Source organism: Erpetoichthys calabaricus (genome assembly GCF_900747795.2).
Source record: "Erpetoichthys calabaricus chromosome 1 unlocalized genomic scaffold, fErpCal1.3 SUPER_1_unloc_2, whole genome shotgun sequence".
Taxonomy (NCBI): Eukaryota; Metazoa; Chordata; class Cladistia; order Polypteriformes; family Polypteridae; genus Erpetoichthys; species Erpetoichthys calabaricus.
Window position 1 is genome coordinate 285,426 of NW_026261585.1, and position 70,436 is coordinate 355,861.

Consider the following 70,436-nt stretch of genomic DNA (forward strand, 5'->3'; position numbering starts at 1 on the left):
TTCAATTTTCTTCAATTTTGCAGCCAGGAAACAATATACTGGTGGCTGCCCCAAACCTTTATGGTGTTTGTGACTCATCTTTGTGACAGTGGTGTAGAAGGGAACAGCCCGGACACAGACAGGCAGACACGTTGCAGTCCATCACCGCACGTTTATTAACACTACTCACTATTTACAGTTACTAAGTGCACCGCCACCAAACACCCCCCACAGTCTCTTCACAATCCTGGCTTCTCCTCCAAGCCGTCTCTTCACTGCACACACACTCAGGGCCTCTCCTTGCCGCCTCCTCAGACCTCATCCACCTCCTCACCCGACTCCAGCCTTGATTGCAGGGCGGCGGCTCGTTATATAGGCGGCTGATTGAGGGCCGCACCCGGCCACCTGCCACAGTGGCTTTTTAATATCGGTTGAATTTTCTCAAATCTATTGCGTAACTGCGTGATATATTCTAACATATTGGTAGATGGAAGAGCCTCTTCTTCCCATCCTTCTTTTAAAATATCCATTATTCTCCGAGGTTGTCATCCTTATAACAATTCGAAAGGAGAGAACCCTGTCCCTGCTGACCACCTTGCGGAGCATTTGTTTGAGAGTCTGATTAAATCTCTCTACTAGACCATCGGTTTGTGGATGATACACCTCAGACTTTAAATGTTTTATTTTAAGTAATTTGGCCATTTCCCTAAATGTTTTCCGGTGTGAAAGGCATCTCTTGGTCTGTAAGGACTTCTTTAGGGATGCCTACACGCGCAAAGACCCCTACATTTTCCTGTGTGATAGCTTAAGACGTGGCTGAGCACAAGGGAACAGCCTCTGGATTTTGAGTAGCATAATGATATAAATGATATGGATAGGAATAAAAATAACAAGGTGGTTAAGTTTTCAGATGATGCCAAGGTAGGTAGATTTGGCAGATAATCGAGAATCTGTTGAATCATCACAATAGAGGGATTTGGACAGTACACAGGCTTGGGCAGATTTGTTGAAGATGAAATTTAATTTAAGTATATTCAAAGTATTTAATGTAGTAAGTAAAAATGTATGGTTTGTATACACAATGGAAGGTCTTATGAGAAGGATTTCTGAGTTGTAGTGAAGTCATCACCACCGACTGCTAGACGTTGTTCAGAAGTCATTAAGAAGGCTAAGAGAATGTCAGGTTATTTAGCGCCCTGATGTGTGGAGTACAAGTCACAGGAGGTTATGCAGAGGCTTTATAAAACACCGCAGGCCTCATCTGGAGTACTGTGTGCAGTTTTAGTCTCCAGGCTACTAAACAGACCTAGCAGATGTAGACAAGTCCAGTGAAGAGTGACTAGGCTAATTCTAGGGATGTCGAGGTATGAGTTATTGTGATGAAGCGGGTTCTGCTCCATGCTCCCATCTGCCTTTTGTGAGCTCTTGAACCCGACACCGTCAGTAATGTCACCGATGAGCTGGACAGTGAGGCACAACAATGTAGTAAGGGGATAGTGCAAAGTGTTTTATTAAAACAACAATCAAAATCAAAACAGTGTTCAAATAAATAAGTGCAGCGTCTCTCAAAAATCTTTAAATAAATAATTCAATAAAACACTGAATTGTGGAGGTTAATAACAATAAATAAATCCTTAAAAAACGAGGTTAAAACAATGCCTTTCTACTGGTGACTCCCCTGCTTCTCCCGTCCAGGTTATGCACCAGGGGAGCCACCCTACTTGCTGCTGACCTTCTTTCTGCCTTCTCCTGTTGGACTGTTCCCCTCGGTGATCCCTGGCTACGGTGGGCTTCACCTGACCGTGACTTGGGCTCTCCAGCGACCAGGGTGCTCACGCTGGGGCTTTCACATCTCAAGTCCCATCTCCCACTGCCTTCCCGGCCTTAAGCGATGAGCCATCCTCCTTCCGGTCACTCCAGCTCCACAATAATGCTCAGCGGGAGTGACCACTACTGCCTGCTTCTGGGGTGCTGGCCAAACACCCAGGCTCACTGCTCAGCTGCAGGTGTTCTCCACTACGAACACCTTCTCTCATTCATGCACCGGCTTTCTCCTCCTACTTCCTGCCTTCTCTCTTTCTCAAATTCCGTCCGTTTTTTTTTTTTTTTCTTCCCTTTCTAGTCACTTTACGCTTCTATTCATCATGGGGACATGGATCAGATGTGGCAATTGGCAACTTCCGGCATCAATTACGGATGCAGACGACTCTTCACCTGTGCACTTAAGTGATGACCATCTGCATCACGAATCACGCGGGATCTGCTCCGGCCACACATACCATGCCCCCTCTCTCTAAGCCGCTAGTGCGGCGATTATTTATTTTAAAAAGTGGCCTTTTTGATGTGAGCTGTGGACCTGCTATACCACAGTTATCAGAAAAGTTTAAAAGAGATCAGACTTTTCAGTTTAAGCAAATGGCGATTAAGAGGAGGCATGACTGAAATATTTAAAATCATGAAGGTAATTAAAGCAGTCGAGCTCTACTTGGCTGATAATTTAAAAAGAGTTCAACAAGAACAGGAGGACACAGCTGGAAAGTTAAGGGAAAATTTTACATAAACATCAGAGAGTTTTTCTTCACACATAGAAACACAGACATGTGGAATAAATTACCAGATAGTTTGCAGAGAAGGACTTTAGGGACCTTCAAAACACGAGTTGATGTTGTATTAAAGAAACTAGGTGGATCAGATTAGCAGATTGGGATGACTTGCCGTTCTCAAAAAGTTATTTGTAAAATTTCCAATTTCTGTTTACACAAAGGAAAGTAACTTTGCAAGGCTCTCTCTTTGTTTACCTTACTCCTGTGTATGAGAAGGGGGTCTCTGGCCATTAGACTCACAGGACATCAAGGCAACTCATGTACTCTTAATTTAAGAAACAGAATAATACAATGTGTTGATAAACACAAGGATTATTTAAATCTGAGAACTGATTATTTGTTGACAGTGAAGAAAGGACACAGACAGATGAGACTTACAAGCATATCACAGAAAAGATTGCTTCTTTTCTTGCTGTTTCGAGTTCTAATTTGTCTTGGCTCAGATAAACAGTTTTATCATACCAGGGCCTTAAAGATGATTTCTGATGTTATGTGGAGTTGTTGCTGCTGTTGTTCCAGGTTCAAATGGTCCTTTTCTGTCTTCAGAGTTCACTCTTTGTCTTTGCTATCTGTTCCTTTGTTCATGGTGTGCTGTGATTCTGTCTTTCTCAATTCACTGTCAGGCACTTTACTATTCCCTCTGAACCTCTCTGGCACAAGAGGGTTTGTACTGAAACTCCCGTCTTGTAATAATGGCTCTTTTTAAGTCTTGGCAGATTGCTCAGGGACTAGAGCAGAGGTTGGGAAGAGTGGCTGTTAGAGTCAGTTCAGGACGTCCATGTCCAAGGCACTATGGAGAGGAGCCTCCCGGTCAAAGAAAGTTTGTGAACTGTTTGCTCTGCACAGTGTGGTCGGCTTCTCACATCAAAAGGGAGCAAATTGTCAGCTTTCAGCTCACAAAGAGAAAGCATTGTCTGCTTCTTGGCTCCCCAGAGAGATCATATCCTTAGTCTTCATCCACCAAAAGAGACAGAAGAGGTGAATTCAGCTACATTTAAAGGAGGGTGTAGCCCCTGGTGATTAAATTAAAGCCCCTTCTAGTTGCAGATCCAAGGCCACCTTGTCCAAGGCTCGTTATTTTTTCCATCACAATCAGGCAGGTTCAGTTCTCGGGTACAAGCCTAAGATGAAAGTCAATTTAGGTGCTGATTTGTTTGATGGACACTCTGAAAAGCTGCAGCCTCAACTCTGATTTACACCTTTGTGTTTAGATGAAGTACTGGGCTGATAACTGGTATGAGCTGCTCTTTAGCCATTCATTCAGGATTACAGGGTGAGGGGGTGCAGCTGACTTTCTGCATCCTTATTAAATCTTCTGTCTGAACAGGTCTTGCTTGCCACTAAAAATCCTACTAAAATGGCGATGCCCTCTTTGACCTGCACAGTCATGGAGTATCTGGTGTTGTGACATAAACACTTGATGTGTGGCTTGTGCAGCTCCCCCTTCTAGGCCTGGTGTGGCAGGTGGTCTGTGTGTCTCAGTGACCCATGTGTGATGTTTGGAATTTTGTGCTGCTGACCAGAACTATAAAGCGTAATTGTGACATTGGTGACCAGTATTTTGATTGTTATTTAAATTGTGCTTATTTGTGATGAGCAAGATAGCATTTTTCATAGTTTTGTAGAAAAATAAATGCTATAAATAAGTTTCAGTCCCTTATAATTTCTTGTAGTCTCTTATTTTAAAATACTAGCACGGTGAAATATTCATTTAGTAAATTGTGCACGATGGTGAATTGTTAAGTCCTTGTGTTTTGATCACATCGTGTATTTAGGACTCTCCGTTCACTGGATATGCTAGGCCTTACATCCGTCTAATTTTGTGTGTCTTGTTGCCTTTGTTCGTTGGATATTACACCCGGGCATGGGTGCTACACATTTTATTGTTATGTATTTAGAAATGTTTGTGTAATTGTTACTTTCTTTTTGAAGAATATGAGAAAATAAAGCAAGTTTGTTGTATATGACATTTTTTTTTCTTTCTGAAGTTGCTGTATATAATTTTAATTAAATCCTTTTTGCTTTTGTTAATTCCCTTATCTCACTGCTCCACTGCTTGTTAAGGACTTTGTGTTGCCTATGTAGTTTTACCACTCCTCAAGTTGGCATGACTGGTCTGCCTCAGTGGTCCTCCCATTGATGATGTGTGGAGATTTGTGGTCATGACTGGGTGAGTCTAAGAGGAGGTGGCAGACAAAGAACAATCCATGAATGGCCCTCTCGCTCGTCTTGATCCATTCACACAACTTGTAGAGATTGAATTTCCTAACAGCAAAGCTTGCACAGTGTCATACAAAAGCTCAGGCACCCTGGCAAAATTTCTGTTACTGTGACCAAATAAGTAAGTAAAAGATGACCTGATCTCCAAAAGGCATAAAGCTGAACATGACAAATTTCTTTAATATTTTAAACAAGGTTACTTTTTTATTTCCAACCTTTACTGTTTTAAAGTAACAAAAAGTAACAAAAAGATCAAAGGGCATGAAGGAAAACTGTGGGCACCTGCATGGTCCTTACTTAGTAACACCCCGTTTGGCATCCTGTAAACACTTTTTGTGGCCCACTAAGAGTCTTTCAGTTCTTATTTGGGGGATTTTCGCCAACTCGTATTTACAAAAGGCTTCTAGTTCTGTGAGATTCTTGGGCCGTCTTCCATGCATTGCTCTTTTGAGTTCTATTCACTGTAAAGCCCAGAGTGTGTATAGCCACCCTAACCCGACACATACTGGCAGGACACAAGTATCTCCACACAGCACACCTTTATTTACAGGTGAGAAGTGCTTTCTTCGCTCCTCACAAGAGCACAATGTCCACAACACCAAGCACAGTCTTTCTTATCTCCAGTCCTTTTAACCTCCACTCCTCCTCACAGGTTTTGTCCTTCATCTTCCTTACTCTGGCCATTGAGTAGTGGTGACTGGTCCCTTTTATAGGGCCACCAGATTGACTCCAGGGGCCTCATGCATAACACCGGGCGTAGAATTCACACTAAAACATGGCATACGGACAAAAGCAGAAATGTGCATACGTACAAAAAAATCCAGATGCATAAATCTGTGCGTACACCAACTTCCATGACTTCAGCTCCATAAATCCCGGTCAGCGTAAAAAGTTACACATGCGCCTGCCACCACTCCCCAACTCCTCCCAGAATTACACCTCTTTCAATATGCAAATCAATGTAAATAGCCCTTTAGCTTACCAATCTGTGAAAAGACGATGGCAAAAGCACGGGGGAAAATAGAAGAAGTTCAGCGAATACCAAGTGGAGGTAAAGGAAAAGCGTACTATTTGTTGGTTTAAACAGTGATATAAACAACAAAAGGAAGTTGACCGAGTGACATAGTATGTTGGGGAAACTCAAAAGCTCAAGTTCACAAAGTCGCACAGTGCCCGAAATAAAAAGAAGTTGTCAGATATCAAAATTGCCATGAAATGCCGAGTTGTAGCCCACCGTCTGAGTGTCCTATGAAAGCTTATTAGGGTACAGAGAAAAAAAATATGCACACAGTGAGAAAAAAAAGCTGGAAATGTCAACTTTAATCTCGAAATTTCCACTTTAATCACAGTTTATTTTGTCATTTTTATTTTACGTAGTTTACTTTGTCTCAAAATCCCACCGTAACTAAAGTAGCATGTTAAATGCTTTGTTTTTTATGTGTTGTTCTATGTGCTCTGTGTGTGAATCGCTATGTGGTTCTTAAACGGGCTTTCTCTTCCTCCAACCGGACACAGAATCCATTACATTCATGATATTACAGCTCTCTGAATAATTTAAATACTAAGATGTATACTTGATACAATTTTCATGATGATAGGAATTAAAGTACGTTATTAAACATGGGAACACGGTGGCGCAGTGATAGTGATAAACTGGTGCTGCATCCAAAGATTGTTCCTGCCTCCATCAAGATGCTTGCTTCGCCATGCACGACCTTCGATGAAATAATTTATTGCAGCAGTACTGTCTCTTTAGAACGTACTAACCCCCAATTCCTGTCCTCCTTTTTCTTTCTCCAAGTCACCAATCACCACACAATAAGCTCTGTAATTGATGTCAAGCCATCTGTAAGCTTCGAATGCCAATTCTTCAAAACTTTTAAGGAACATTGAAATATCTTTGCAGTACATGTTTAATTATTCTATCCATCTATCCATCCAGGGTCATGCCAATCCCAGCAAGAATACAGCGCAAGGCAGGAAAATCGCTATCGCTGTAACACCGTGTCCTCACATATTAAATTATTAACAATATAGATTATTTAAATGATGTTAAAATTTTATCTGTATAATGTCTTTTTCTTTCGGCTGCTCCCGTTAGGGGTCTCCACAGTGGATTATCTTCTTTCATATCTTTCTGCCTTCTGTATCTTGCTCTGTTACACCCATCACCTGCATGTCCTCTCTCAACACATCCATAAACCTTCTGTTAGGCCTTCCTCATTTCCTCTTGCCTGGCAGCTCTATCCTTAACATCCTTCTCCCAATATACTCAGCTTCTCTCCTCTCCCAACCGTCCAACTTGAGCTGACCCTCTAATGCCCTCATTTCTAACCCTGTCCATCCTCATCACATCCATTGTAAATCTTAGCATCTTTAACTCTGCCACCTCCAGCTCTGTCTCTTGCTTTCTAGTCATTGCCACCGTCTCCAACCCATATAACATAGCTGGTCTCACTACTGTCCTGTAGACCTTCCCTTTCACTCCTGTTGATACCTTTAATAATACATTTTATTTATATAGCGCCTTTCCCATGCTCAAGGCACTTACAGAATATAATAAAGAACGGCCGAATATACAGTATATAGCATTGTACAAACCAGATAAATAAATAAAGAAGATTAAGACAGTAAATTCTGGGGAAAAAAAAAAAAAAAAAAAACACCATAATTGATGGTCTCGCACACAGATACAGGTTACATTGGCATCTTGACAGAGAAGTAAACTGAGAGAAAGGTAATAAAGTCAAGTAGAGCTAAAAGCCTTCCTGAACAGATGAGTTTTGAGTTGTTTTTTAAAAGAATTCATGGAGTCAGCTGACCTGATTAATTTTGGTAGGTCATTCCAGAGTCTGGGCGCTATACAGCTGAAGGCCATGTCACCCATAGAGTGTAGATTAGTGAGGGGCACAACAAGATTACCAGAATCAGAGGACCTTAGTGGGCGGGCAGGCACATAGTGATGGAGAAGGTCACTGATGGAGTTTGGTGTGATGTTATTTAAAGCTTTGTAGGTTATTAGTAGGATTTTATATTCAATTCTGTAGGACACAGGGAGCCAGTGAAGACGGAGCAGGATGGGTGTGATGTGCTCGCTGCTGCTGGTTCGAGTAAGGACTCTTGCAGCTGAGTTTTGAATAAGCTGGAGCTGTGATATAAGATTAGAAGGGGCACCTGCCAGTAGGGAATTACAATAATCGATGCGGGATGTGATAAAAGCATGGACAAGTTTCTCAGCATTAGAGAAGGAGAGGAAGGAGCGAACACAGGATATGTTACGGAGGTGAAAGTAAGAAAATTTCTTAATGTGATTTATGTGGGCGGAATAAGTGAGGGAGGAATCAAAAATGACACCAAGATTTTTTACAGTAGAGGCAGGTCTGATGAGATCACTGCCAAGATGGACTGGGAAGGAGCTCATTTTATTAAGTTGCATTTTAGTCCCAATTTGCAGGAGTTCAGTTTTATTGCAATTTAATTTTAAAGAGTTCTGCTCCATCCAGGTTTTAATTTCACTAAGGCAGGTTGTGAGCTGAGAAAGCTCTGATGAAGTTCCACTTTTAACATTGAAGTAGAGCTGAGTATCATCTGCATAAAAATGATAACCCAATCCATAACTACGGATGATATGGCCAAGGGGAAGCATGTAAATACAGAAAAGCAGAGGACCAAGGACAGAGCCCTGAGGGACTCCTTGTGTGACTGGCGCTGAGCTGGATCTGCTGTTGCCAAGACTAACAAACTCTTGCCTATCAGTCAGATAGGACTTGAACCACTGGAGGGCAGTGCCAGAGATACCCAGCATGTTCTCCATTCTGGACAGTAGGATGTCATGTCTGACTGTGTCAAATGCTGCACTGAGGTCTAACAGAATTAATATGCTAGTTTGTCCAGAGTCTGCTGCCATAAGCAAATCATTGGTTACCCGTAGCAGAGCAGTTTCACAGCTGTGCCGCGCCCTGAAACCAGACTGAAAGGGTTCCATCAAATTATTAGAGGTTAGGTAATTGGTGAGTTGGGAAGCTACAACACGCTCAAGAACTTTTGACAGGAAAGGTAAGTGGGAAATAGGCCGGAAATTATTAAGATTGTCAGCATCAAGGCCAGACTTTTTTAACATTGGGGTTACAGAAGCAATTTTAAAAGTGAGCGGCACGGAGCCAGTGTCAAGGGATGAGTTTATTATTGTTGTAACAGTCGGGATTATGGCATGAAGGCAGGATTTAAGTAGTGTGGTGGGGATGGGGTCCAGTACACAAGTAGTCGGCCTCATCTTACAAAGCAGGTTATTAACAGACGCAGATGTGACTGGTGAGAACTTAGAGAAGGAGCTGGATGGAGTGGGAAAACAGGGAGAGATATAAACAGATGATATATTTATGTTAGTTGAATTATTTAGATCTTTAATTTTGTTACGGAAAAAGTGGAGGAATTCCTCACAGACTTCAGTAGAAGAGGTAGTTGGACCAGATGCGGGTTCGAGTAGTTTATTAACTACAGAGAACAAAACCCTTGGGTTATCATGGCCACTTTCTATTATTCTGCCTTAATGGGTGTTCTTGGCAGAAGTTAGTGCTTCTCTGTAAGCTCTTTGGTGGTCAGAGAAAGCCTGGATGTGCACGGTGAGGCCAGTCTTATGTGACATTCTCTCAAGGTGTCGGCCAGCTGCTTTCATAGATCGCAATTCTGAGTTATACCAAGGAGCTGAGCGTTTAAAGGAAACCTCCTTATGTTTTAAAGGAGCTGTTTTATCTAATGCTGAGTGAAGGGCTGTGTTATAGTGGTCAACAAAACTATCTAGTGTTGGTGGAATAGGTGAAGACAGTAAAAGATCAGAAATGGGTCCAGAAAGGATAGAGGGACAGATATTTTTAAGGTTTCTGTAAGAAATTTGTCATTTACAGGTAAGAGGAGGGAGAGGCAGTGAAATAGTGAAAAATACTGCTTTATGGTCAGAGAGTCCCAAATTAGTGCTGTAAATGTTGGCAACAGATAGTCCAGAAGTGCAGATCAGGTCCAATATATGACCGCCAGAATGGGTTGGAAAATCAACATGTGACATTAGTCACTCTTGACACTCTTCTTCGTCCATCCACTCCACCCTACCTAAACTCTCTTTCTCACCTCTCTTCCACAATCCCCATTACTCTGTACTGTTGATCCCAAGTATTTAAACTCCTCCACCTTCGCCAACTCTACTCCCTGCATCCTCTCCATAACACTGACCTCCCTCTCATTCACATACATGTATTCTGTCTTGTTCCTACTGACCTTCATTCCTCTCCTCTCCAGAGCATATCTCCAACTCTACAGGATATCCTCAACCTGCTCCCTACTATCGCTACAGATCAGTGTTTTCAGCAAACATCATAGTCCACGGGGACTCCTGTCTAATCTCGTCTGTCAACCTGCCCATCACCATTGCAAATAAGAGAGGGCTCAGAGCTTCAGAGCTGATCCCTGATGTAATCCCACCTCCATTTTGAATGCATCTGTCACTCCTACCGCAGACCTCACCACTGTCGCACTTCCCTCGTACATATCCTGTACTTCTCTGCCACTCCCGACTTCCTCATACAATACCACAGCTCCTCTCGAGGCACCCTGTCATGCTTTCTCCAGGTCTACTAAGACACAATGCAACTCCTTCTGGCCTTCTCTAAACTTCTCCATCAACACCCTCAGAGCAAACATCATATCTGTGGTGCTCTTTCTTGGCATGAAACCATCCTGCTGCTCACTAATCATCACCTCACTTCTTAACCTAGCTTCCACTGCTCTTTCTCATAACTTCACGCTGTGGCTCATCAAGTTTATCCCCCTGTAGTTACTATAGTCCTGCACATCCCCCTTATTCTTAAATATCTGCACCATTACACTTCTTCTCCACTCTTTAGTCATCCTCTTATTTTCTAAGACTCCATTAAACAATCTGGTTAAAAACTCCACTGCCATCTCTCCTATACACCTCCATGCTTCCACAGGTATGTCATCTGGACCAACACCTTTTCCATTCTTCATCCTCTTCATAGCTGTATAATGTAATAAACATATTTTGCTGCATTTCATCTTAAAAATGATATCGTCATCTTATGTAAATACGCGCTTTATAAAGTTGCTCAGGTTGTGCAATATTATAACTATATTCCAAGTTTACAGTGAGGTGATTGTACTTAGAAGTATAAACAGTTCTACAAGGTGAACTTGAACTTATTGAGCGAGTTTAGAGTTCTTGGGATGAAACTGTTTTTGAACTGCAATGTCCCTACAGGAAAGGCTCTGAAGCGTTAGCCGTATGAGAGCGGTTCAAATAGACATGTGCTTGATGCTGTATCCAGATAATTCTCTTTCTAATCAGCTGCTGCTGATCAGCTGTGATTCCACACTCATATGCAGTGGGATAAATACTTGAGAGTAACAACGCTAAGGTTACTATGGTATTTGGAATAGTTTGGCCATTCTGTGAACCATTATATTGTTACAGGTTAATTACAATCAGATGCCTTAAATTAATTAACAATATGTCCTTAATTTCTGTGTATTTGATAAAGCTGTGTCAGGGATGTGAATCTAAAAAAGAAAGGAAAACCACACTGGAACAAAAGCACTACATTGATGCTGGGTGCCTCCAGTTTGCAAAACCAAGCGGGGAACTTGCGTACGCCAAGGATTTTGCTGGCGTGAAAATGTGTGTGGCTTTACACCAAGTTTAGTTTTTATTCATCACGATGTGAGCGTGGAAACGGGCGTATGCAACATTTTTTATACCTGAGGCCCCAGGCGTCCAATGACCTTCTTCCTGCAGCACCTCCTGGTGTGGCGGAAGTGCTGCTAAACAGGGCCCAGTAAACATCCAGGCACCTCCTGGGGGTGGCAATGGGCTCCAACAAGGTTGAGCTTCCATGCTACACACCCATGGCCCCATTGCAAGCCAAAGGGGCTGCCCTCTATCGGTCTGGGGGAGACAGTATCCAGAGTAAGCCCTCTCCCCCTGCCTGTCTGTGCTGAAGGCATCCCTGCTGGGAATGGGCCAAGGCAATCTGTCCTTTTTCCTCCAAACACACCTTTGTACATTTGGCCAAAAAGTTATTTTTTGACTTCATCAGTTCACATGGTTTGGTTCCAAAATGCATCAGGCATGTTTAGATGTTCATTTGCAACCTTTGAATTTTGTGGTGATGACACAGGAAATCTTTTCTTTTGATGGCTCTTCCTTGGAGGTCATATTTCTGGTGGTGTTGCTATACAGTAGAACAGTGCATCACCACTCCAGAGTCTGACTACAAAAGACAACCAGGGAGCTTTAAGACACAGGGGTTTAGATTTGCCATTCTAACAATGCTATGAGCCGTTGTCTTGGTCTTCCAGACCTCAACTTGATTTCCACCATTGCTGTTAACTGCCATCTCTTAATAACGTTACCAACTGAGGAGGTGGCTACTTGAAAACTCTTTGCCATTTTCTATAGTATTTTCCTGCTTTGTGACTATAAATTATTTTATTCTTCAGAGTGTTAGACAGCTGCTTAGAGGAGCCTATGGCTGCTGATTGCTGGGACAAGGTTTGAGGAGTCTGACAATTTATACAGCTTTGAATTTTGCATCGCCTGGCCATTCCTAATGATGATTGTAAACAAGCCAAAGCCCTAAGGAGCTAATTAGGGTCTGATGTTTTGGGGAAAAAAGATATGAGACCTCCGATATCTTGGGGTGCACAAACATTTCTGGAGTATTCCTCCTTTTTTCACTCTACAAATCAGAAATAAGACACAAATATTGTTTAAAATGCAGAAAAGAACGTTTTACCTTTAACTTTATGGCTTTTGGAGATAAATTAATCTGATATTGACTTAACTATTCACAGTAAGTTATTTTCATCAGGGGGGGTCCCCACACATTTGCATGTCACTGTGTATGAGATGTCATGAAAGTGTTCATCTTGGTAATGCTACATCTAAAAAGGATCATCTACCTGGCAGAGTATATCATGCATCCAAGTGAAGAATTAAATGACGGAACCCTTAACTTTCTACTATAGAAAATGATGGTGTATCTAAAATGATAAATTGTAATTATTTTTGAGGGATACTCTGAATTTTTTTTGTCCTGTCCTGATCATATGTCTGGTTCTTTTCAAACAGTGCCATTGTTGACAGCTAAGACTCATTTGTTTCATTAGAGGTTTTCCTGCTTTCACTGCATTGTTGAAAGTCGATGTGTTTAGCTGTGTGTTGTATCTAAACGATTCTCTTCAAATTAGTTGCAGCAAATGTCTTTGCTTTAAATACACCACAACTAACTTTTTCATTTTAAACTTTATATATAAAATTCCTACCACATTTCAGATACTTTAAGATATTTCCAAAGAGCAGTTATTTTGTTCATCAGTTTCCACTCTGTGCACTCTGTCAGTTGTACGTGTGCCCTCAGCTTAACATATTCCATGTCATGAAATCAGTAGACCAGTCAACCAACTGCAAGCCGATTTCACAATAAACAGCAAAAACTGGGCAATTTATTTATAAGTCAAGACATCATTACTATGAACACGGAGAGAAAGCTAATAAGCTTTTAGCTCAACAAATCCACAAGCAAGAAGCTCGCAATGCAATCCCAGTAATCACCAACACGAATGGAGAAGAAATCATTGACCTTAAAAATATAATGCACACATTTAGAGATTACTATAAAATCTTATATTCTACTGAGTTCAAAGAAGACAACACACAATCTAATGCATTTCTGGATACATTACAGACACCACAATTAGATACTTTAAGTGCTGAGGAACTGGATAAACCTCTGACCCTATCAGAATTACTAGATGCTATAAAGTCACTTCAAAGCGGGAAATCAGCAGGCCCTGATGGCTACCCCGTAGAATTTTATAAGAAATTCTCCACTCAGCCTGCTCCCCTGTTATTGGCAACATTTACAGAAGCTAGAGAAAATCAAATTCTACCTCAAACTTTTTGTCAAGCATTAATCACCGTCTTTCCTAAACAAAATAAGGACTTGTTACAATGTGCATCATACAGACCAATTTCAATCCTGAATAATAATGTTAAGATACTCTCAAAAATTATAGCTAGAAGGAATGGAGAAAGTGCTGCCTTCGGTAATATCACAGGATCAAACTGGATTTATTAAAGGCCGACACTTATCTTCCAATCTCCGACGCCTGTTAAATGTAATATATTCACAACCAAAGTCAAACACCCCAGAGATATTATTATCACTAGATGCAGAAAAAGCATTTGATATGATTGAATGGAACTACCTTTTCACTGCATTGGAGAAATTTGGGTTTGGCCCGAATATTTGTGCATGGATCAAACTACTGTATACCAATCCAGAAGCTTTAGTTTGTATTAACAACATTTGTTCAGACTACTTTAAGCTAGAACGTGGCACCAGCAAAGGATGCCTCTTGTCACCACTGCTGCTTGCAATTGCCATTGAACCACTGGCGGTCCACTGTCGAAATTCTTATCAGATAAAGGGGATTATCAGAGAAGGACTGGAACAGAAAATTTCTCTATATGCAGATGATATGGTTTTATATATATCAGACCCAGAAAACTCTGTGCCTGCAGTTTTAACAGCACTTAAAGAATTTCAAAAGATATCTGGTCTCAGAATCAATCTGAATAAAAGTATACTCTTTCCAGTGAATTCACAAGCATATAATATTAGATTGGACACCCTACCTTTTACCATAGCAGATGAGTTTAAAATACCTAGGGTTAAATATCACAAGTAAACATATAGCTCTTTATCAACAAAATTTTGCCATCTGTATGGAAAAAATTAATCAAGACTTGCATAGATGGTCAACCCTTCATCTCACTCTAGCCGGAAGAATTAACGTTGTTAAGATGAATATCCTTTCTAAGCTTTTTTTATTTCAAAACATTCCAATATATATCAATAAATCATTTTTTAAGCAATTAGATTCAACTATAACCTCATTTATTTGGAACTGAAAACACTCACGCATCCGAAAAGCAACCCTACACAGACCCCAGGCAGAAGGTGGCATGGCTCTACCTAATTTTCAGTTTTATTACTGGGCTGCAAACATTCAAGCCATAAAAACCTGGACACAAATAAATGAACATACACAGGCTTGGTCCACAATAGAAGTAAAATCCTGTAGTACTACTTTATACTCCCTGCTCTGCGCTCCAATAAATGCAAGTTATCACAAATATACTAATAACCCAATTGTGCTTTACTCACTCAGAATATGGAACCAACTTAGAAAGCATTTTAAGATGGAAAATCTTTTATCTGTGGCACCTCTGCAAGAGAACCACCTCTTTCAACCCTTGCAAACATCCAGTGTTTAATACCTGGAAAAGATTTCGGATTAAATTGCTCAGAGATCTTTATATATACAATATCTTTGCATCCTTTGAACAATTACATTCCAAATTCAACCTCCCAGCTACACATTTCTTTCACTATCTTCAAATTAGAAAATTTGTTAAACAGAAACTGCCCGATTTTCCTCATCTCGTACCCTCCACCATGCTGGAAAAAATATTGCTCAATTTTGAGGAATTAGACACCATTTCTGCATTATATATCAGAAAAGGAGTGGAAGGTAGCACTGCAGAGAATTCACCCAAGCTCCATATACGCATGGTTTATTTTTGCCCTATTAAAAAGCCCTTTTTTTTGTATTAATTAATCTATTTGTATGGAATGATTACAATAAAATTAATAAATAAAATTTAAAATTTTAATTCAAGGCCAATTTGTGTAGCACTACTGTTTAATTCATTTGTATTTCTTCTTTATAGCGCTCTTCATTGAGTGCAGGCTTAGACTGATTGATGTTTGCTGCCATAACAGAGATAATAATTCCACACATGAACACACACATTGGATCAATTAGACAGTAAAACCTGGCAAATTTTAGCTTAGTCAACAAAAATAAGTCCTGATAGTAGATACCCTTTATCATTAGAATGGTGAGTATAAATGTCATCAGCGTGCTTTGGTGAATGAAAGAAGACATTTTGTTGTTTGTTTTGGTGTCAAGTGGTTTTAGTTCAAGTGTGGATAAATGTCAGGACACATTCTAATTATTGAAGGTGCACTTTTCATGCTTGGCGTGGCATTCTGTTTTATACAGTACCCTCCATAATGTTTGAGACAATGAAACATTCTTCTTGCATTTAATCCTTTAATACACGTTTAATTATATCTGAATTATTTAATTTGTAATTTTAAAGTACAAATTACTGATTTTCATTTAAGGGGATTCGCAAACATTTCAGTCACACCTTGTAGAAATGACAGAACTTTTTCTGAATCGTCCTCCCATTTCAGGGCACTGTAATGTTTGGGACAATTGGTGCCAGAGGTGTTTGTGATTCCTCAGGTGTGTTTCATTGCTGTAGTCTTGCAGGTCTAAGACACCTCAGCTTACTCCTACCTACAGACAACCTTTGGTCTTTGTAGTTGCCATTGTTCAACATGAGGGCAAGAGCTGTGCCAATGAAAGTCAAAGAAGCTGGAAAATAATAATGAAATCATAAGAGAAATCAGAAAACCTTAAGATTACCCAATTCAACTGTCTGGAATATCAATAACAAAAAAGAACACACTGGTGAGCTCAGTAATCACAAAGGGACTTGTAGGCCAAGTAAGACCACCACTGCTGAAGACAGAAGATGTTGCTGCAGATTTCATTTTGATCACGATGCATACCCTGATGGTAACGATATTTCATGTATCTACTGTCTTAAGTGTACCATCCCATACAGATGGCATTACGTGGCTCAGGGTGACTGAGAGATTCCTCACCAGTCAGGCAGTTCACACTGAAAAGCTACCATCGTCAAATCACCCACAGCTGTTAAGACCTGTAAGAGAACTGAGATTGTGTGATTTCTACATGGTGGTCTCTGTAATGAAAGTTTGAGTTCAGCACACACTTCAAAGAGGATGACAGTCGGGAGTCTAAATCAGCTAAGTCATCATCATGAGCCAAAATGTCATTGTGATACATCAAAACTCACTTCTTGTGTAGCCTGTCAAACATCAGAATGTGAAATGTGTAATGAAATGAGATTTTCTATTCAGTTCATCGTTTTTCCACCTGGAGTTGCTAAAATGCCAACACAAATAAAGACTACATGGGACTTACAAATGCTCAAAACCTGAGGGAACTTTGAGCCAATTTAAATGACAAGTTCTAGTTTTATAAATCCTACGTTTTGCAAAAGAAACACTTCCTTATGCTCAGCCTCATATATGAAAGTTTTATACATGTGGCTCTACTGAGCAGTTGTAATAAAGGACATAAAATTAACAAATTAAGTGTGTTTCCCAAGTACAACAAAAGTTTTATAATTGTTTTTGCTGATCAAAGGTTGTTCCTAATGTCATGTTTTTAATATGAGTTAATGTTGATAATAAGGCAGCGAATTGAAAATAAGTGCTTTTTTTTTTTTTCCTTTTTGTTTTAAATTTTACACAGGAAAGAAAGATCACCACAGTGTGGAATGTGGCAGAGAATTCTCTAACAGGAGTGCTCTTCAGAAACACACGAGAATTCACACCGGAGAGAAGACATATTGCTGTAATGAATGTGGTAAACACTTTTCACAAAAAGGCAATCTTCAGATACACACGAGAGTTCACACTGGAGAGAAGCCATATTGCTGTAATGAATGTGGCAAACAGTTTTCACATAAAAGCAATCTTCAGAACCATGCAAGAGTTCACACCGGAGAGAAGCCATATTGCTGTAATGAATGTGGTAAACAGTTTTCACAGATGAGCAGTGTACAGAAACACACTAGACTTCACACCAGAGAGAAGCCATATTGCTGTAATGAATGTGGCAAACAGTTTTCACAAATAGGCAATCTACAGCAACACACGAGAGTTCACACTGGAGAGAAGCCATATTGCTGTAATGAATGTGGTAAACAGTTTTCACGTATAAGCAATCTTCAGGGCCATAAGAGAGTTCACACCGGTGACAAGCCATATTGCTGTAAGGAATGTGGTGAACAGTTTTCACAAATGAGCCATCTTCAGAGACACACGAGAGTTCACACTGGAGAGAAGCCATATTGCTGTAAGGAATGTGGTGAACAGTTTTCACAGATAAGCCATCTTCAGAGACACACGAGAGTTCACACTAGAGAGAAGACCTATTGCTGTAATGAATGTGGTGAACAGTTTTCACGTATAAGCAATCTTCAGATACACACGAGAGTTCACACTGGAGAGAAGCCATATTGCTGTAATGAATGTGGTAAACAGTTTTCACTAAAAGGCCATCTTCAGATACACACGAGAGTTCACACCAGAGAAAAGCCATATTGCTGTAATGAATGTGGCAAACAGTTTTCACAAATTAGCAATCTTCAGAAACACAGTAGAGTTCACACTGGAGAGAAGCCATATTGCTGTACTGAATGTGGCAAAAAGTTTTCAGAAAAAGGCAAACTTCAGAAACACATGCGTTCACACAGGAGAGAAGCCATATTGCTGTAATGAATGCAATAAACAGTTTTCACAGATAGTCAGTTTTCAGAGACACACCAGAGTTCACAACAGAATAAAAAGGGTAGCAGTTCAAAAATCAGTCTAGAAAAACAAGAACCCTTCAGGATTCAAGAGTGAGGTTCAGTCGTGTCCTGAAAAGTAAGCAAACTAAACTATTGTTGAGAAATGAATCTCAAAGAGAAGCCGTATTGCTGTTTGGAATGTGGCAAACAAATCTGTCAGCGCAGTACACTTCAGAGACGCACCAGAATTCACACAGGAGAGAAGTACAACTGAACTGTCCTGACTAAAGAGTGAGGTTCACTCCTGCCTGGACAGTAAGCACATGTAACTGACACAAATCCATCCTACTTAGTGTTGTGTCAAAAACAAATCAACATCCATCCATCCATCCATTTTCCAACCCACTGAATCCGAACACAGGGTCACGGGGGGTCTGCTGGAGCCAATCCCAGCCAACACAGGGCACAAGGCAGGAACCAATCCTGGGCAGGGTGCCAACCCACCGCAGGACACACACAAACACACACCAAGCACACACTAGGGCCAATTTAGAATCGCCAATCCACCTAACCTGCATGTCTTTGGACTGTGGGAGGAAACCGGAGCGCCCGGAGGAAACCCACGCAGACACAGGGAGAACATGCAAACTCCACGCAGGGAGGACCCGGGAAGCGAACCCAGGTCCCCAGATCTCCCAACTGCGAGGCAGCAGCGCTACCCACTGCGCCACCGTGCCGCCCCAACAAATCAACATGGAGGAGACAAATAAGTTTATATCCTTTTTCCTTTTCCAGAAGCAAAATAAAGAACAGGGCGTCATACAAACGGCTTCTCACCAAAACCCCTACAGCCTCCACCATGTGCCTAGCTCTGTTTTCATAACATACATATTACATATAGAACTATTTACAATATATTATACACATTTCATCAGAAAAAAGAAAAAAATAACACTTTACAATATACATAGCCTCACACAATAAATAATAATTCAGCTTTATAATATCATATACTGTATTTTGCTATTTTAATATAACAAAAAATAAAACATTCCTTGACAAAAAAAGAACAAACAGCTTCTCGCCAATGCTTATTAAATAATAAATCAAATCAATTACTAATAATTATAAACACAAACTATTAATACAAAACCAATAAAATTAAATTAAAATCCAAAATACACACACGATCATGCTGTACACCACACTGAATTATGTTTTAACACTGTGGCAGCGCACTAAAAGAAGAAATGCTTTTTTAAATTTTATTTTGTTTTTGTTTGTTTGCTTTTGATAATGAAACATTCAAAACTGTATATAAGAACTCGGGGTGGGGGGGCACACAACTTATTTAACACTTGAGAATTATCAAATAATATACATGTCAAATAAATACAATAAAATTAGAAAAAGCTTGGAGAGAGCAGACTTACCTGCACAGCAGTGGTTCTCAGTCTGTGGGGCGAGCCCCCCTAGTGGGGCGTGAAGTAATAAAAAGGGGGCGCAAAGATGTGAAAAAAGAAAACAATCAAAAATATGAAAAATACATCTATTGAAACCAAAACAAATTAACTTAAACTACATTCTGATACTAGAAAGATAATATAGTTATAAATGTCGATAAAAGTTAAGTAGGTATAATAAAATATGCATCTGTGATATATCATTAATTTAAAAAGAACAAAGTGGTATTAGTGAGCTCATTTAAAAAAAAAAACATTAGGCGGGGCGCAATTAAAACTGTTATGTAAACTCGGTTTGCAAATACTTAAAGGTTGAGAAACGCTGCTGTACAGCATCCACCATCGCCTGAGGGTGCCTGCCGTCTGTAGGGAGTCACATTAATTATCATCCGTACTCCAAATATGACACTAAGTTTACACAAACAATTGCCTTTGGCAAAATTCATAACTGAAAGATACAAAAAAATGAAAAAGACAGAATACACTTCCCTACACGTTGCCATACTGCAGTACTGGATGTGCGAATAATTCTCACAAATCAGAATCTTCTCGGCCACAAAGAATTCAGACTGGTGCCACCTACAACAACAACAACATTTATTTCTATACCACATTTTCATACAAAGAAGTAGCTCAAAGTGCTTTACATAACGAATAAAAGAAAAATAAAAGACAAAATAAATTAAAATAAGACAATATTAGTTAATATAGAAAAAGAGCAAGGTCGGGGGGGCAAGGGGGACAAAAAAAACAAAATAAAACTCCAGACGGCTGGAGAAAAAAATAAAATCTGCCGGGGTTCAAGGCCACGAGACCACCCAGTCCAGAAGTGGACTTACTTGGAGAAGATCTACACCGGGGGCTGTCTACCCTTTGTCATGGCATACCACCCCAAATATATAAATGTTCTGAAATACCTGCATTTTATTTTGGTGTTAAATTGTTAATTACTGAACTGTTGTTATGTTAAACTAAAGGTGGAATTTCTTTTATCTCCCAGATAATGTTCTTTCCGAGAGCTTTTCTAAGGTACTAGTAATGTTCACCTGTCAAAGACTTGTGTTAGAGTGAATTTCAAAATGATTTGATATGTTAGGACTGATAGGCACTGGCAGTGTGTCACCATGAGGAGGTCACTTCAGCTGTCTGTGCTAATACTGGAAAAGCAAAAGAAATGCCAGCAATTGTGTCTCAAATGTTGTAAGTCTCCTCAGCGTCACTAAATATTATTATTATTAATGTTATTGTCAAAAAGTTCAGTAAAGTCCCACCTTTTGACCAGAAGGGGTTTCCTGTTCCCGAGAGACTTTGCATTCCACTATCTTGGTTTACCTACAGTGTGCTTACTTTATTGTTGTATATTATTTGTTGCTTTGAATAAATTACAATCACCTGTCTGTCATCTCCTGTCATCTGACGGTGACTCCTGCACTCGGCTTTCTGTTGGCCAAACCCTGTGAATTAGCACATTTTCCAGAGGTCCATGATACCCCTCTTTTACGTGGTCTTTTAAGCCGAAAGCTAAACCGCCCAACCCGAGAGCAAAATTCACAAGGCAGTGTTTGTGGAGGAGCCTAACCTCATCTCTAGTGCACTGGACATCGACGTAGAAGAGAACATCTGAGCTGTCATCTCCACATTCAGCCAAACCCCAACTCACACACTGCAGACCACCCATCTGTGGGCGCCGCTACGGCCTTTCAGACAACGGGCTCAGTGCACTAAGCTTGAAGTGCTCGGCCGAGGCTGCTGACAGACGAAGATTCCATCTCACCGTTTGGACTGGGATGTGAGATCCTGTCCATCCAGAGGTAACGTGTTGTCCATCACGAGCTCCAAGCAAAGCGCAGATAGCAAACTGAGAAATGCAGTGAAGTAACCGATCAGTTAAATCACATCATGGCAGCAACACATGCAGTGTGTGTACAGCTTTACTACGACTCTTTGTTTTTTCCACCATAGAGACAAGTGAAGAAAAGAAACGCGCTGAACTGGAGGAGATTAGGATTTTGTAAGTAATGAGCGATGTAATGAATTTAATTTAAGTGACGTTTCCCAGCACTGGTCGCTTGTGAACTTTAGTTTTTGTATCTGAGATATCATCACTTAAACAACTGGTGGAAATAAACTGAAGTCTGCTTAAGCAACTGGCTAAATAAATAGGCAGAAACGCAATAATGTTTTATTTTTCATCTTCATATCATTTTAAAGACAGAATTATTGACACAACCAATCAAAGTTCCAACTAATTTGCATTGTTGTGTGCCTCAAAAGTATTAATTAATTAATCCTACTTAGAGCCATTCACTAATTAGTGTTGTACTGTTTGTTCATTTGTTTCTGTTACACAAAACTGTTTAATAAAGACACCAAAATAATTTAATATACAGAGGCCACTGATTATTAAAACTGTTTTGTATTAGAAAGTAATCCCTGAGTTATTTCTGCTTTAAAGAAAAATATTAATTTGCATGAAGGAAATATGACAAATTGTAATTAATACAAAGTGACTTTCGATTACAAATTTGACCTGACAGATTAATTGCAATTGAATTTTTAACCAGGTGTCCTCATGCAAACACATAATTTAGAGCCATTACAAATGATGAAAATCATAATAATTGTGTACAATATACAGCGCCATTTCTTGCTCTATGAAGTCTCCACAGAAGCAGAGGGCCATCGAAGCCACTAAGGGCCCCCAAGCTGCAAGTTCAGCCTCAGTATATTTGTGGAGTATGAACATCACCTGTCTGTGTGTAGCCAGCTAAGCCCCGTCATGTGTTTCATGAAGCACTTACAGTATCTGATTACAAATTAAACATTTGATTTAAACAAAACTCCGCTGCAGTGGCAGGAAAGCTTTGGCTTGTGTTTGTAGGGTAATTAATTCAAAATCAGTGATTATCACCAGACAGTCGTGTCGCACAATGAGTGACGTCTACCGCCAGGAATGATGGGAAGCCTGACTGAGAGTCAGGAGGACAATAACAGGAGCGAAAGTCACATTGATACCTAAGATGGCGTGAAAAACGTAAAAAGAAGAAACTTGAAGAGAGAATGTGCTCAGAATGAAGGTAAAGCATTTGTTAACGATGATGCGATGGATCAGAGGTGGGAAGAATAGAAATAAAACAACTTTGTTACTGTGCTTGAGTAGAATTTTCAGGTAGGTTATCTGTATCTTTACTTGGGTATTTTATTTATTTGAGACTTTTTACTTGAACTTTTTGCATTTAAAAGGAAAAAAATATGTTCTCTATAACATAAATAAATCAATAAAACATCCGCAACTTACTATGTAACAACAACAACAACATTTATTTCTATAGCATATTTTCATACAAATAATGTAGCTCAAAGTGCTTTACATAATGAAGAAAAGAGAACTAAAAGACAAAGTAAGAATTAGAATAATAGAACACTAATTAACATAGAATAAGACTAAGGTCCGATGGTCAGGGAGGACAGAAAAAAACAAAAAAAAACTCCAGACGTCTGGAGAAAAAAAATAAAATCTGCAGGGGTTCAAGGCCACGAGACCACCCAGCCCCCTCTGGACATTCTACCTCACATAAATGATCAGTCCTCTTTGTATTTAGGGTTCTCATGGAAGGACTTGATGATGGCGGTCAGGTAGACTTCTGTCTTTTAATCCATCAATGGAGGAACATCACGGTGCTTTGATCAGGTGGTGGTGGTGCAGGTCAACACCACAGAATACCAGGAAAAGAAACAGAAGAGAAAGTAGGGGTTAGTACGGATTGTAGAGCCACCATGAATAGTTATGATAATGAACTGAATACACAGAGTATCAGGATTAAATGAAGGTGAATTTATCAGAAAGTCATGTTACAGTAATGTGTTTTCAGCAGTTTGTTAAAGTGCTCCACTGTATCAGCCTGGCGAATTCCTACTGGCGGCTTTTCCAGATTTGAGGTGCATAACAGCAGAAGGCCGCCTCGCCACTTCTTTTAAGTTTTGCTCTGGGAATTGTAAGCAGACACTCATTTGAGGATCTGAGGTTACGATTTGGACTATAAAGTGTCAGACATTCTGATATATAAGATGGGGCGAGATTATTTAAGGCTTTGTAAACCATAAGCAGTATTTTAAAGTCAATAATTGTATTAAATTATTCGCATGTATATGTGAAATTGAAGGACTATCCCATCTCTTATATATATTTCTCTTCTGGTTTGTCCTGCTTCCAGCCAGCATGGCATTTCTCGACAAGCTACTGAAGTACGCTTGCAAAATAAAACAAATTCTGCATGGAGCGAAAATGTACTTCTCCAGAGTCCAGCTAGATTCCATGCTCAGGACCATCAACCCCTTCGCTAAATCACACAAACACACGCATGAAATCGCTCAGTCCAATCCAACAGCATCTGTACGAATGGTTTTCAAGGAATACCCTGAGCAGGATTTACGACGGTACAATGTCTCGACATGTCACACCGATGTTGCAGAGATTTTCGTCAGAGAAGACGGCGAACCGCCTGCCGAAAAGGACATTTGCATCTATCCCATAGGCAACTCCTGTAAACAGATTTCCACGCTCAATATGAATTGCGATCCTATGGTTTACACACTTTTATTCCCTTATGGATACATTGGCTGGCATAAAGATTTACAACATGTTCCTGATAAAAGAATCGCCAAGCGAATCAGGATTACTCAACGTCAATTGTACGCGTACAGATTAGCAATGAGGAATACATTTAGTATTTTACACTCCAGCGGTAAACTATTCCAACAGTCCGTCGTAGATGTGTATGTTAAAACAGAGGGCGCGCGTCTCAACGATCTCAGATCACATCAACAAGATCTGCGCGCGGAACAACACAAAGGACTATCAGACACACCGCAAGAAAAGGCTGAAAATAACAACATACGTGTAGGAATAATGATCAGATTACCGTCCACATTTCGAGGAAGTCCAAGATACATGAAACAAAACTACCAGGATGTCATGGCCATAGTACGTAAATTCGGAAAGCCTGATTTATTTATCACTTTCACATGTAATTCTACATGGACTGTCGGATAGCCAAAGACCGGAGCACAGACCTGATATTGTAGTACGAGTCTTTTGGATTAAGATGAAGGAATTACTTACAGACATTCTACAACAACATCTTTTTGGGGTTCTTATTGATTACGTAATCGAATTATTGAAGCGCGGCCTTCCTCATGTCCACATGCTGTTTACTCGTCACAATAATTCTAACAACCACTCTTCAGCCCCGGTCAGATGTTCGTGGCTTCTTCTAGGGTTAGATCTTTCGACTCATTATCTGTCGTCTCCACCAAAACACCTACAATATTCACAACTGCGTCTTTCAAGGAGTATTCATTTCTTCTTGATTTCTGAATTCCTTTCTCACCGTTTTCCGTTCCTATTCTCACACCGCTGTGTGCTACGGCGGGTGTCGGCTAGTTATATTTATTTGCACAATGTATGACTTTCATTTCTGTGAATACAAAACATTAAGCACACGGGAGAGAAGCGAAAGGAACAGCAAAGGCAGCAACTGTGATGATTTAAAGGGCGAAGATATCGTCAAACCAAAGTGAAGCAACGCTGGGCTTATTAATGATATTGAAGATACAAGGAGGTCACAAAATACGTCCCTTAACAAGTGGTTGGCACAGAAACGAGCCTTGGTGGTGAATGCGTCACCTTTTGTCCCAACCATAAAAACAAGAGGTGATGGCGTTCAAAATTCACCTTCCGATATTAAAGAAACACATTGGAGAGAAACATCTGAAGAACTTCTGGTTGTGCAGGAATAGTTGGCATTCGCAGCAGGGTGTCGATTAAAACCCTTGGAAAGTAGATTTCAGATCCAAACTCTAATATGCAGATATAGACGTACATATACGTGTGTGTGTGTGTGTGGGTGTGTGTGGTGTACAATAAAAAGTTAAAGTAGAACGAGTCTCACATCCCAAATTACACATAAAGGAAAATAGATAACGTTGCAAAATCTTGTAAAAATATGACAAAGAAAATGACAATACTAAAGTTGGTCACTAGATGGCACCATTGTTACTACAGACACTATTGAGAAGCGTTTCACAGAATTAATGAAATTACAAATAGTAACAAAAATACCGTTATTAATAAATTAAATATTCTGAGTTAACGGTGCCTTATAAGAACTACAGAAACAAAGTTCTTAAAAATATACTATAATATAATAATAGCTTATTGGTTCTAAAATAAACCATATATGCGCAAACAATTTAATATGAACACACTTCTTATTTTACAATTCTTATTCCATTCTTATTTGCAGTGGTGATGGACAGGCTGACAGACAGACGACATTAGACAGGAGTCCCCGTGGACTGTGATGTTTGCTGATGACATTGTGATCTGTAGCGATAGTAGCGAGCAGGTTGAGGAGACCCTGGAGAGGTGGAGATCTGCTTGTTAGAGAGATCTCAATAATAAGGAGACACGGCTCATATTTCAAGGTGCACCTCCCAGTATCCACGAGAGCGCATATTATGGGATGTTAAAATAAACGAAGGAGATGCACGTGTGCTGCAGTAGTCATTTCCGAGTACAGAAAGTGCTCGTTGACTGGTGCGCTGTGCTAATAATAATGTAGCGCCCCTGAGTCCTGACCTGAGAGAGACGCGCTGCTCAGGTGGTCGAGACCTGTCTGAGAAGGACGGGACTCCCTGGAGAAGCCTACAGAAAAGCAGCTCTGCCATCTCCGTTTTACAGACGCAGCACTAAGTGTGCACAGTAGCGGCCAGGAGACGTGCCGGGGGTCCAGCTGCCAGGTGGCCTGTTCGCCTGTGACTCTCGCAGAGCCGACTGCCAGGGCCATACGAGTGCAGTGCTGTGTCTGCGAGCGCCGATCTCCAAACTGATTTTTCTTTGACGGCGTCTCCGGCAGTCCCGCCGCTTCGACCAGTTTAGCACGTGTGTGACATTTACTGCTTTTGTCGGTGGTAGAATCGCGGTCTGTCTGGGGAATTATTTGGGTTACAAAAAGTGTTCCGACATAGAAAAACGGCTGGAAATGCTGCTCTACCATCATTAGTGTTCCTGGCACGCAAAGAAATATCGCGGTAGCTGCCATCTCACTTAGAAACTGACACCGTGCGTTACTGGAGTGGTCATGTTGTATTCTTTACATAAATTACTGAAGATGCTGCAAACTGGAAGAATGGTGAGGTAATAATCGTCTATTTCGTAGAATTCTGACATCATATTAGGGAGTCGTCACTGCACGCTACATGACAGCAGAGCCGCCGTAAGCTACAAGGCAGATGCATAAGATCACTATTTGTATTTTATATGTGCGGCCGAATAGAAATGACAACAATCTGAACTACCATTTGATAGACGTGCTGAATCCGAGGAAGTGAAGTCTTCCACAGCGGCCATGTAAGCGTATATTGTGTTCAATATTTAGGAAAACATAATGACGCCTTTCGTGGGTCCAGCAACAAATTATTTACAGAAAATAATGGCAAACTCCTTGGACGTATTGAAATGATAGCCACATTTGATCCTCCTATGGATGAGCATTTGAGAAGAGTTTCGAATAAGGGAATATCGGAGTTGTGAAATTCAGAATGAAGCGATCAATCAAAAAATAAAACCGAAATAAAGGAGCGCAACAAGAAACGTAAATATCTTTCTGTTCTTTTGGACATTAACAGATATCAGTCATGAGGAACTGAAGAAAGGCAGACTTGCAATACGCAGTAGTCGCTGTGGTGTGTCGGTTAGAACACAGGAACTAATCCAACCATTTCAAGAAATCGCTTTAATGTTGAGATGCCAAATTCCACATGAAGTAGAATAACTGTACAGGTAGGTGAGTAGGTATATGTGTGGTTATTTGGTTAACAACACACAAACTTAAACTTTTTCCAGCGGCTCCAGTAGTTCCGGCTTTCACGAGGTACATCTCACAAAACGCGCATGCACCCTGCACACGCCACGGTTTTCACGTTATCATGCTTCAGTGCCTTAAAGGCTCAGGAGCCTTTTTTACAGGAACAGTTAACATTTATAATAAGAATTGAGGAATTTCCAAACGATGACATTACAATAAAAGAATATTTCCCTGATTTTCTATCAGTTATTAAACTACAGGATCTACCTGAAGGGTTCAGAGGCCATCTTGCCGATACGGGGTTATCTCTCCAAGACAGCAGGGGACAAGGTGAAGATAACGGCGCCAATGTGGTTGGGAAGCACCAAGGAGCGGGGCCGGCTCTACGCTGGGGCAAGAGGGGGCAATGCCCCCTTAAACAAACGTCCTGCCCCCTTAAATCAAACTTTTAGAAGTTGAGAAAGAAAATAATAGATTACCCACAAACTGAATATGGACAATATTTACTACAGTAGCTGAAAAATCCACTGGAAAAGGCACGAATGGGATGATAGGTTTCACCTCTTGTTCGCTCTTTCCCTCCGTGCTCTGTTTGTGCGCATGCTCACACAGCACTCGGCAGAGATCCCCCACTCACCCTCCCCCCAGCTAAACATCCAATCACAGTTAGTATGCAAATGACCAGGTGTCAGGTTTCTCAGTAGGCAGGGCAGAGAGCAAAATGACCTGGGGCCTCATGTATAAACGGTGCGTACGCACAGAAATGTTGCGTACGAACCTTTCCACGCTCAAATCGCGATGTATAAAACCTAAACTTGGCGTAAAGCCACGCACATTTCCACGGTAACTCATTCCTTGGCGTACGCAATTTATCCGCCCGGTTTTGCAGACTGGCGGCACCCAGCGTCAAAGCAGTGCTACTGTTCCTGTGTGGTTACTCTTTCTTAGATCCACATCCACGGCGGCGGCTTTATCAAATACACTGAAATTAACCGCATATCGTTCATAAATTTAATGCATCTGATTGTAATTAACCTGTAACAATATAATGGTCCACAGAATGGTCAAACTACTGTTCCTGTGTGCTCATCCTTTCTTTCTTAGCTCCACATTCCTGACGCGGCTTTATAAATATACTGAAATTAACTGCATATTGTTTATTAGTGTAATACATCTGATTGTAATTAACCTGCTGCAATATAATGGGCCAGGGAATAGCTATAGTATTCCAAATACCAGAACTGCTTTAGCGTTGTTACGCTCACTGCATCTTGTTCTTCTTTTTGCTGCTCCCGTTAAGGGTTGCCACTGCGGATCATTTTTTTCCATATTACTCTCACTGCACCACTCGGAGTATTTATATCACTGTATCTGAGTGTGAATCACAGCAGCAGATGATCGGAAAGAGAATTATCGGTATACAGTTTCAAGTACACACTACCTCAACCACGGCAAAAAGCGTCAAAGCCTTTCCTGTACGGACCTCGCGTTTCAGAAACAGTTTCATCCCAAGAACTATAAACGCACTCAATCACCTCACTGTAAACTTGCACTACAGTTATAATATTGCACAACCTGCGCTACTTTATAAAGCGCGTATGATGACAATATCATTTTTAAGATGAAATGCAGCAAAATATGTTGCTTATAGTATACAGATAAAACTTTAACTTCATTTAAATAATCTGTATTGCTAATAATTAAACATGTGAGGACACGGTGCCGCAGCGTATAGCTAGTTCAAGGATAGCTCCTGCCTTGCGCTGTATTCTTGCTGGTGCTGACGCGACACTGGAAGGATAGACGAATAGAATAATTAAACATGTACTACGAAGATATTTCAATGTTCCTTAAAAGTTTTGAAGAATCGGCGTTCTAAGCTTACAAATGGCTTCACGTCTATTACAGAGCTGATTGTGTGGTGATTGGAGAAAGAAAAGTATGGACAGGAATTGGAGGTTAGTACGTTTGAAAGAGACAGTACTTCTGTAATAAATTATTTCATCGAAGGTCACACATGGTGCAACAAGCCTCTTGCGTGAGATATGAACAATCACTGCGCCACCGTGTTCCCATGTTTAATAACATGCTTTCATTCCTATCATCATGAAAATGATATCACGTATACATCTCAGTATTTTAATTATTCAGAGAGCTGTAATATCACGAATGTAATGCATTCTGTGTTCTGTCGGAGAAAGAGAAAGAACGGAAGCACGTAGTGATTCACACACATAGAGCACATAGAAGATCAAACACAGAAAAAAGCATTTAACATGCTACTTGAGAAACTAGTAAAATAAACGATTTTAAGAAATTTCGAGATTAAAGTTGACATTTCGTGCTTTTTTCCCACTGTGTGCCTATGTTTTTTGTTTGTACCCTAATACGCTTTCATATGACACTCAGACGGTGGGCTACAACTCGCCTTTTCACAGCGACTTTGATATGTGATTTCTTTTTTATTTCGGGCACTGTTCGACTTTGTGAATTTGATCTTTCGAGTTTTTCCGACACTCTGTCACTCGATCAACTTTCTTTTGTTGCTTATACCACTGTTTAAACCAACAAATAGCATGTTTTTCCTTTGCCTCCACTTGGTATTCGCTGAAATTCTTATATTTTCTCCCGTGCTTTTCCCATTGTCTTTTCACAGAAGGCTATTTATATTGATTTGCATATTCAAAGAGGCGTAATTCTGGGAGGAGTTGGGGCGGGACAGAAGGCGCGTGCACGTGCGTTACTTTTCACGCAAATCGGGATTTATGTAGTGGAAGAACGTGAAAGTATGCGTGCGCACAGATTCCTGCATCTGGATTTTTCTGTGCGTACGCACAATCCCGCTTTTGTGCTTACGCCATGTTATAGTGTGAGTTCTACGCACGGCGTTATACATGAGGCCCCTGCACAACAGCGGGAGGCTTTGAAGAAGCAGCAAATCTCTGTCGTCAAAATCATAGCGACTCGTGAGATAATTAACAACCACTAAAAATATACATCTATATTTGTACAGTCAATGGGGGACTAGTCCATTGTTCTTCTCACAGTTTCAGTCTGGTAGAGAAGTGTTTCTTTCTCGATCCCACAAGCACCACTGTGAGCCTGTCTGCTGCATAGAGCCGACTGGAGGACCTGTGCCTGTCTGTCAGACCCCGACACAAAGCCCCGTCCCAGCTTTCAACTCTGCACTCCACAGTTTTCTCGTTTCATATACTGATGTAATCACAGTGATTTTAGTAAAGCTTATTCACTTTCCACCCCAGCTTCCAGCAGCAAACAAAGGGAAAGTTAGTGCTGTGAGATGCATCCTTTATTCCAAGCTTTTAAAAAGTGATGCTGCTGCTGGTACATCAGAGACAGCAGCTAGCATGTCTACTCCTGTGGCATCAACAGGCACTGCTTCTCCTGTACCTCTGCCAACAATTGCTACCGCAAAGCAACCCGCTCAGCTACCCAGTGACTTAAATGGCAATACACCATCTCAGCCAATACTGGCTAGTTACCCCAAACGTGTATTTGGCAATCCAGACCGTGTCAGAGAGGCTGAGAGACAACTCACCTTGGAATGCACATCCCTAATGCGGTCCTCGCCAGACTCTGTGCACGTGACACCCCAAGGTGATTTTAGTATGGAATGTTTATTTTTGGTATTTGATACATTTAATGTGTACTGTGAATAAAACCATGTACTCTTTGACTCTTTCAAACAGAGCCACAGCCTTCAACATCAGCCCTGGCCCCATCCTTGGAAGTAGCATGTCCCACAGACCATCTATGGCAACTTTTGCGTGTTTCCGAGACTCAAAGAGTCCACAGTGCCAGGTCAAAGTTCTTGAGTGTCCACATCCCAGTGATACTTGAAATGGTTTTGTTGACAGAAACTTGAATGTGTTTGGCTATTTGGCCACCTCGGACTTTGGAAGGAGCGCTGGGGTTAACTGCAGTTCTAGTTCTACACTTTTGTCTTGGATTTGTACGACTATTTCACTCCAGTTTTTATGGAGTTGTAAGTGTGTGTTTTTGGGTTTTTTCCCTCTGTAAAGGTGAGTTATTTTTAAGTAACATTTTGACATCTTGATGTATTAAGTATCAGAGTACAATGGAACTGTTTTAACTTAACTCAACTCATGGTATGAGGGTCACAATTGTTCACTTCAGAAACCTTGTCCATTTTTATTATATACAGCTTTATAGTCTACATTGATTTAGAGGAATTTTTTACTTAAATGTAACTTGTAAATTACTAAAGTTACTGTTAATATTCAGAATTAAGGGCAATTTTGTTGCTTTCAATGTTTTCCAGGACTACCAAAAACTACAATGCATTTTGGATGAGTTTTGAGAAGTGATTTAGGCCTAACAAATGTCTCAAGATCAGCACTCTGTCAAAAACCACTGGCGAGGCGGACACTTTGGAAATTTAAGAGGCAAGTGTTTCTGTAAATTTGTTGTTTTGTTTTTATTTTTGGCTGTATAACAAGTAAACCTGTACCACTTTGGGGAAAATGCAGTGAGGTAGTATTAAATTTAAGATATAAATTACATTTTGTGTTTACAATCTGGTGGCTTGGACCAATGGTTCATTTTACAAACCTTTTACCCACAGTCTGGGACAAATACAGGTGATCCTGCCAGTATACAGTAGTTATGAAACACATGTTATGACTGTATTCATTTTAATGGCAGCCAGTGTGTAGCTTGATATTTTGCTGATTAACAGAATTGAAGTTGGGAGTGGGTTAGACCTGCTGTGGCCAGTTACTTTAGGCAGAGGTGACCGTCTCAAGCCAAGTCTTTCCATCTTTGGAGATGAGGGTGCATTGTCCCCATGTCACAAGGCTCCTGATGGCATACTTTGAGAAGTTTGGTGCACTTGTTGTCAATGCTGAGATTAGTAAACATGACTTTTCAATGCCACACTTTAAAGGCCTACTTTATTTGTCTTAAGTGATCCTATAGTTTCTATTTAGCAGGTTTCTGCTACTCCTGCTGTCCTAGAAAAGACTCTGCTTGCCAGAATCTCACAAGACTGATTTAGTTCTTGGTATGTACCCTACTGTTCATAACAGTACACTGGACATTTTATTAAACAATATTTTTGTTTGAACATATCGGATCATTAACATTTAAATCATGGTTGGTATAACAAATACCTGATACTTTACTTATGGGTCTCAATTGTTAAGCATGATGTTAATACAAAATGTCTGTTTCAGGTGACTCACTAATGACTGCACAGACGATGCTGAGCCTTGAGAGCCAAGTGGTGTGTGAGGGGCGACGTTCACCTGCGTCTTTTTGTGAATGGAATTGTACTGATCAAGTTTTCTACAATGAAAATACAAAGAAGCAGCATTGACCCTTAATTTCTATGAAAGTGCAAAAAACTTTGACATGTAAATTGTTTTTTGTGCTTTAAGGGTTGCTAAATCTATTCAATCTTACTACTATGCTTTGGTTTGGTTCTGCTTATTCTACGCTATTCAGAGAATTCTCTTATCAAGACTGTTCACAACAGCATATTGAGTTACAGAAAATGTAATTTGTGAAATGACAACCTCTATGCAAAATTAATTTAACAATTGAAGACAGTTTGTAGTTATTTGTACAAGATGTGTAATGTGAGCAAAACTAGAACTCGGTACATGGCAGAGGAGCACACCGACATGCAGATCAAGTCCAGTTTTTAAATGTTTTCCTTGTAAAGTTAATCAAAACCTTGTAATCTGACAGTCTGAGTCATCTGTGAAGAAAAATCCTCTGCAGTGTGTGACTTTGATGTGGAGGACATTTGTGTTTATGCAGACCTTGTATGTATCTGCTCCTAGTTTTAGTCCTGTTCCAATTATGAATTCAGTTTTTGTACGCTGGCCAGCACTTTTCTAGTCCTTAACTTTCTGAATCATTAGCAGGAAAAGAATCTGTACACGTTCATTAATGCAACTGGACAGAACTGGTTGGTTTTTGTACAAATTACTTTGTCCGCTCGTGTTTTTGGGTTATTGCAAACTGTCTTTATTAAAACTTAATTTGAAATATCAAACGGGCTGAAAGTGTAGGTTTTTTCTTGGTTTTTGTAGGATGTGCAACAAATTTACTTTGCATTGTCCAGATTTGTTTTCCATAGTGACAGATTTCTTTATTCTACAAAGATGGGACTATTCTGGGTTGAATTTTAGTAGTTATTGATGATAAAGGAAACTGTAATGAATTGTCATTGAGTTATTTCAATTAAGCATCTGGGTATTGCATTATGTGTAAACATTACAGTACTTTAGTGCAAATTTAAGAGCATTTCACATTAGACTACTGGCAGTGTAATGTATTGTAGATACAGTATTACTGTTTTACTAGCAATTCTTCTAGTTATTGCAAAACTTAGAGTGACAGTTAGTGATGAACCAATCACATTTCCACGAGGTGTAGTCTAGTTTGGTTGAAGAGTTTAATTCAAATACTGATATATGCTGGTTTTACATTGGAATTAGAATATGAATGTACATTGTGCAGATTAAATTCCCGATTAGAAGTCTAACACCAACCAGGTTTTCAAGGAGCATTGCCGCATAATCGGAACAATCAATCAAACGCATCAGGCAACGGCAATCTGCAATCGCCAGACAGATGCTGACCAGGTTTGTTATTGAACACGAGACCTGGCTGTGCGACTGGCGTAATTGTCAAGTCACCGTTACGTTTACTTCTAAACAACGGTAATCAGTGCTGGCGCCTAACGTATGTGTATCTAGTCAACGTTGACCCGATTACTGCAGAATAATTACTTGCTAAGCGTATGCCGATTTACAATGCTTGACATTATTGCCAATTATAATTTTTGACTTCAAAGATGTCTATCACAACTTCATAGACATTTGGTATTCGTCCACAATGCTCTTAAGACCTTGTTGTTAAAATGTGCTGTTAATACAAATGGCCAGGAGATGTCACTAGAGAGGTGAGTGTCAAATGCTTCGATACGATTTCCGACACCATTGCTTGGTGAAGCTTCACTCCGCTGAACATTTAACACTCACCTCTCTAGTGACACCTCCTGGCCATTTTCATTAACGTTACACAAACTTATGATCCACTTCAATGACATCTGTTAAAACTCTTATTGCTTTTACTTTTTCGCTGCTACAGACTGACAACGAAGAGAAGGGATCGTCAGCAGCTTCTAGTGTCTGATGTCTAAAAAATATAAATATAACTAACGCCAACAGGCAGAATGCACTATACGATAGCAAGACTTAAACAAAATAAGACGCCTCACTTACTGATCCCCGGCTCTTTCAATGAATATTTACTTTTGCACTGTATCATTATAATCGCTCCTGTTATTAGTATTATAATTAACCCTCATCTTTTCTTGAGATCACATTTAATAGCCTTAAATGTTTTCTTTGTTCTGACTTAATTGAAACGGAGTAGACAGAAAATAAAGGTTTATCCCTGTACTTTGCCATGATATAGGTAAGCACATTTGAGAAAGAAAAGGTGAAATCCTTAAATCACGGATGTTATTATTCGATCAAGTATTGAAATATTTCATTTATTAATACTTTACAATATTTTGTGGAGCGCAAATATAACGAGCTTGCTATGAAGAAAAGACGCCGTCAGTGGCTCAACTGACTAAGGTTGTTGCTTTTCAAATTCTGAGCGTAGTGTTAGCCCGAGTTCGATCCGAATTAAAGACTCATCATAATTAAAAAAATGATCAGGAGTGAAATCTTTATAACCAATTTGAACTAAATAATTCTGAGAGATACTATGGAAGGATCGCATAAGAGATCCTTTTGGGAATCATCTCCACTTAGAATTGCCATCAAAATGCGATGACTAATTGCGTAAAGCAGCTCACGTATTTACATTAATTCATCTTCTATTCATCGCCATTTGACGTCCATGAACCCCTCCATTGAATAAGGTGATAACAAACCCACTGTGGTAGATCAGGTTGAATTTGCTCTGCTGCACCAAACATTCAAAGGTGTCAATCCGGAGCACATCAGAGAGGCTGAGAGACACGGCGCAGATCAGTCACCGGCACACCGACACACACACACACACGGGACACTCCGAGGTGAGCAGTGCACGTATCAAGGTCAGCATTAAAGATCCTCTTGAGTGCTGAGGCAACAACAAAAAGCAGCGGGATAAACACATCTGGACCTGCTGCCGAAAAAGCATTTGCCTTTACCAGCAGCATCCCTCCCTCGTGAACACATCTTCAAAGTCAGGACAGGCGATCAGTAAAAAGTTGTCTTAGTCACAGCACACTGCAATAATAAAACATAGTTGTCCAGTCTGTATCATTCTTAAACAATCTTCCAGTTATAGAGGCGCAATCCCAGTTACTAACACATTTACCGTGTAGCTCCCCCCCTAAAAAAACTCAAAGTAAGAACACATTCCACCTTATTAATTTAATATTTAAAAATTTAAATCGCTAAACCCGCCATCAACAACTACAATAACAGTTGAAATCATCACTCAAATATTTTTTTTTTTGTTATAGACTGCTGTTAAATGAAAAAAAAAAAGAAAAACAGACTCTTTTGGGTGACAATTCACAATGAGTGGACGTGGGATCCGAACCCACGCAAGTCTTATTATGGAGCAGCAAGGCTACTGCTGCACCACTACTGTTTTCAGCAGAGTGGACGTATATAATGTATGTTTTTTTTATGGAGCTTTGCAACCTTTAGGCCGATCAGACCATAATATATTACAGCTCATACTCACATATAACCTCATTGTCCAGTCACCACCAGGACCATTCAGGAATGGACAACAAAGGCTGGGGAGACTCTGAAGGACGCCTTTGAGAACACTGAGTGGGATATTCTTTGTGACTCACACAGCCAGGACACTGAGGGTCTCAGCCACCGTATCACAGATCACATCAATCTTTCTGTGGGTAGCACTGTCCTCACAAAGGCAGGGTGCTGTTTCCCCAACAACACAATCACAAAAAACTTGAAAGGCTGCTGAAAATGTAAAACTTGCAGGTCTGGAGATAAAATCAAGGTGGTGCAGTCAGAACTGAAGCAACAGCTCTGTGAGTGGAGAGCCCACAACAGACACAAACGTGACCACAAGTTACAACAAAACAACATGAAGTGTGGAATGGGGTGAGGATCATGACAGGCAGCTGTAAAACATGCAGAGGAAGGGCATAAGAGCAGAGACAATGAACTGAAGTGGATTTTCAAAAGGTTTGACTCATTCTTGTCAATGAACAGCAACAGCACTGGGTATGGGGTTCACAGGAGGATTCACTTAAGTTTGTTACTGGGCTGAAGAACGCGAACGCGCCGCGCGCCCGTCACTCAAGTCACGTGCGGTAGGTTCTGGAGGTTCTGCTCCAGCTTTATAACACACTGGTGAGACCTCATCTGGAGTCCTGTGCACAACACGGTTATTTAATTACAAATTCGTTTGGGTCAGATTTTCAAACCAAGAAATTTATCTGGGACAGACATTTTCAGTGGCCAGTAAACAGACTAATTTTAAAACAACACAAATGAATGTGCTGACAAACAAGTCATGTTTATTCATTGTTACCCTTTTAAATTTGGTTAGATCTGACACAGGCACATCAAAAAGTGCATAAAAATCAATTAAAACGCTACAATAGAACAGAATCTGAAGTAGTAGCAATACTGTGTTTTTTATTCAGCTTTTGAAATTAAAAAATATAAACATTTTGCTCACATCTGACCAAGGCATATCTCAGAGTTCATAAAAATAAAAAGTGCACAATATTAGCAATAAAATTTGTTTCCCTTTTGAAATAAAATAAATATTTTGGTCATAGATGACCCAGGCACATCACAAAGTGTATTTATCAGATTAGACAAGCACTACCACTGCTCTCAAAGCTCTCAGCGCAAAAAGACATGACAAGTGATAACAGCGACTAACACACGTGAATACAACGACTACTGCACTCTGAGAAAACACACAGGAGGTTGTCCATGATCAGACAAACAAACGGTTCTGTGGCAGCACCAAACAAACGCAGCTCCTCCGTTGACTCTGTTGATTAAATAGGCTCCCATAAGGCAGTCGGACACTGAGCCACCCAGCCTCTCTCCAGGCATAGCCCACTGTCACGTGACCCTATATCGACCGCTGGGTGACGTCATCCAAAGCGACGGCTACTGTAGCCACGCTGCCACTGTCTTGCTTTGTGAAACGCTACAGACGCAGGGCTGTTACTGAGTGAGACAGAAGTGTGAACGAGTTCAGAAAGAATCTCATCGTCACGAGGCAGACAGTAAGTGTTCTGGATTTTGGGGATGCACTTTATGGATGTGTGAGTTTTCATTCGCTCCATTAGAATCGCCGCGCGCGATCTGAGTAAGAGTCGAGCGGCGCGTTCGTGTTAGTTAGCCCCCCGCTGAACTTTGCTCGAGTGAATCCTCCTGTTGCCATCCGCGTGTTGTTTCTGTTCATTGGTATCAGCGGTTCACGTAACGTGGCTAAGTCCCAAATTTTAAATCGTAGCACCCAGTCACACCGCTGGCGCCTGTTCATTCATCTCCGTGTGTTCCTGTTGTCGATTCCTTCTCGAATCGTAGACATCGAGGAGACGGCCATTGCACACGTACGGCGCTTTGATTTCTGCCTTTGTTTCTCTTTTGTCCCTCTGTGGTGTCCAGTTCAAAGACAGTCGCGGAGGTGGTGACCGGCTGGCCATTAAAAGAATAGTGAGGAGTCAGATTAGTAAAAGTGAAAATCGAACTGGAGTCCATGACCGTGGAGAAGAGTCTTAGAGAATACGAGCTGAGAACAAATACTAAGATATAGTGAGCGAAAACGGCAGTGCTGCCATGAAGAAATTCGCCTTTAAGAGTATAAATTATATGATCTTAACTGGTAAAGGTTTGCAGTCAGTATCTGTATTTACACACACGGCCTCAAACCTGCTTAACCCAATGCAGACAGCAGACATTTACATGCATTGCTTGAACGGACACTTAAATGGGTGTCTTTTTTCCCCATTTAACTTGTATCAAATATGACAAACTCACATGTTTCAGTGCTAAAGCCAAACCAGTAATGTCTGTTAGTAAGTATTAGAGAAGTTAATAGAGATTTGTGGTTTGTGTTACTGCCTTACAGTTCTAGCTGACTGAATTTGAATCTCGGCCTGTTTTTTAAGTCTTTATGCAGTTTCCATATCTGCTCTTTTATTCTTATTTTCTCCACTTCTCTAAAGATGCTCAGGTTTAGTGGCCTGGCAAATCTAACTTGTCTTGGTGTGGTTGTGGACTTGAATGTGAGTGTACCCTATGTGAGTGTCTGTATTTGGCTCCTGCCCTTTACAGGTACTCTGGTTTTATTTCTGCACCCCAATAACTTCTATTTGTGTTTGTTTTGGCTACTTATACATGTGACTTTATCATACAAACCCAACCAGGCTGTGTGGGTGACCCCATGTGCCACTCTTAGGTGAATACCACTGTCAGGACTGGCATCCTTCTTCTGGCCAAGACCCACTTTCATTTAATTAGAATTTTCATGAAGGTCAATAATGAGACGCTTTTACTCTGGACTCCCCTTTTAATAGTAATACATTTTATTTATACAAGGCGCCTTTCAGAGAACTCAAGGACAATGATCAAACAATAAATAAATAAAAGACACAATTATAAACAACTTAAAACATCAGAAAATCTAAAAATTAAAACCAAATAAAACCACTGTAATCATAAGGAAAAATAAAAAGCCATTTTAAACAGATGCTTTTTAAGTTTACATTTGAAGGATGAATATGATTTTATGTTTGAGCTCCGCAGGTAATGAATTCCAGAGCTTGGGAGCAGAACGGCTGAAAGCTCTGCTCCCCATGGTGGTTAGACGGGCAAAGAGGGTCTGTCAGATGGATGGAGGAAGAGGATTTAAGGTTACGGGAGGGAATGGCAACATGAAGAAGGTCAGACAGATATGGAGGTGCAAGATTATGAATGGCCTTAAATGTTAATAGCCGAATCTTAAAATTAGTTAGAAAGTTGATCGGGAGCCAATGAAGCTGCTGCAAGACCGGAGTAATATGGTGAATAGATGGGGTTTGAGTAATGATGCGTGCTGCAGAATTCTGGACTAACTGAAGCTTATGAAGAGATTTATTAGGGAGACCAAAGATGAGTGAATTGCAATAGTCCAGCCGAGAAGTGACAAGACTATGAACAAGAATGGTAGTGGTGTGAGGGGCGAATGCGATTAATATTACGTAGGTGGAAGTAAGCAGACCGGGTGATATTATTAATTTGAGATTGGAAAGATAGAGTACTGTCGAGGATGACACCCAGACTCTTGACCTGAGATGATGGGGGAAACAACAGAGTTATCAATAGTAAGAGAAAGATTATTGGTTTTGGATAATGATGATTTTGAACCAATGAGGGGAACCTCAGTTTTGTCACTGTTTAATTTAAGAAAATTCGAAGAAAACCAGGATTTAATTTCAGCAATGCAGTCAATAAGCGAGGGTGGTGGTAAAGAGGAGATGGGTTTACTAGCAAGGTAGAGCTGGGTGTCATCAGCATAACAGTGAAAATTAATGTTTTATTTATGAAAAATATTGCCAAGGGGAAGAAGGTAAATAATAAAAAGCAGAGGCCCCAGGACAGAGCCCTGGGGCACACCAGAAGTAACAATGGTGGGTTGGGATGTGAAGATTTTAAGCTGAATGAACGGAGTGTGGCCTGAGAGGTAGGATCTAAACCATTCAAGTGGAGTGTGAGTAATGCCAATCAAAGATAATCTATTAAGGAGAGCGGTATGACAAATAGTATCAAAGGCCGCACTCAGATCAAGGAGGATGAGAATAGTGATTAGATCAGAGTCAGCAGCCATAAGGAGGTCATTGGTAATTTTAACAAGTGCCGTTTCTGTACTGTGAAGTGGGCGAAAACCAGACTGGAACTTTTCATATCGATTATTGTGAGATAAATGGGTGTGAAGTTGGATGGCTACTATTTTTTCAAGAATTTTGGAGATAAAGGGCAAGTTAGAAATAGTAAGAAAATTATTGAAATTAGTAGGATCAACACCAGGTTTTTTTAGTATTGGAGTTATAGCAGCAGTTTTAAAAGATGAGGGAATAATACCAGTAGTAAGAGAAGAGTGAATGATGGCAGAAATGAGAGGGACTGGAGAGGGGAGGCAGGCTTTAACCAGAACTGTAGGCAGGGGGTCCAGCTGACAAGTAGATAACTTAGATTTGCAGATGAGATCTGAGATTTCAGAGGAAGTGGGAAGCTGGAAAGAAGAAAGAGTGAATAGGCAAGTGTAGTTCAGAAGGAATACAGAGAGGATCTGGACCAAGGTGCTGATGTAGCCTTTAGATTTTCTCATTAAAAAAGGACAAAAGAGAATTACAGAAAGCAGTTGAGTAAAGGTGAGATGGTAAAGAGTCTGGAGGTTGTGTAACATTATTAAGTAAAGAAAACAAAGTCTTGGTGTTACCTGTATTACAAGTGTTGTGATGTGAGATTTTACATATAACTTGATAAATATTCTGTATGTCTTTATGTCTTTATTTGATTTTTAGGCAAAGCAATGTAATTTAGTGTTACTTTGGTGAGAGGCATTCGTGTTTGCTCCCCCCCTTTTTTACGACTGAGTTTTTTTGAATTTTACGACAGGATTTGGGGGAAGATGTGCCTTAAACCAGTTTGGTTAGTGTTTCTTTGCTTAATTCATTTCTACCCCCCGCAGGAAAGACTTAGACATAAAGTCTTGGGGGTGGCAGGTTTTAAGATGTTGTATTCCCCCATTGGTCTGAGGTATGGCTGTTTGGAATTGGCTTGTCTCAGAGGCCTTTAAGTACTACGACACCCTATTGGCTGTAGGGGTTGGCCAGAAAATCTGTATATTTACTTGTTTAACCTCACACACTCTCTCTTACTAACCAACATCTGAAAGAAGCATCTCTTTTGCTAACCTAAGACGACACAATGAAGAGCACAGCTCAGCAGCCATTTTGAACAGGCATGTGGCTGAAAGCTGAGTAGCAGTGATGCCTTAATTAGAGATATTTAAGTAACTGCAAGTTTGTGTGCCACCTGAACTACATATCACCATTTAATCAGGTTGTATGGTTGCCAATATTCAAATGTACTTTGCATTTTGTTATTATTTATGAATATTATCAGTAATACATTATTTTATGTGTAACTTCTGCTTGTCTTTTTACTACATCTGATTGCCTGAGGTTATAGATATAGAAGGGAAGGTGGGGATAAGTTATATACAATAATACCTTATAAACAGTGGTAAGTCTGTGAGATTAGGCATTCTAAGGCTACATAATAATAATAGAATAGGGGAAAGTAGAGCAATATATATTACTCTACCAAGACAAAACAGCAAGTAATCGAGTGTAATAATTACATTTGGTTTGGGCTATACAATCCTTGTAATAGAGTACATGATTTTTATACATCTCTTTGTGTACAAAGAGTCCGGATTTTTTATATAAACTTTCAAGTTGCCTGCCCTTAGCTTTAAGAAGCCGAAGTTCAGGCATAAACCAGGGTGCAGAAAAAGAAACAGATCTATTTTTTAGCGGAGCAAGAGAATTAAGAATACCATTAAGACAAGTGTTATAATATGAGACCAGTTCTATGGGAGTGGAAAAATTATAAAAGTCCATTTGGGAATCAATTCTAAAAGACAGCAAATTCAAGTTAAGATTCTTAATGTTACGAAAGGCTATGAGACATGGAAGCTTAGGAACAGAAAAGGTAAGTTTGGCATTGAATGAAAGGAGAAAATGATCGGTTATAGTGAGTTCATCTGCTGTAAGATCGAGAGGAACAACACCAGAGCATCAGATCAGGTCCAAGATTTGCCCTTTACAATGGGTAGGAACATCAGTGTGCTGCTGGTATCCAAAGCTTTCCAGGCAAGATAAAAAGTCTCTAGTGAGAGGGATATTGATATTGTCCAGATGTATATTAAAATCCCCCAGCAGAATTATATTTGGAGTAATTATAGATAAATGGGTAAGGAAGGTAGCAAGATCGTTCAAAAAATTGTTGTTTGACTTAGGAGGATGGTAGACAGTTGCAATGATGGTAGGAATTGGCCCACACAGTTGATTCAAAAGAGCTAACAGCAGGAGCAGGCAACGGCAGGACTTTGCACTTCTCGCGATAAATTATCGTGACACCTCCTCCACTGCCAAATGCACGGGGTTGACATCCATCCACCCATTATGCAACCCGCTGAATTCGAACACAGGGTCACGGGGGTCTGCTGGAGCCAATCCCAGCCAACACAGGGCACAAGGCATGAACCAATCCCAGGCAGGGTGCCAACCCACCGCAGACGGGGTTGACAAGTGTAAACAAACCTCGGTTGCATTCATTAAGTTTTGAAAAGTCTTGAGGTTTCTGCCAAGTCTCGGTTAAACAGAGAAAGTCATACTTACGGTCAATGAGGAGATCCTGAATGAGATGTCCCTTGCTCGTGAGTGAGCGGATGTTCAGTAGACCAAAGCTGACAATGTTGCTGTCGCATTTGACAGTGGTGTTAGTCGACCGAGCTAAGCTGGCCAACACGCTATGGTCAGCGTTCCTATCTGTGTTATGTGGAGGGTGCCGAAAATCAGACCAAAAAGAGTTAATTCCTTTCGAGGTATCAATAACCCTTTTAGGGTTACACATAGCAAACTGGTCCATCAGAAGCAGAAATGGAGCGTTAAGAAAGACTGAAGCACACAAGGCCTCCACCATTACAATCTCACAATACTGGGAGGTGCTGCTGTTTAATAGGAGTTTATTAATGTGTTAAGTACTAAAATATTTGTGATGTGCGCAGAGTGTACTTAAACAAGATGAAGCTGATAAACTTGAAACTTATTTCAAAGTTGTTGATAATGGCAAAGTTGTTTTGAAGAATGTTTTTTGTCCTGGATCATGCCAGACTTGCCACCAGTCACTGATCTCATCACCTGACCACGTTAATTTAAACAATTGTCACATTTAGTGATTGTGTGCCGACCATTCAGCAGAGTCGTACTCAGCCCTGTTTCTAACAACCAATAGCATGCTGCTGATGACACCTGTGGTGTACAAAGGGTTAACAGCTGTAGCTCTTCAGCAGCAATCTTCACCTTTTATTTTTTTCCCCTTTTGTTTTGCCATCTGAAACACGAAATAACAGAAAGAGGAACATCTCTTATTTTTGTTAGGTTCAAAACCTGCAGTTTCTTAGCACTTAACTCTATGCCTTCTACTTCAGGGAAACATTCACTGGTTGTCTGCTCTCCTGCACACACAGTCTGCCCCTAAGACTAAAAACAAAATCAAACCTGTTTAAATTTATCTTTGCGAGTCGCAGGCTACTTGAAGTCAGACATTGGGTGTCTCACATTAGGCGGCCATCTTTACAGGGACACACTGCCAACTGCCTCCATCTCACTAAGATTATGTAAATGAAGGCTGTGACTTGAATAATGGTTTTGGATTTTGTAAGCTTGGGGCAGTTTCACATTAGACAAGTTGACCAGCGATTGAAAGCTCCTCCTTCATATGCCCCTGTTTTTTAACATAATCCTCAGGCCTAACTTGTATAAACCTTCCTTAACATTAACTATTAATAAAATTCAGGACCCTAACAGTATTGAATGTTCAATCAAAGTAGTGAATACTGTTGACACACAACTGTGCAAGATGGCCTCCTTCTTTTTCTACCCTGATGGACCCTCCTTTTATTCCCAAAATCATTTTACAGCTAATGTGACATGAAAAGTGATGAGTTACTGTGTGATTGCTATGAACTGTCTGACTTAACATCAGCTTTAACTAACAGGATGTTATTAAAAATTAAATGTCCTCAGATCTGAATGATGCAGTTTTAATGGAATTGATTCCTGTTTTTTTCCACAGAGAGATAAAACTCTGCCATTTACTGTAACATTTAAATGGATGTGAAAGAGGAGATGTGTGAGGCTGACCTGAATATCATGGAGGAGAGGACCATAAATGTTAAGGAGGAGGACTGTGAGTGGGAGAATTTGGTCATTAAGGAAGAGGTCTGTGAACTGGGGTCAGTGTGTGTTAAAGAGGAGTGTGTCAGCACTGAGACTGTCAAGGAAGATGACCTTCATTTTGGAGATCAAGATGGAGCAGTGACCGAGTTAGGTTTTTCTCAAAGAAGACATTCTTCATCTCTGGAGTCTTCTATCAGTGTAAAATATGAATCATTACAGTCTGATAGAAAGACGACTGAAGAAATTTCATCTCCTAGGACTGAGGAAAGTCAGCCATCACCTAAGATGTCATCTGAAACAAGTAAGTGTAAAATAACAATAGGTGTACATTTTAGAGTCAGGGTTATGGGTCTGAAATTGCTGTCTTGTGCTTTTTAAAGAAACTTAGACAAAAGTTCAAACTATATTAAACACCGCAATTTCACTACAGTTTAAAGGGTTTAGGACTCTGCACTTCTTCAATTATTGTTTGTAACATTATGCAAACACTCTAAGCCTGATTTTGGTAAAAAAAAAAAAAATAAGTTTGTGAACCCTTTCGAATTCTTTTTATTTCTCCTAATTCTGTGGTCTGATCTTCAGTTAAGTTCCTATAACAGACAAACACAGTCATCTTAACTAATAACAAACAATGAGACCCTTGTCATTCCTGAATACATTGTTTAAACATGGGAACAGTCCAGTTTGTGACCCCCTGCCTTTAGAAACTTTCTGATTCTCCTTTAGCTGTAATGACCTTCACCAAACATTTCCTGCAACTGCCACTCAGGGTTCAATTTCTTGTCTCTTCATCATTTCGAAAGTTTTCAGTTCCTTTATGTCTCAGAGATTCCTTCAGTGATCAGCTGATTTCAGGTAAAGCCAACGAATCCTAAGCTCTTCGTTTTGATTTGCCGGTCCTGAACACCAGCTTTCTTCTGTTTAAGCCTTTCTCTTGTTGACTTCTTTTCTTTCAGCTGTTTGTCTTTTTCATTCCCTAACTTCTCTCAAGCTTTCACTTTCATGACTTCTCCTATCAGATTTCTTTCTAACAATTTTTAATTCAGTGCTACATTGATGATGGCATCATGTCCTGGTCCTGCAGAAGCAAAAAAGCCCTAAACTGTGATTCTACCGTGAGGTTGGTGATAAAAATGGTGTGCAGTGATCTTTTATCTCCACACCAATGTGAATTGGGAACACACACATGGTGACATGGGGATTCAGGCAATCAAAAGACCCACACACCAGACCAGGGGTGACATTTATAAAACATTGCATGGAATTGAGTGTGAAAATATGCACACACAAAAAAACCCAAAAAACTGGAAAATGTGTACGCCCAGAAAAAAATCAGGTTTATAAACCGGATGTATACACATTACTACAAAATTTATTTTTTGTAAATCATAGTCACTTGTTAAATATGTATATTTGAACACTCCTTTAACTGCCACCCTGAAAACATTCACCTATGGAGCCTACTAATTCATCACCTCTGTATGCAATCATGATGCTGCAGAACTTCATTAGCTGGTAGATCTGCCTCTTCCTCCTGACACTTGGAGACCCCATCACCTGCATTCCAGAATATCTGGCTTTGCTCTTCATCTGAGAGTGAAAGATCATACATGTAGTTACAACGCCTCTCCTCTCTGCTCTGGGGTTCAGGAAAAGTGTAGGGCAAAACTGTCTGTGCAGGAAGACACTGTCACCTGGCGCATGTAATGACATGATTGCTGTTATAATGAATATGTCAGGTCATATGAAACACTGAGGGATCAGCAGGTTACTTCACCAACACATACTTTACCATGTAAAGCAACATCACTTCTGTCAAAGCTACTTTGTCTCAAAATAAATGAATCGTGGTTTGAGTGAGGCCATGGAGATGTGACATTTGTCAGGCACATCTTAGATGACTTGTGTATTAATGGAATGTCACTGCTTACGGTTAACAAAAGCAGCTTCAGTCTTGCTAGCTGCAGATTGACTTTTTGTGTTGGCAAAAACATGTCGTGTTATGTGTGTACACCCACACTGTACAAAAACCAGATATAGTGCATCAGCAGTCAGTTAATGGCTTCCAGCACAGCAGGCATAATGGAGTGAAGCGAAGAGACATCAACTGGCAGATATAAAGTGATGACAAAGTAGAATTTCTTCAGTGCCAATATGTATCATTGGCTCTCCTAATGGGAACTAAAATACAATCTGTACATCATAGCTGCAATTTTTGAGGTGTCATGATTGTCACAAAAATTGCACATTATAATAAAGGCTTGGTGAATTGAATTATTCTTGCGAGTCATCATTTAGCTGGTTTGGCTGCCTTTTCCTCTTTGTTCAAGGGTGTTGTCATTTCCCAGTTACTGTAAATATGTTTGTTCCCCTGTCAAGTTTCTTTTGTAAACCTTGACGTTTGTATGGGAGGTTGCATACACACTTTTCAAGTCCAATTTTATGTGTATGCAAGCTTTATAAATGATGCCTTAGGACCTTCACTAGCCTAACTATAGATAGGTCTCAACCCAGGCAGCCTTACTGCAAACTCAGCATGAGGCTTCAGCATGCACAGGTCCAAAATGGATTGTTGGCTTAAATACTTATAATAAAGCACTCATCAAATGTCAGTAAACAACTGAAGGACCACCTCCCTGATATCAAATATAAACGCTGGGGGTGGTCCTTCAGAAGTGACATTGGTGTGACCCCACCTCTTAGGGTCTCACCCACAAAATACAAAGATATTTTGGTAATTAATAAACACAATATAAACAAAACTTGAAATTACATAATCAGAATGCAAAGGCAGGTAATATTTTAAAAAATTTGAACGCACTAAATAAGCAAAGATTTTCTTTTAAATGCCTATTTGCTCTCCAAGAATTATTTTTATCGCCCTTTAATTTCCCAGCTTATTCTCCTCTTACTTTCTTATTATCTGTTCTTGACCATCTTTAAGAGTTATCTGAATGTGATGTTGGGACAGCTTAACTGTTAGCTAAACTAACAACCTTGATGGTCTGATGAGTGGTCTCCTCGTGTCTGTTACATTTCTTATGTTCTTGTTCTGTATGTTCAGGAGCAGATCTTTATGAAGAAGAGACGGCTTTTCAAGAACCCACATTTCATTCCTTTTATTTGTCTCTAAGCCACACCTCCAGTCTCCTCTCATTGGTTGAACACCTGACTAGACGGGACTGTAAAGGTTTAAATGATGTGTTCAGCATTAACAGTCCAGTTGTTTGTGTGTTATGAGTTCAGGTTAATTGTTTGTGTCTGTTATTGTAGTGCAGTTGAAGATCAGACCACATTCTCAGGAGGAATTTGGGCAAAAATCCAGGAGATGCCAAGGGGTTTGCAAACTTTTTCTTACATCTGTAAAGCAATTTTAATTCTATTGAAGATTTTAAACAACACATTCTTGGAGCTTCTTAATCCAACCGAGTGTCCATCTCTGTGCATCTTTAGCAAACAGTCTTGTGTTTGGCCTGCTTGTGTTGTAATGTGTACAAGAACACAGAGACACAGTTGGTAACCAGTTTTGGGTTAATTTTGCACAAACATTAAGATGTTGTTCTTTACACAGAGAACAGCAGAAAATAGAATAAGCTACCAAGTAGTGGGGTAGACAGTAGAAGATTAGGAGCTTTCAAAACTTGACTTGATGTTATTTTAGAAGAATTAAATGGATAGGACTGGGGAGCTGTGCTGGGCTGAATGACCTGTTATCATCCAGATTGTTCTCATAGAGCTGCAGTCACCTGAGAGAAAATTGAAGACTTTTTTGTTGCCTTAGCTCTTCTCTATGTATTGCTTCATCTCCCTTTCTCATATAGCAGGCCTTTTTTGTGCTTTACTTTAGTATTGTTTAAGTTTTAATTTCTCCGGCTTTGACTTGTGTATCATTTAATGGTAAATGTTCAGGTTGCTCAGCTAATGCTGTATTTCAGCTGATGGAAAGAGAAAGACATTGAAAGGTGGAGTTTAGATTTTCATGGGACTTTTTACATACGCACTTGAGAAGTCTTGGTGTGATAGAATGTTAATGTTATTTATTGATTGTCATGAGTATCAAGTTGTGTTTAGTAAAGATTTACTCCATAATAATCGTGATTATTATGACATCATATTGGTGATTGTTTTAAGGTTGGCTGGAGTATTTGAAATTGCAGAAGAAGTCCTTGTGCTCTTTCAAACAGATTGTTTTCTTTCTGATTTCTTCATTTAAGAATTATGTGCTTTTTTTTTTTTTTTTTTTTTGAACTCCTGAATTAGACAAAAGATCAGTTTGACTTTCAGTTCTCCCTTTCGGCTCATAGTCTTTGCCGTTTTACTATTTACAGTATCTCTCTCTCTCTCTCTCTCTCTCTCTCTCTCTCTCTCATATATATATATAAAATTCACTAAGCAGCCGACCATGGCACACAAGACTGAGCCACGGCCGCCAACTAACAGAGCCCCGCCCACCAACTCTAAGACCATTGGATACGCGCGACAGAGCCCCGCCCGCCAACTCTAACCCTCCTCCCGCGTCCACCCTCACTCTCGAGGCATGCACACTGCCTGCTCATGTGCCCTCACGCAACACCTCACCAAACACCGCCTCAGTTGCTTTCGTCTCTGCTACAGTCCACATGCGCCATTGAGCCACATTGACGTTTCATTGTTCTTTTCGGTTCCGGTTGCTTTTCTATATATAATCCTCCAAGTCGCCCGACCATGGGATATGCGCGACAGAGCTCCGACTGCCAACTCTAACTCTCCTCCCATGTCCACCCTCGCCCTCGAGGCACTGCTTGCTCATGTTCCCACCCCCAACACCTCACCAAACACATCTTCACTCGCTTTGGTCTGTGCTAAAGTCCACATGCAGCTGTGAGCCACTTTGACTGTTCATTTGCCTATTATGGCCACCACTTCAAATGTATTTCATGGAAACAACACTTCTTTCAATGTTATACAAATTCCTGCATCAAGTAACTGTTTGTTTCTATCATTCGTTTTTTTCTGGAAAAATGTCCTCGATGAAACTGTTGCTCTCGAACTTTGCAACATGGCTGTCACCTTTGTTTGCCAACATTGGGATAACTTCGGCGACATGCTGTCCGTTGTTATTAGTCACTGAAGCATAGTCATACAGTCTGCTCAACAATACGCTGACTACATGAATACTTCCGGAGTTTATGGTGGCGAGGCAGAAATTGTGGCGATGTCCCAAATACTTCCTCACAAACTGTCCTTATTCCCTGGATATCCCTGACCCCATCAAATTCAAATTTGCCTTTTACTTTTACACGCAGACAATTTCCTGTTAGATTGGCCTTTGCAATGACAATTAATAAGGCACAGGGCCAAACTTTCAAAAAGATATGCCTGTATCTGCCAAAACCAGTTTTCAGTCGTGAACAATTGTATGTTGCTCTCTCCAGAGTTCCATCTTTTCATGCACTCAGTTCTATCCTCAAACCCACCCATTTGGACAACTGTGTCTTTCAGGAAGTGTTCACCCATCAATAAATAATTATGCGGCGTATGCTACGCAGCGGGTTGGCTACTATACATTATTATCTACATGGTATAGATTCTGAATTGACCATGTTCAAGAACTTGGGAGTAAAGACCACTGTAAGGAGCTCTGGACAGGAGCTTGTTGGTGTTTGTCATGATGACAGCCCTAGTAGTCTTTAGAGGATAGCAGTAGTAAGGGAAACTGTCAAGTTGAAGAATGAAGCCTTTAATGCAATCTTAGCAGGAACATCTCCTGATGTGAATGAAATTAATCAAAAAGGTGACAGACACCTGCAATTGATTAATAAAAACCCACAGAATGAATAATTAAGACTTCATTTGCATACATGAACTTATATTAAATTTAATACACAGTAAAACGCAACACATTTAATTTCAGTTAACATAGTGCACGTCCATGACTATTATAAAGGGCTGTATTAGTGAGACCCGTGTGAGATAAAGCTGACCAGTCCTGGTTTCACCTGCCACTCCTCATCCAGAGCAGACACTAATACGAGTAATGGCTCTGATCTCGGGCTTCTTCATCTTATAATTTTTTTCCTAGATAAATGCTGCTCCTGTGAGTCAGTGCATTAATACTTCACTTTGTTCATTCTTCTGTATTGCTTTAGTGATTTAAATGCAAAATATATACCAAAATAGCTTATTTAGGAGTCCACATGATGCTCAATTGAATAATGGCTGTATTGTAAGAGTACTCCATGACACTATCCTTCAATTACTGTTGTTACAAATTAATCTAAAAAATGAATCAACATAACTTTTGTGGTTTTTGGTGTGACATATGAATTGTTCAGATTGGAAGACGCACCCTGGTTCTTTGCATTCAAGGCCAGTAAAGAAGCCCAGAAGAGTTTGATTGAGGCTGCCATGGCGGCTGATAACTCTGGAGCAGTTTCCACTGTTAATCGACAGACAGCCTTTATATCAAAGCAAAATGGAGTTCTAAGTGTGACCTGAATGCATCAGAAGAGAGGAGGTTATCTGACTTTCTTAGTAATATTGTAGAAATTAGAAACGAAAAGCAGAAACTCCTGTCAGTTTTAATTCAGGTCTGTACTCAAATTGTGCAGCATCCCATGGAGAATACAGTCCTTTTATGCTGAGACCCAATATCCACATAAGAAACTTTACAGACAATAAGATGGATCAAGGAGAGGCAAAATCAGAATTATTGGAGTTCCATTTAATAAGAGTGGGAAAATGTTTGGCTTTATGAAGAAATAATGGCTTTTTTGGTTTTCAACCATTTCTAATTTCAGGCCGGGCACACAGAATACATACCAGGCAAAGTGACATGTCTACGTCCAGTTCTGACTGAGTTACTATTCCGAAAGATGCACACAAAAATTCAGATGTAACATTTGAAGGATGGAAGGTCTAATTTTACTCCCAATTATTCAGTTAACGCCACACCAGCCCCACAAGACCTCATCTCTGGTGATCAACAATGCTCCACAAATTGATCTTTCTGCTTTCCTGATTTGTCTGGCCAAGCTTCAGACTTCTTCACTGGGGGGAAGCGGCATTTCACTGACCCTCAACAGACGCTCAGTGTCCTTCACTCCTTCATGTCACTGGTGCTTGACCGCTTTGACTGTTTTATGTATGATATACCAGTACTACTTAGAAATTTTCCTGAATATTTATTCATAATGGCTGCTTATTCCTTTTTTTTCGTGTGTGTATTTTGTGTGTGTACATACACATGTGATTAGAGAGTCATTGCCGGTTGTGAGAGGTCAGGACCTTTCATGCTCCATACTCTCAACCCACAATTGTTTAATATTTGCTTTCATGTCATATTTATCTTCAGATGTGTTTTTTCATATTTTCACCTCATTAACTCTTGTATTGTGAATGTAGGGGTTAGGATGGGATTGTTTACTGAGCTCTCTCCATGTTTTCCCATTCATAATGTAAATGTGACACTGTTCTCCTAGCTTAGGCATCACCAGATGGATAGTCATTCCTTCATAAGTGTAGAGATTCTGGTCGAGGAGGAGGCCTTGGAATAATTCATTGTAACAAAATGCAAATCACATCTAAAAATTTAGGCGAGTTTACATCCTTTGAGGCATTCATTTTGAGTAATAAAACAGATTCCAACCCAATTATAGTGCTAGTTTACAGACCTCCAGGGCCATATTCATTGTTCATGACTGAATTCAGCAACCTTTTATCTGATTTGGCTATAAATTTATGATCACATAGTACTGATGGGGGATGTTAATGTACACATCGATGTGGAAACTGACACTTTTAGCAAATGTTTTACTTATTTGTTAAATTCAGTTGGATTTTGTCAGATTGTCAAAGGTCCAACTCATAATCATAACCACACATTAGATTTGATTATAACTTACAAAGTTGAAATTCAAAATTTAAATATTACTCGATTAAATTATTTCCGATCACTACTTAATTACATTTGATTTAGTCCTGCCCTTGCCAACGCACTTACCGATTAAAACAAAGACAGTGCAACATCTAGATTGTAATTCTGCTTCAGTATTTATAGATACTTTGAGTAAGTTGAGTGTAATTGTGTTAAACCATTTAGATCAGTTAACATCAAATGTAAACGTGGAAAACAATTTAGATCAGCTAACATCACATTATAATGTGACCTTGAGAGATGCTCTGCACACAGTGCCTCCCCCTAAAACAAAAGTGATCAAAGCACATAGAAACTCTCCCTGCTTTAATGAAAACACTCGAGCTCTTAAATTTGAGTGTTGAAACCTGGAGTACAGATGGAGAACAACAAAGCTACATGTCTTTCAAATTGTATGGACAGAGAATGTTAAATTTAAAAAAGCTCTCTTTAAAGCTCGCTCAGAATACTATTCCTCAATAATAGATAGCAATAATAAAAATCCTTGGGTACTGTTTAGAACAGTGGCTAAATTAGCAAATGGGAATTCAGATGTACAGTGGAAAATGCCAACAGATATTAGCAGTACAGACTTTATGAACTTCTTCAATGAGAAAATTAAAAATATAAGATCCCAGATCTCGGCATCACAGTATAAACCAAATACTAGCTTAGCAGACCCTGTCTCGCATTGCATTCAGCACTTTAGTAATTTTAATCCTGTAACTGAGCAGAAAGTCTTAACTTTAATCTCCGAAATGAAGCCCATTACTTGTTACCTAGACCCAGTGCCAACAAAACTAGTAAAAAGTGCAATGGATGTTCTTGCTATTCTAAACATTATTAATAGTTGTTTGTTGCATGGCACAGTACCTGAAGCACTAAAAGTGTCAGTCATTAAACCATTACTTAAGTCAGACCTAGACGCATGCATACTAAATCATCCATCCATTATCCAACCCTTTATATCCTAACTACAGGGTCACGGGGATCTGCTGGAGCCAATTCCATCCAACACAGGGTTCAAGGCAGGAAACAAACCCCGGGCAGGGTACCAGCCCACCGCATACTAAATAATTATAGGCCTATTTCAAATTTAATCTTTCTCTCTCTAAAATACTAGAAAAAGTTATCGGCGATCAGCTTCAGTCACACCCTATCCATTACAATTTATTTGAGAAATTCCAGTCTGGTTTCTGCACTGGTCATAGTACAGAAACGGCACTAACGAGGTTTGTAAACAACATTCTGATATCCGCTGATGAAGAAAACTCCACTCTAATTATGTTGTTAGACGTAACTGCAGCATTTGACACCATTGACCATTCTATTCTACTGCACAGGCTAGAAAATGATGTTGGGCTTACATGCACTGTGCTCGCTTGGTTTTGTTCTTTATCAAATCAATTCCAATATGTACAGAAATATGCTGACAGTACTCCGTTATACACAGAAGTACTGGGACCTTTACTGTTTTCACTTTACATGCTTCCACTAGGATCTGTCATTAGGAAACATAATGTTAATTTTCACTCGCATGCAGATGACACCCAGTTATACCTTTTCATTTAGATCAAATGAAGTTTCTCCAATGTTGTCTTTAATTAGTTGCGTCAGTGAATTAAAGGAGTGGATGGATGAGAACTACTTGTCTTTAAATACAGATACAACAGAGATGTTAATTATTGGAGGGAATGACGCTGATCACAATATTTTGTCATCATTTAACTCCGTTGGAGTCGCCATTAATTTTACAGAATCAGTCCACAATCTAGGAGTTTTCTTTGACTCTAGTGTGTTATTTAAAGCACATATTACAAAGTTGTCCAAATCATGTTTGTTCCATCTTCATAATGTTGGGAAATAAAGGCGCTTTCTAAATAAACAGGATTCTGAGAAATTAATTCATGCATTTATTTACAGTAGGATTGACTACTGCAATGCTATGTTCACTGGATATTCAAACTGTTCTTTATACAGCCTCCAGTTAATCCAAAATGCGGCTGCAAGAATTATTACAAGAACAAGAAAATACAAGCACATAACTCCAGTTCTTAAATCCTTACACTGGCTCCCAGTTAAGTTTAGAGCAGATTTCAAAATCCTCCTTTTAACATATAAAGCATTAAATGGCCGCGGTCCGGTTACTTGTCTGATTTTTTTTTTTTTTTTCTTAAACTTTCTCCTCTGCTGAACTCCCATCTTTGGAGTGATTGATGTGTTTTTTTTTTTATTTTATTAATTTACCAAAACTCTCACAAAATGATGGTGCTTTTCTGGAGGACCCTGTTTTAGCTGAAGAAATTAAATCCATTAAATACATTTTAAAATCAATTTGCAACAAAAAAGCCCCTGACGCAGGTGGTATGAAGGCAGAAGTATATTTTGCATTTCGGCCACAAGTGTCTAGTTTGCTGTTTCAGGTCAGATGTCATGTGGGTCTCTGGGCTTTTTCAGTGACCTGCGTGTTTTATTCATTTAAATTGTACTCTGTTCTCATTGTATATTTAAAATGTTTTTGCTTTACTACCCTCTGCCTCTTTTTAAAATCAAATTTAAAAAATAATATGGAGTCAGGTGGCTTTGGATTGTTTACAAATATTAAGACACATTCTGTTTAATTAAAGTTCATTTCACATTTTTGACATGACGCTCTCCAGTGTAATGATGGGTTATGACTATTACTTTCTACCTGCAATAATTAACAATATATAATGTTATAATATTTCAAGAATATGATGAGAAAATGATGATGCCATTCTGTAATGTAGTTAAAAAAAAATCAGCAGTAGTCTTGTTGATTGTGCCTGTCACATGTGATCTGTTTATTTTACTATTTTAACTTCTTGGCTCCTATAATTGTGCTCATGTGATGAGTAGTTGAAATACAAATGAAAAAATGAACAAGTTGAGTCTCTATTCACTTGCAACTTAAGTCTTATGATTGCTTATGCTTATCAAAAGTTTGTTCATAAATTAAACCAATATTTATTAAGTGTTGTAAGATAATGTCAGTATGAAAGTGGTGGGTTAAAAACTAAAAAAAAAATATATCTTTTAAACTTTATACAGGAATCAAACTTCACTGCTGTTCTGAATGTGGTAAACAGTTTTCAAAGAGAAGCCATCTTCAGACCCACCAAAGAATCCACACAGGAGAGAAGCTGTATTTCTGCTCTGAATGTGGAGAAAAGTTTTCACGGAACAGCCATTTTAAGAGCCACCAAAGAATCCACACAGGAGAGAAGCCATATGACTGCTCTGAATGTGGCAAACAGTTTTCAGAAAGAAGCCATCTTCAGAGCCACCAAATAATTCACACAGGAGAGAAGCCATATTGCTGCTCTGAATGTGGCAAAAAGTTTTCACGGAAAAGCCATCTTCAGATCCACCAAAGAATTCACACAGGGGAGAAGCCATATGACTGTTCTGAATGTGGCAAACAGTTTTCAGAAAGAAGCCATCTTCAGAGCCACCAAATAATTCACACAGGAGAGAAGCCATATTGCTGCTCTGAATGTGGCAAAAAGTTTTCACGGAAAAGCCATCTTCAGATCCACCAAAGAATTCACACAGGGGAGAAGCCATATGACTGTTCTGAATGTGGTATAAAGTTTTCACATAAAAGCAGTCTTCAGAGCCACCAAAGAATTCACACAGGAGAGAAGGTGTATGACTGTTCTGAATGTGGTAAAAAGTTTTCACGGAAAAGCCATCTTCAGACCCATCAAAGAATTCACACAGGAGAAAAGCCACATGACTGTTCTGAATGTGGTAAAAAGTTTTCACAGAGAAGCAGTCTTCAAAGCCACCAAAGAATTCACACTGGAGAGAAGCCATATTTCTGCTCTGAATGTGGCAGAAAGTTTTCACATAGTAGCAGTCTTCAGAAACATCAAACTATTCACACAAGAGAGAAAAAAATGACAAACTCCCTCACCTTGTCCACAGATGAACACAGTACAATGCTGAGCAGCAGAAGAAAGAATTCAAAAAGTTTAATGAAAACAAAAAAGATCTAATTGGGGAAACTACAAGTAAAGTGGTAAATACGCAGCCCCCCTCCAACAGCCTCATGTGGAAACCGAACTTACTCATTCATGGCTTATGAGGGGCGAACTAAGACCAAAAGATGTACGCCTCATCATAGGTGCACAAAACAGTGGCTTGGACACAAAATGGTTCAGATTAAAAATAGAAAAAATAAATAACCCATAATTGTCACTTCTACCACAAAGAGCTAGAAACAGTCACACATCTTGTTACTGGGTGTGAGGTACGGATTGCTGAAGGATTATACACTGCACAACACCACAAAGTGGCCAGGCTCATTCACTGGAAACTCTGCAAGAAGTACAACTTACCCTCACCAGAAAGACACTGGGACCACAACTCAGACCGCACAATGGAAAATGAGGAGGTGCAGGTCACTTGTAGCACAGCAATACTGACTGACTAATAATAGAGGCCAGAAAACCAGATGTAAGAAATCCTGGATAACAGAAGTATTAGTTCCTAGTGATTACTCAGTCCTAAAAATGGAGAGGCAAGAAAGAAACAAAATACCAAGAAATGCAGTCTGAGATATGACAAATGAAATGTGGACCGAAAAACAAAAACGGAAGGACCGCCTGTTGTTCTAGGATGAACAGGACTAATAAAGAAAAATGTTCAGGCCCATCTTAACAAATTGCATTACCTCCTTATGGCCTGCATAAAGAAGCCTTATTAGGAACAATTCAGGTTGTACACTGAGTCCTTGTGAGAAACTTAAGACAGTGAGAAGTTAAACAGTACAATGAGACTGTCCTGAGTAAAGAGTGAAGTTCACTCGTTTTGATGTTAACCACACCAAGAAAATGTGGAAGAATTAAACCTGAGAGAAGCTGAATTGCTGTTCTGAATGTGGTAAACAATTCTGGCACAGAAATACTCTTCTGATGCACATTACAATTCACGCAGGAAGCCATGTGGGTGTTCTGAATGTGGCAAACAGTTCATGGAGAAACAACCTTTTGGATACAACAGCAAGATTTATTTATATAGCACATTTTCATATAAACAATGTAGCGCAAACTGCTTTACAAGATGAAATAAGAAGGAAGTTAATATAAAACATAAACAAGACTAGGCAATAATATACAGTATGTAAACAAAGAAAAAGGTAATGTTGAATGGCCAAGTGGACAGAAACAAAGCAAAAAAGAAAAAAAAAAAACTCCAGTTAGGCCGAAGAGAAAAAAATCTGCAGGGGATCCAAGGCCTAAACACTGCCTGGCTGCTACTAGGTATTCTAGCTAACATTGTACCTAAATCAGTCCTCATGGTTTACATGCTTCACATGAAGATGTTGATGATGATGACCCTGCGGACACCTGGGACACCCGCCATTCAGTCCATAAACACGAGGCAGTGTGGTATGTTGATCAGGAGGTGGTGGAGCACATCATCACCACAGAAGAAATGGAGAAGACAGCAGAGAATAGTACAGATTAGTATGGAACTGCACATCACAGAGGAAAATGATAATCCAGTGTCCATATAGACAAATAGGGATACAACTAAAATGTAGCTATGAAAAGCCATTTTAAAATAATGTGTTTTTATCATTGTTTTTAATGTTCTACATTATTAGCCTGGTGAATTTTTATTGGTAAAATATTTTAAATTTTAGATGTGTAACAGCAAAAGGCCACCTCACCAATTCTTTTCAGATTGGATCTTGAAATTCTAAGTAGACCTTCATTTGAAGATCTGAGGTTATGACTGGGAGTGTAAGGGGACAGACATTCCAAAATGTAGGACTAGGTGAGATTATTTAAGGCTGTGTAAACCATTACAGTTCATCTCCTACTTACAAACAGGTTCCATTCCAGCAGTCTGTTTGTAAGTCCATTTTGTTCATAAATCCAGCACATATTGGCATCTGTTGATAAATGTTTTAGTGTCAGACAGCTCTTGATTTGGACATATAAACAATGTTTTTTGGTAGTTTTTAATGTACTTTGAGTATTGTAGATGAAATAGTTATTTTTGTTGTTATAAAGATCTTCCCAACCCTGATGCCACCATTCAGCAGACATGTGAATTATCCTTAAGTACTAATTTTGGACTTGAGGACCACTTTGTTCATATTTATGAAAGTTCACATCTCACTAGTTCATAAGTAGGAGACTATCTGTTGTAGTATTTTAAAGTCAATTCTAAATGACACGAGTAACCAATGTAACGACACTAAAACTGATGAGATTTGCTCAGAGTTTCTTTTTCTGGTTAAGATTCTTGCTGCTGCATTCTGCACTAACTGTAACTGATTGATGTCTTTCTTAGGTAGTCCTGTAAAGAATACATTATGGTAATCTATTGGACTGAAAACAAAAGTGTGAACTAATTTTTTAATGTCTTATAAAGTTATAACAGGGCTAACTTTAGCTGTATTCCTGAAGCGGAAAAAGTAGTCCTGGTAATCTGATTAATATGTGATTTCAAATTTAGGTCAGAGTCAGTGATTACTTCTAAATTCTTTACCTCCAACTTCACTTTTAAGCCTAAGGCACCAAGTTTATTTCTAACGCCCTCACAATGTCCATGTTTGCCAATAACTAAGATTTCTCTTTTCTCCTTATTAGTCAGAGACAGTTACTACTCGTCCATTCAGAAACACAAGTAATACACAGGATCACAAAAGAATTCACACAGCAGAAGCCGTTTTGCTGCCCTGAATGTGGAAAACAATTCTGTCACAATAACGCTGTCAGTCATTTTCCAACCCGCTGTATCCTAACACAGGGTCATGGGGTCTGCTGGAGCCAATCCCAGCCAGCACAGGGCTCAAGGCAGGAACAAACCCTAGGCAGGGTGCAAGCCCACCACAGACAATAGCACTCTTCACAATTTATTTTTGTAAAGGCCAAAATCACACAAGAAGTGTTGTAGTGGGCTTTAACAGGCCTTGCCTTTTGACAGCCCCCCAGCCTTCACTCTAGGGGAAAAATGGAAAGGCAGTTCAAAGAGAGACCCCTTTCCAGGTAGGTTGGGTGTGCAGTGGGTGTCAAAAAAAAGGGGGTCAATACACCATAATATAATACACAGAACAGAACACAAGTAATGCTCAATGCAGTAAGAATAGTACAATAAAAATTTTACATGTACGGAGCAGAATTTAATAGTAGATGATATCACATAATACGATTTGGATTTGTTTAGAGACCTGGAGACCTCGGCCATCAAGCTGCCTCTCCCTGTTGGCCATTCCACAGGTGAGACAGCACTGGGCCAGCCAATCTGATGAAAGGATATGTCTACCCAATGATTTCTGCGATCCTCCATCAGAGATGATTTTACCTTAGGCAGGCAGAACAACTTGGCAGGTGGGCCGTGGCATCAAGTGCCACATTTGAGAAGCAAGAGCAGAAACAGAATAGGTGAGGATTAGTATCCAATTCTAACTATCGTTATGCTTTAGTGCTAATGACCAACAACAGAGATACAGTCTGTACAGTTAATCAGCAGCTCTAGTCAGGGTGTGCTAAACTGAAGTAGTGAGTCTTCAGCTGGGATTTGAAAGCTGAGACCAAAGGGGCATCTCTTATAGTAGCAGGCAGACCATTCCACAGTTTAGGGGCCCTGTAACTAAAAGCTCAACCTCCCATTGTTATTTTATTAATCCTTGGAATCATAAGCAGACCGGCATCGTCAGATCTTAAAGTGTGTTCTGCTTTCAAGACTAGGGAATCCATTCCCGGGATTCCCGGACATTTTTCATTCTCGGGAATTAAACTGCTGTAATTCCCGGGAAAACGGGAACGGCCAAGATCGCATATATAGCGTTTAAAAGTGTAAAAATTGATCAAGAAATAACAGTTATAGTTGAAAATAATTAAGGTGGCGCCATTGCTGCAGCTTGCACTTCATCAGACAACAGCTTTGAACAGCAACTTGAAATTGCAATGCGTCAGTCTGTTGCATCCGCATTATCTGTGCCAAGAAACGTGCCATCACAGAATGATGACAAGAAACTGGATGAATCAGTAAAAGCTGAAATGGCGATGTTTCAGAGCAACGGCAAGCGCGGGCGTTGTTTAGAACAAGTGTATCAGTATCTGATGACTGTGCCGCCTACTTCAGTTGAGGCAGAGCGTGCTTTTATAGCGGCTGGAGTACTCTGCATGAAGGTGCGCTCTAGCATGGACGACCACACGCTGGACATGTTAACAATAATAATAACTCATTACATTTATATAGCGCTTTTCTCAGTACTCAGAGCGCTATCCACACAGGGAGGAACCGGGAAGTGAACCCACAATTTTCCACAGTCTTCTTAATGCAAAGCAGCAGCACTACCACTGCGCCACCTATGAGGACGTTGTGCTTTCTCTGCTCTTATTACCACAACTAAAGATACATGTACTTGTATGACAGCATGAACTGCTTGTAGATAAGGTTAGTCTTTTCTTTGTGTCAACATATTGCAGTAGTTTTATTAAAAATACGTGTCGGTCATTCTAAAACCGTTCACATGTGAGATGCCCGTGCACTGTGTCATCCCGGGTGCCCAGGATTCCCGGGAATGAAATGCAGGATTCCCAAATTCCCAGGAATGGATAAACCTGTCTGGGAATGGATTCCCTATTCAAGACATGATAAATTCAGACTAGTAAGCCAGAACTCGGCCATTTTAAGGCTTTACAGTAATCCCTCCTCCATCGCGGGGGTTGCGTTCCAGAGCCACCCGCGAAATAAGAAAATCCGTGAAGTAGAAACCATATGTTCATATTGTTATTTTTATATATTTTAAGCCCTTATAAACTCTCCCACACTATTATAAACATTTCACGCACAATTATACAGCATAAACCCTTTGTATTCTCTTAGATATTAGGTAAGATTCGTTGAAATTATGCATACAGTAAAACCTAAATATTATTTTAAATATATCGAGCGTCTCCGATATCACATATGTTACAGCCATTACGACAGACAGGCCACCAGCAATAAATACGTACAATGCAAGAAAAATTGCATACAGTGACACTAAACTATGTACATGTAATAAGTACTGTATGTAAATAATTAATTATGGTTACTCACCAACAATGACACGACGACTTGTCCGATAACGATGAGTTTAATTTTACTGCACAACAAAGGATAGCGTTACAGCTCTTCTAAAGGAGCCTCTTCAGGTGACTGTTTAGCACCGCCGTTGTTCTTCTTCCAGCACTCTTCAATCCAAATCCCTAAATCAGATTCCATCCAGACTACTGCCTTATCACGTCCACTTGCAACTCGTTTTGCGCCCTGATTAAAGGACAATGTGGCCGTAGATCTTATATGCTTTTCCTCCTTTTTAAATAAAAAGAATCGTGGACTCATTGATGCTGTAATGATGTCCTGCAGTGGTGTAGCTGTTTCCTTCCTTCAACATATCCAAAACTTTTACCTTTTCTGCAATCATTTGCATCTTCTGTTGGCGCTTGGGCACGTTAATGATGAATGAGTGAGATTACACTTCCTGGTTAATGCAGCACTCCGTCGCTGAGCCAATCAGCAGCACACAGGAACTTAACCTTGTGCTCTGATTGGGTAGCTTCTCAGCCATCCGCCAATAGCGTCCCTTGTTTGAATTCAAATGGGCAAATCAACTGAGGAAGCACACGTACTGTAGACCGCAGACATCCACGAAGCAGTGAAAAATCCACGATATATATTCACATATGCTTACATTTAAAATCTGCGATGGAGTGAAGCCGCGAAAGACGAAGCGTGATATAGCGAGGGATCACTGTATATGTTTAAAGGAGGATTTTGAAATCTTCCATAAACTTAACTGGGAGGCAGCGTAAGGATTTAAGGACTGGAGTTATGTGTTCATACTTTCTTGTTCTTGTAATAATTCTTGCAGCAGCATTTTGGATTAAATGGAGTCTGTATCAAGAGCAGTTTGAATATCCAATTAACACCGCATTGCAGTAGTCAATCCTACTAGGAAACTACTTAGAAATAAATGCATAAATTAATTTCTCAGAATGCTCCTTATTTAGAAAACGCCTTAATTTCCGAACATTTTTAAGATGGAAGAAAAATGACTTAGACAGCTTTGAGATGTGCGTTTTAAATGACATGCTGTAGTCAAAGATAACGCCAAGATTGTGGGCTGATTCAGTAAAATTTAACTGAGTTCAATGCAATACAATGCAGTTTATTTCTGTATAGCCCAAAATCACACAGGAAGTGCCGCAATGGGCTTTAACAGGCCCTGCCTCTTGACAGCCCCCCAGCCTTAACTCTCTAATAAGTTAAGGAAAAACTCCCAAAAAAACCTAGTAGGGAAAAATGGAAGAAACCTCCGGAAAGGCAGTTCAAAGAGAGACCCCTTTCCAGGTAGGTTGGGCGTCAAAAGAAGGGGGTCAATACAATACCATACACAAATGATGACAAAACATTGTTGTGATCAGCGTCATTCCCTCCAACAATTAACATCTCTGTTTTATCTGTGTTTAATTCACTAATCCACTCATTTAATTCACTAACACAAGAAATTAAAGACAACATCAGAGAACCTTCATTTGGTTTTGATGAAAGATATAACTGGGTGTCATCTGCATACGAGTGAAAATTAACATGATGTTTCCTAATGAGAGATCCCAGTGGAAACATAAAAAGTGAAAACAGTAAAAGTCAGAGTACTGAGCCCTGCGGGACACCATATCTCACTTCTGTGTATAATGATGGAGTCCTGTCAGCACATTTCTGTATGTGTTGGAATCGATTTGATAAATAAGAACTAAACCAAGCGAGCGCACTGCCTGTGAGCCCAACGTCATTTTCTAGCGTGTGCAGTGAAATAGACTGGTCAATGGTGTCAAATGCTGTGCTTAAGTCTAACTACAGGATTACAGTGGAGTTTCCTTCATCACAGGATATCAGAATGTCATTTACAATGTGCATTAGTGCCATTTCTGTACCTGCATTAAAACTTACGAAGGGGAGAAGCCAAATGACTGCTGTAAATGTGGCAAAGAGTTTTTACAAAGAAACAACCTTTTATCTCACAATAGAGTTCAAACAGGGACAAGCAGTTTGTAATAAATGTGGCAAACACATTTGGAGTGTCATCAAAACTGGAGCTAAATTCCTTGTATGTGTGCATATTTGGCCAATAATGTGATTCAGGTAAGTAAGTTACATAAGTGACATACACACAACACTTAAATCACACACCTGAGATAAGAAAACAAAAAAGCAAGACAGAGGATATATTTATATATATATATATATATATATTTATATATATTTATATATTTATATATATATATATATTTATACACATGTTTGGGGATTTTTAATACCTCTTTAAGTCCATCAAATACAAGTTTATTATAATGCATAGTCAAGTCAAGCTGGAGAGCACGCACTGGTACAGAGTGTTGCCGCACTCACTACACGACAAAACAACTCAGGATCCCGGTTTGCAACCCCCCAGACAGACACGTGATCCAGTCCCACCTTCCAGAATTGACCCTCTATCTGCCGCAGCTAGGAGTCACGAGGGTGACCCCTTGGCCTGGTCCAGCCACTTGGGTCCCCAAAAATGAGGATCTTACGAGCTGGATCACCCTGGGGAAACGTGCCACATGGCTGAAGTCCCGTAACTGACAATCCTTCACAATGCAGGTCATGTGCCTCATTTGGGACTCCCTTAGCAACACAAAGTCAGAGCAACGGTATCCAAGGATTTTCCGGAGAGACGCAGTACCAAAGGAGTCCAGACTTCATCTCAGGTCGCTGGATAACGTCTATGTCTCGCAACAATACAGCAAGACAGGAAGCACCAGGACTCTAAAGACTTGGACCTTCTTCCTTTTGCATAGATATCTTGGGCGCAACACACACCTTTCAAACGACTTCATGACCCTCCATGCTCTCCCAATCCCTCTACTGACTTCATAGGATGAGTCACCAGAGAAATGGGTGTCACTGCCAAGGTAAGTAAACCTTTCAATGATGAGGTCGACACTCTCTCCGCAGATGGACACACTGCTGATGGCCGTGCCCAAGACGTCATTAAAGGCCTGAATCAATACATATTACTTATACAACAGTTACATTTAGAGATTGAAACTTGACAGATGTTTGTTTGTAGTTCATATCTCATTGAGCCTCCATTTGACTCCATCAGGTCCTAGTGGTGTGCTGAACACATCAGTCTGTCTTTAGGGTCTCTGAGACTGGAGGAGGTCAGGAGTCCAACTGTACAGCAGGCACTGATGGGCATCAGCATCACGACTGGTGACAAGTTAGAGATGGCAGATAGTTCAGATGGACATCATCCTATATGACTACCCAAGCAGACGGCATATTAAGAGCCCACCGAGTGTGTCTACTCTGGTAGAACTGTCCAGACGGCCTGACATAACAACCTGTACAGCTGTAGACAACTCCACTTTACTGGTCATGTTAGCACACACTGCACTGAGGCTGTCAAGTCTGAACCATTAAATCATTCAGTCAGCTGGGAATTTATTTTGGCAATGATGTTTCTGAACCGATCCAGAGAGAGCTGTAGATCACGGCCTGATGAAGCAAACAGGACAGCATCATCTGCAAAAAGCAGTGACCCAATCCTGAGTCCACCAAACTGGACCCCCTCAACACCCTGGCTGTGCCTAGAAATTCTTTCCATAAAAGTGATGAACAGAATCGGTGACAAAGGGCAGCCCTGGCGGAGTCCAACTCTCACTGAAAACGGGTTCGACTTACTGCCGGCAATGTGGACCAAGCTCTGACACTGGTTGTACAGGGACCAAATAGCCCTTATCAGGGGGTCCGGTACCCCATACTCTCAGAGTACCTCCCACAGAATTCCCCAAGGGACACGGTCGAATGCCTTTTCCAAGTCCACAAAACACATGTAGACTGGTTGGGCGAACTCCCATGCACCCCCCAGGACACTGCTAAGGGTACAGAGCTGGTCCACTGTTCCACGACCAGGACGAAAACCACACTGTTCCTCCTGAATCCGAGGTTCGACTATCCGACGGACCCTCCTCTCCAGAACCCCCGAATAGACTTTTCCAAGGAGGCTGAGGAGTGTGATCCCTCTGTAGTTGGAACACACCCTCCGGTCCCCCTTCTTAAAGAGGGGGATCACCACCCCTGTCTGCCAATCCAGAGGCACTGTCCCTGATGTCCATGCGATGTTGCAGAGACGTGTCAACCAAGACAGCCCTACAACATCCAGAGCCTTGAAGAACTCCGGGCGTATCTCATCCAACCCCGGGGCCCTGCCACCAAGGAGTTTTTTGACCACATCGGTGACCTCAGTCCCAGAGATGGGGGAGCCCACCTCCGAGTCCCCAGGCTCTGCTTCCTCATTGGAAGGCATGTTAGTGGGATTGAGGAGGTCTTCGAAGTACTCCCCCCACCGACCCACAACGTCCCGAGTCGAGGTCAGCAGCGTACCATCCCCACCATACACAGTGTTGACACTGCACTGCTTCCCCCTCCTGAGACACCGGACGGTGGACCAGAATCTCCTCAAAGCCGTCCGAAAGTCGTTCTCCATGGCTTCTCCAAACTCCTCCCATGCCCGAGTTTTTGCCTCAGCAACCACCGAAGCCGCATTCTGCTTGGCCTGCCAGTACCTATTTGCTGCCTCCAGAGTCCCACAGGACAAAAGGGACCAGTAGGACTCCTTCTTCAGCTTGACAGCATCCCTCACTGCCGGTGTCCACCAACGGGTTTGGGGATTGCCGTCATGACAGGCACTGACCACCTAACGGCCACAGCACCAGTCAGCCGCCACAACAATAGAGGCATGGAACATGGCCCTTTCAGATTCAATGTCCCACACCTCCCTTGGGATGTGGTCGAAGTTCTGCCGGAGGTGGGAGTTCAAGCTACTTCTGACAGGGGGCTCTGCCAGATGTTCCCAGCAGATCCTCACAACATGTTTGGGCCTACCAGGCCTGATCGGCATCCTCCCCCACCATCGAAGCCAACTCACCAGGTGGTGATCAGTTGATAGCTCCGCCCCTTTCTTCACCCGAGTGTCCAAGACATGTGGCCGTAAGTCCGACGACACGACCACAAAGTCGATCATCGAACTGAGGCCTAGGGTGTCATGGTGCCAAGTGCACATATGAACACCTCTATGCTTGAACTTGATCAGTTTGCAGCTGAGTGTGAAGCGGCTGGGATGGGAATCAGCACCTCTAAATCCGAGACCATGGTCCTCAGCCGGAAAAGGGTGGAGTGCACTCTTAGGGTTGGGAGCGAGATCCTGCCTCAAGTGGAGGAGTTCAAGTATCTCAGGGTCTTTTTCACGAGTGAGGGAAGAATGGAGCGTGAGATCGACAGGCGGATCGGTGCGGTGTTCGCAGTGATGCGGGCGCAGAATTGGTCTGTTGTGGTGAAAAAGGAGCTGAGCCGTAAGGCAAAGCTCTCAATTTACCAGTCGATCTATGTTCCTACCCTCACCTATGGTCATGAGCTATGGGTAGTGACCGAAAGAACGAGATCGCGAATACAAGCGGCTGAAATGAGTTTCCTCCGCAGGATGTCTACGCTCTCCCTTAAAGATAGGGTGAGAAGCTCAATCATCCGAGAGGGGCTCAGAGTAGAGCCGCTGCTCCTCCGCATCGAGAGGAGTCAGATGAGGTGGCTCGGGGATCTGATCAGGATGCCTCCTGGACGCCTCCCTGGTGAGGTATTCTGGGAACGTCTAACCGGGAGGAGGCCCCGGGGAAGACCAAGGACACGCTGGAGGGACTATGTCTGTCGGCTGGCCTGGGAACGCTTTGGGATTCTCCTGGAAGAGCTAGAAGAAGTGGCCGGGGAGAGGGAAGTCTGGGCATCTCTGCTCAAGCTGCTGCCCCCGCGACCCGACCTCGCATAAGTGGAAGAGGATGGATGGATGGATGGATGGATATTTCTGGTAAGACATTTGTTTTATTCTCGTATGTCTTAGGTTGATACTGATATATTAGGTCCATAAATATAAACACAGACACACACTTAATGTCAGGACCTCAGAATAACAAGCTTCTAGCTGTCAGTCGTGGTTTTAGAATACTGAGCTTGAAAAGTTCTGACTCTCCGTCTATCTTAAAAAAGTTTTATTTTAAATGTGACTTGTAAATAAAGAGAAGTAAGACCCTTATTGTTGTAGACTGTGCTTGTAAGTGAACAGTAAAGTCTCCATCAGGATGCTCAGTTTCCAAGCTGTGTTGTCCTATAGGATTACCGGCGAGTCCAGTAAAGTCCAGCAAAGTGCCATTTGTAGTCCATGATGATAAAAGTGGAGGCTCTGCTCAAATCTATCAGTTCTAGTTGTGTTAATACACTCAGTATTGTCACTGTCAAAAAGAAAAGTTTATTAATAATAATTCAGTATAAATTGTACAATCATGTCAAGAAATGTTTACAATTAACAATAATGATGGGTCAGTTGAATTGAAATAAAGAACAAACAAAGAAGATGAATTTAACAAACAGACGGATCAGAGAATATACTGAAGCTGAAGTATTAAAACTGCAGGATGCCCACTTCTATAGATTATATAGAAATAAAAGAACTATGTAATGGGGATAGACATGTTTACTTATAATGTACAAAAAAGGAATAAAACTGTACAATGCAGTTATAAAAATTAAAGAAAAAATGCAGATGGCCTGAATTGGCTAAAAACAGATAAGCAGTTAATTTCAAACATACAGAACTAAATCAAGGATCTTTAACAATAAAAGTGTCCTTTATTATTGATATCAATAGTTAAATCAAATCCACACAACTCTATTATGTACAGTCAGTTTAGCACTCAGAAATCCAAAAGGCCAAAGACCAGTAAAACCAGTGACACGTTTATCAGAGGAGGCGCTGAGATGGAATCCCAAGTTGAAAGCCTCAGTGATGCTGACCTTGTGCTTCCAACTGCTGCAGTTCAAGTACAGAATGGCAAACTCTTCTCTCTCACTAAAAAGATTCACTTTCCCCAGTAGTAAAAGTGTATTAATGCATATTTTAAATGTCACTTTAAACATATATACAGTGGAACCTCTAGATACGAGTTTAATTTGTTCCAGCACTGAGCTTGTATAGTGAATTTCTCGTATCTAGAACAAACTTCCCCATTGAAAATAATGGAAATCCAGTTAATCCGTTCCGCACCCCAAATATATTAACATAAAAATCAATTTTCCTAACAAATAACACTGATAAATTATATATACTGTAGTCTACCTTTAATAAATAACACTGGTAAATAATATAACTGATTATTAAATGAATCAAAACAGGTGAGTAGTATAATGCATGCGGTTTCTGTCAAAAAAAAATGATTGATGAGTTAAGTCCCGCCCCTTTTGGATTGACGTCATAAACTCCGCCCCCCCCCCCCTTCCGGTGTTCCCGGCCGGAAGTCCGGTCCTTCCTTGAACCCTCCCATCCTGTTTTTACCCCAGGAAACGGCCAAGATCCGTTTGGTGGATGTCCGGTCCTTCCTTGAACCCTCCCATCCTGTTTTTATCCCAGGAAACATCTGTCCCTTCCTTGAACCCTCCCATCCTGTTTTTACCCCGGGAAATGGCCAAGACTTTATTTGATGGATGGGTGCCCCCTCCTTGAACCCGCCCCCACCTCTCCCGAGGACAAGTTCAGGCAAGTCTGTAGCAGACCCTGCTGTCCGCACCTCTTGGTAGTCGCAGGTCTTCTGACTTAGAGTTTCCTGCCCACAGTCGGTTAACCCTGAGGACGCCCCCTTCCGATCCCCCACCCCTAGAGGAAGAGACCGCCCCCACACACACACACACACACACACACACACACACACAACGGATGGCCATCATAGTCATTTTGACTCTGAGTCCAGCCCCAGGCCAGTCCTTGATCATTTCTCCCCGAGGAGAGACAACCACACAAATGTTTCAGCCTGTCCATTCTGCCTTATAGCCATTCCTGACTCTAGTGCTTTGGGTAAGAAACTTTATTATTTAAAATATCTAACCTTTTATTTAAGTCAAAATGATTTTCTTCAAATCACAGACGCTCTCTAAGCTGAAAAAGCCATTACTTCACCCCAGCCGGGTGCTGTCCGGCTCTCTGTCTCGGAGCAGGAGGCCTCTGCCTGTAGCCCGAGGAGAGATCGCCTCCACACACACACACACGCACACACGCACACGCAACCCAACATGTTAAGGAAGGGCCCCTACCATCCATGCCTCTTGGGGATCATTCCTGTCTCTAGTGCTTTGGGCAAGAAACTCTATGATTTAAAATATCTATTCCTTTATCTAAGTAAATGATTTCTTCACAGACCGTCTCTAAGCTGAAAAAGCCTTTACTTCAACCCGCAGGGTGCTGTCCGGCTCTCTGTAGTTTCCAAATACAAGCTGACCGGTTCTCTTCGTCTACACACAGAGCCTCTTGGAGCAGACCGCTGCGCGTGCACGCAGAGAGCAGGCCCTGGAAACTGACAGACCACAAGGCTGTGGGACATTGATGGATAGCCTCGTATCAGATCGTTCGGGGCAGTGTGAAAATGGGCTCACTTTGTGATATTAAAAGATTTCGAAGGCGTACAAAAAAGCTGACTTTTAAATATTGGGATTTTTTCGTTCAAAGGTGCGGATACGCCCCACAGACGCTTCCGTAGAGCGGATGAGGTATTCGGACAGATAAACAATAGTTGATTGTCACGACGAGTCTAAAAAAAAAAAAAAAAAAATCATTTCAGCCCCAGGAAACTGACAGAAGGTCTGTGAGGCCCCGGGACACCATGCGGTGCACAGAGGTATCAGGAGCTAAATCCCAGCCAAGTGAAATTGTCTTAAGCACCTCAGCAAGGCTCAGACCGTTCGGG

General features: G+C 40.6%; 1 protein-coding gene across 1 annotated transcript; it reads left to right on the forward strand.

Annotated features, from left to right (window-relative positions):
- Positions 1 to 17,461: 17,461 nt before the first annotated feature.
- On the forward strand, positions 17,462 to 57,167 carry LOC114642084 (zinc finger protein 665-like). The gene is made up of 2 exons (XM_051921662.1): positions 17,462 to 18,237; positions 55,670 to 57,167. The coding sequence occupies exons 1-2, from the start codon at positions 17,594 to 17,596 to the stop codon at positions 56,595 to 56,597; spliced, it is 1,572 nt and encodes a 523-aa protein (XP_051777622.1). The 5' UTR covers positions 17,462 to 17,593; the 3' UTR covers positions 56,598 to 57,167.
- The last annotated feature ends 13,269 nt before the right edge of the window (positions 57,168 to 70,436 follow it).

Coding starts and splice junctions, on each gene's coding strand:
- LOC114642084 (XM_051921662.1), top strand. CDS start 17,594: ATGAGCAGTGTACAGAAACACACTAGACTTCACACCAGAGAGAAGCCA. Junction 18,238..55,669: donor GGAGAGAAGCCATATTGCTG/TACTGAATGTGG, acceptor TCACTGCTGTTC/TGAATGTGGTAAACAGTTTT.